General features: G+C 41.5%; 1 long non-coding RNA gene across 1 annotated transcript; it reads right to left on the bottom strand.

The window, feature by feature from the left end:
- Nucleotides 1-37,119: 37,119 nt before the first annotated feature.
- Nucleotides 37,120-48,755, bottom strand: LOC126194880 (uncharacterized). The gene is made up of 2 exons (XR_007538519.1): nt 48,713-48,755; nt 37,120-37,462 (listed from the first exon to the last, which is right to left on the bottom strand). It is a non-coding gene; the product is annotated as an uncharacterized LOC126194880 (long non-coding RNA).
- Between the last annotated feature and the right edge of the window lie 23,334 nt (nt 48,756-72,089).

The following is a 72,089-nucleotide window of genomic DNA, read 5'->3' as shown; positions in this document are numbered from 1 at the left end:
CACAGTGAGTAAACAATAATGTTACTGAGTATGTCCCCACACGTAACAATGGTGTATGTTACTGCGGTGCTGCTCTACTCAGTCCTGATGAAAGAAAAATTACAACTGAGGTTAGTGTTTAAGAATTGTGTAAAATTTCTGTGTCATGTTTTTGCTGATCTCCTATGAGATAAATACTTACTAGGTGTTTTTTCTCAGCCAGCTCACATAACAGATTCTAGAATGTCTGTAAGACCTTCTTCTAATTTATTATTGGATGTCTGTTAAGTGTGGGAATTATAATTGTGCTGTTTGGCATGGGACTTCACAAGCACAACCCTCCAAGTCTTGTACAGTAAGCCAATACATATGTCTACAATTTTGTGTCATCTACTATTTTTCATGTATGTGACAACAGCTTCCTCCTGTATACTGCTTGTCCAATATTCAGTTACCAATATGTGCTCCCAACATTTAACATTTCCATTACCATACTTTCGTGCTGCTCAGGCAAAGTACACCGACAAAATCTCCAATTCCTTCTTTTGGAAAACTATAAGATTTATACCTTTATTTTTCATGCCTATGACACTTTCCCATCCTGTAACGTGCGCAGGTTTGAAAAATATGTGGAGTAATCCAATAAATTTCCGCAAAATGATGACGAGAAGGCTAAGAAAAGACGGTCAGGTGTACTATTAGGCCGTGGTACTGCGCGCTCTCGACGAATCCATCGCCTGTGATTCATAAATCCAGTCCATTGTCTTCCTGTGATGGTAAAGTCCAGTGCAGGCGTGCGTAATTTGTGTCGTTGAAATTGCAGGGAACCATCTCTAGCTGATGTGTGCTGTAAAGTGAATACCCTTTTTGTCTGACACACAATATTCGTGCGCACCTATTCACACTAAAACAAATCTGAGGTCAGTTTCCATTACTGCTGCAAGATTTATGTAGGCTTACAGGTGCTATTGCGCCAGTTTTCATCCCACTGCGTGGATCCCACCTCATTTGTAAATAAAACGCAATCTGTGAAAGGCATAGTCTTAGTACTCCAATGGCAGAACTACATTCCCGCTTTGGCGGTGCTGTGGACTGGGAACTTGCTCACGGTATAAGCGGCATGGCCATCGTAAAACAGACCCGCAACAATATTGTTTTTATGTTTCGCAGCAACAATGTTTTCACACGCTTCTTTCAGCAATATCTACAACCTTCCTGGTCAATCGGTCCTCCATATGCGGAGATGAAACAGTTCAAAGATCACTATAGTCACCACTCATCAGGGTCTAGAATGATCCCATTCAAGCAAACTCAAAATTCTTGTTTTGTTATAAAATCATAACAAATATCCTTCTGTGTTTATGGACCGTTTTCTGTTTGTCTTTCAGCTCGTAAAGCACTATACTGTACATTTATCAGGTCAACATTTGAAAAATTTGAAACAGAAGATGTCACTTTTATACTCAAGGGCATATTTTGCACTTGGTTAGTACTAACTGTGAGCATGATTCTAAATGTATCTAAAATTCATTTGGCGACCTTGAATGTGAATTTTACGGTGCATTCTTGAGAGTCTTCAATCTGAGCTTCATTTTCATTGTTGATTTATATGCTAGTCGTTAATACCAGCTGTTTGTCACAATAGAGAAGATGTGTTTCTTGCAAGGAAGATTTTTTATAATGAGTTATGAAGACCTGAACGAGGCAGAAATTCTTGCTGAACTTTTGGTGGACGACAAACTATCAGAGTTCAGTGATTTCGTGCCGGATCACAATGAAGTTTAAGAGGATCAAAATAAGAAGAAATGGAGAACAATGAAGAAACAAGTCAGAATGGTAACGCTTCACAAAATATGTTACATGTTCTGGTAGTGTGTATCCTTGTGTGTGTTTTGGTAGATATTTTTTGTTATAGTAGTTTTAGTGTCTAGTTATATTCTTTAATGATTTTAAATTACTTTATGCGCTAGTGTGAAGTTGCGTTGCTGAAGCAGAATGGGTGAAGTAGCGGGATCTTCAAAAGATACAACTATATCACATTATAAACGTGTGCTGCAAAGTATATGGGGATATCCATTTGGAGGACTTAGTTTTGAGGTGACAAGTGATATGATGAAACTGTGAAGGCCTACAATGAATTATCCACATTTAAATGCAATAACTAAAATGCCTGTGTGTTTTGTTTTGTTCCGACGTGTTAGGGACAAAAAACGGCTTGACTGAGATGAACAGTCACAACGAATTCAGGAAATGGCAGGAAATTTCCAAGGACCTTATTACACGTGTATGGACACTAAATTTGGCAATACAATGATATATTTTCATTTGAACTTCAGAACCATAACAAACGAGCGAAGAAAAATATACACATTGTGAACTGTTTTACTGATGTCAGATGTTTCCTAGCTGCACAAGTAATTCTTTTGAGAGGACACGATGAAACAGACGACAGTGATAATTGTGGAAATTATATTAAATTGCGACATTTAATGGCACAAAAAGACGAATGTTAGTCAAATCACTTGCAAAATTGAACTGTTTCTCAAGGACACAGGGAGTGACCTCATAGTTTCCTTTTCTGAAGTCTCTTGTGCAGTAATTTCGTAATAACTAAAAGAAACGCCATTTATTGTGGTTGTTATGGATGAAATGGCAGCTGTATCAACCTAGCCGCTCCTTTCAACTGTTTTGAAATATGTATCACACACTATTGAAGTGTGTGAAAGACTTCTGGGGTTTGTTGATGTCAGTGATAACGGAAGCGCTGCTAATTTAGGGGAATGTCGGTTTGGCGGGGTGGCAAGTGAATTTCATTGTGGTAGAAAATTTGTAGCCGAAATGGCTATGCTTTCATTGTTGGGAAACAAAACTGGGTTCACAAACGTTCGCGAGGTAAATACCCCTCTCCGTACACTGTTATGTTCATAAACTGTATTTAGTACTGAAACAGTCTGTTGTGAAGGAATAGCAATTCTATGTCACGCTGCTTAGAATCTCTATGTCGTATTAATCATTAATTACGAAGAGTCGATGATTTTTCCGTTCTTTCTTGCACAGAATTCTTTTAAATATAGTGCTGTTACGCGTGTCAGATATTGTGTTCTTTATTTTTCTTCAGTGAATAAATCAGTTCAACTTAAATGTTTGTTTCTTGCAACCACGCTCTGAAAACAGTTTCCTCAACAGGACACCCAGAGACGGAAAGTAAATGGTTGGAAGTTTAGTTTAAAACGTAACTATTGTAAAAGCAATTTTATATTTCTGGTTCGTTGGTTTGGAAAAACAAATTTCCGAAAGAATATGAAAGCAAATAGGGTGTTCCACTTTTTGATGACAGCAATTTTAGAAGCTGGAAATTTAGAATGCAAGGTATATTAGACGAATTAGATTTCCTGTATCTCACTGCAGAAGAATAAACAAAAAAGTGAGGTTTGGTAGTAAGTGACATCGAAAAGGAATTAGCTGAGAAAGGCTAACAACTCAAAACATATCACGAAGCTTGGTAATAAGCGTCGTTCAAGAATAATAGAACGGATTGCAAAGAGCCATTGCGAATACATGAAAAACAACTGTAACGGTGCGTTTCAAACGTGGAAAAACTCGTGTGAGGCATTTGAAAGAAGAAATATCGCTAACCAACTACTTTTTCGTAAACAGTTACCGCAACTGAAGTTCTGTCCAAAAAATTGCATTGGCTCAGCAATTCTTAGAATTTGACAAGTTGATCAGTGATCTTCGTCGACTACTACAACAGCTGAAGAAACTGATGCCGTGTCTTTTGCTGGGAATGACACAAAGATATAATAACATTGTAATTGCAATCGAGACACTAGCCACAAAAATCTGAAGTTAAGCTTCGTGAAAATAAACATGCAAATAATAAGAAAAACTGCAGTGGATTGAGGCCAGAATATAGTATTTAATACGCACAAGAATAGTTTGTCATGGAAGAAGTCAACGGAAAAACAAATTCGCGAATGTCGACGGAAGTGACAAGCACAACTCAGACAGGCAAAAACAATTTAATCTTAACTTTTATAACTGCGGTGAATTGAAACTCAAAAGAAATGACTGTAATGAGGAAACAAACTCAAAAAAGGCTCTGCAAAGTCAGTAAGTTGTGACTCTCAAGAAATTTCTGTGAGTTCGGATACATATTGCTTTTGTACTGCTGTTTTTATTTAATCAGTTTCGTAGTATCTGGATTGTGGTGCATGTGAACATTCTGTCAATGATTTGAAAGACGTTGAAGGACCTTTAGTGATAAACGTTGCATAACCTGGATTTGTTCTGAAGGCGGTGCAGCTCGGTGAAATGAATGCTGTCAGCTATATAAATGGACAGATAGTTCCAGTTTCAATTAAAAATAGTTTGTTTCTGGACTGGCTCACAACTTGCTGTCAGTACACAGGCTGTAGACAAATGGTTTCAAAGACACGTTTGAGAACGGAAGAGCAGCTATTCATATAGGGAAGATTGTTGTTACCATGAAAAACGAAGCGAATATGTTTGCTCTGAAATTCACTAGAGTTCTCTGCAAGGCTTTTCTTGTGGGAACACTGCAAATCTGGCATCACAGAATTATGACGATCTAAAATACGCGGAAAGAACAAGCATTGACTTGAAGATACCAGAACCGTGCACCATATCCATGAAAGGGAAGCATACAACACTACTACACAGTCAGAGGAAGACCAGAGAAAAATGTCCACTGGAACTAATACACAGTGATGTCATGAGTCCTATTACTCCTACGTTTTAGGATGGGACAAGGTACATTATTCCATCTATAGATCACTATACTCCTTTTACAGCTGTACATGTGATGTAAAATAAGTCCAGAATAGTGAATTACGTCAAACAGTACGAAGCAATGGAAACTGTTCATTGCCATTGGAGGATTAGTATCCGCTGTATTAATCAAGGATAATAATAGTCACATTGGATAAAAAGTTTCTTTACGGAGTAGAGACTCCAATATGAATTAACGATGAGTTACATGCCACAACAAAGTGATGCTAGTGAACGTATAATTGCTGATAGATGGAAAGTTCGACTCCAGAAATGCTTCATGACTGGATACAGTGTTAATGGCATCGGCTATGTTGTCCAAAAGGGAGGCGAATCCATCTTGTAAGAGGCTTCAAGTTCAATGAAAATCATTTATATTTTGTTAATAAAAATAGTTTTCGTTGTAAAGAATACACAAACGATGAAACAATCATCGATGAAGAAAACTTCTATGACAGCGGAAATGACAGCATATCAAGTGAATTTGAAGCTGACGATGGTAGATCTCCTGAAATTCGCAGAAGAGCCAGAGAAAGGAAGCGGCTGGGGTGGATGGAGGACTATGCTGCATTAGCATTAAATGCAGAAATGTACATAAAGGATATTCCCGAGACCTGCAGTGACATTTACAGCAGAGCAGATAACGAAGATTGGTTTCACGCTCTAGGAGAAGAGATGCAAGTAATTAACGAAAACAAGACCGGGACAGTTTGTGAGTTACATGAAAACATGAAGGCTACTGACACTAAGTGAGTCTCTAAACTGAAACGTGATGATATAGGTGACATTAGAAGTTATGAGGCTAAACTAGTTGTTCAAAGTTGTTCTCAAAGGAAACGGTTTGAGTATAATGAGACGTAGTCTCCAGTATCAAAGCTGACAATTCTGTGAACATTACTTGTTGTTATAAATCAAGAAAAGTTGACTACACAACATATGAATATAAAAAGTACCTTTCATCATGGAAGTTTGCATGATGAAATTTATGTAAAGGTACTAACAGACTATAACGTAGACTGAGGCACTGTAGGCAAGCTAAACAAAGCAATTTATCTTTAAATGCAGGCAGAATTTAATGTTTCGCAAGTTTTTTTAAAGTGTGAGACTTCGGTGTCTATATACTTACAGGAGCTTAAACGCTATGGTTTATATTCTATTATATATATCTGACATTTTCATTCTAAGTAATGATAAGATGAAAATTGCAGAATTCAAACCAGATTCAATAACTAAATTTAAAATATAATATTTGGGTGATTTTAAACTGTTTTTGGGAATTAAGCCAGATAAGAGGGAGAATGGAATAATTTTGAGCAACAATACTTACTTGAAAAGGCTTCATATGAATGAATGCAAGAAATTCAACGTATCGATGGAATTGAATTACGGAGAAGTAGCAGATGATAGGAGATTGATGTAATAGTGACATGCGGAGAAGTAATAGGATATTTGCTGCATGAAACTCAAACAACACGATCTAATTTAATTTATGCTGTAAATTACTTCAACCGTTATCAAAGTGATCGAAAGGAATCACATTGGAATCATTTAAAAAGAATACTGTTTTTCATAAAAGGCACAGTAGATTGTGAGACGTGCTACGAAACTAAGTGGCAGCTTGTGCTAGTGCTGACTGGGCCAATAGTTCACCTAGGAAATCAGCATCGGGTTATGCAATCAAACTTTGGTAAAACAATAAGTTTGGGAACTAATAAACAGAGTACTTTACCTTTGTGTTATACAGAAGCAGAATCTGTATCACTGGCAACAACTGTTGTAGAATATTTGTGGTTTGGGAAGCTATTCCAACTCCTAAAATTTTTGAAAAATGAAAAACTTGTAATTTATAAATACAATCAGGCTTGTATTGCCTCTCTTTGTAAATTAGAGTATAAAAGACTAAAACACGTATTTGTTAAGTTCGAGATTGTTAAAAACTTATGTTTGACAAAGAAAACAGACATCAAGTATACTGCTAAAAAATGTTGTTTCATTTTTACAAAATCTTTGGACGAAGAAAATTTGTAAAATTGTCACAAGGACTGCGAATAAGTACGTTGTAATATAGTGTTGTATAGAATTGAGGCTGAGTGATGGAACAGCAATATGTGTCACGTTTCTTATGGTCTCTCTGATATATTAACTTATGGTAATGAAGAGTCACTGATTTTTTACTTCTTTCTTTTACAGAGTGCTTGTAAATATATTGTTGTTATACGTGTCCCATATCAGTCAATAAATCAGTTCAACTTAAATGTTTTTGCCTGCAGCCACGCTCCGCAAACAGTTTTCGCAATACGTTGAACACATAGAGCAGTGCTAAATAATTTTTACAGACAATTTCGGGTTTTGCCTTTAATTTTCCAAATCGTCTAAAAGGTCCAACACTTTGGATGAACTAATGAAACGACGCTTTCCTTCAGTATCCAACAACATATTGTTACAATGATCAGCGTCAACATTAAGATCACCGAGATACTATCGATATAAGCGAGTCCAGATAATAGTAGCATCTCCTCGAGAGAAATGATTGCTATTCAGACACACACATCGTGCATGTAGTATCACTGGGCTGCTGTCCGTGTGTATAATGGGTCAGATTGTGATGGCTCAGAGGTTCTGCACGAGCATTTCGGAAACTGCACGAGATGTCGGATGTTCGAGGAGTGTTGTTGTGAGTGCCTTCAACACGTGACGAAACCAAGGTCAAACCACGTCCAGACTTCTTGGAGTTTGGCGGTTACTTCTCATTACAGTCCTGTTGCTCATGGTCTAGTTGCTAATCTCGCTTCCTCAGGATCAAGAGGACCCGGGTTCGTTTCCCTGCCAGGTCGGGGAGTTTCTCCCCTGCAGACTGGGGTCTGGGTGCTTGTCTTGTCCGCATTGTTTCGTCATTATTCGTGAAAGTGGAGAGACTATATTGTGTGATGACTGGGAATTTGCACAGGCACTGATAACCACGCAGATGATTGCCCCATAAATCAAATACTATCATCACCACCATCATTACATATGTCGGACGTCTTAGGCTGGGCAGACTAGTAAAACAGGACAAGTGTCGAACTCTGAGAGAGCTATCATCAGACTTTAATGCTGGGCAGAGAGTACACTTGTGTCTGAACACACAGTGCACCGATACGCCCTACAGTAGGTCTCCATAGACGACGACCCATGCATGTGTCGATGTTAAAAACACGACATCGGCAACTACGACTGAAATGAGCAACTGACCATTGGCACTGGACGTTGGCGTAGTGGCAGAGCTTTACATGTTCTGATGAATTCTAGTACTTTCCTCATCATCCGATGGGAGGGCGCGAATACGTCGTCTTCCAAAGAAACAGCACCTTGACATCTGTAATGCGGAAAAACTTGTGGCGGTGGTGAAAATTAACGTGGGTATTCATGAGCCCAGTGGAGATCGTGCCAGGCAGTATGACTGCCTATGTATTGCACACTGGTTGCAGACCACGTAATCTTCATGACGATCATGTTTCCCAATGGTAATGGCATTTTCAACAAGATAAGGCGCAATGTCACAAGGCCAGGAAAGTGATGGAGTGGTTCAGGGAACACAGTGGTGACTTCCAGTTGATGTGCTGGTACCCCAACTCGCCAGATCTGAGCCCTTTCAAACACATGTGGGATGTGATTGAACGTGGCGTCTGAGCTCCTCGCCCCTCTTCCCCGGAATTTTTCGGAATGTGGTTCCAAATACCTCCAGCGGCCTACCAAGGCCCCACTACTTTCATGTGAGGACGCGTCGCAGCTGTTATCCGTGCCAAAGGCGGACATACAAGCTATTAGGTAGGTGGTCATAATGTTCTAATCAACGTACGTAACAGCTGATTACTCGAGCTACTGGCGTACTGTGAGACTCCTAAACCTCTTCAATTCAGTGAAAGATGATCCTAATTCGTGGGACGTCGAAACATGAGTCTGTGCAAAGGCTTTTACCTGACATTTAAACTGTTTAGTTTCACTGTCTTCCTTAAGGTTTTTCGGTATATACTTCCCATGTCAGCATCTCTTTTAAAAAATACTGCAAACTAAATTATTCGATCTCGACTGTTGTTTTTATGAATGTTGGCCAGTTCAAGGCTGATTTACGGGAACTTTGCGGTTAATTTGAAGTAGTATGGTCTAAAAACGAGCTAGAAGAAAGCGATACAGAGCCTGCAAGAAAGAAACAGAAGGATGGTTGGGGTGGTGTGACTGGCAGAGAAACATAACATATCATGCTTTGTTTCGTGATTGTTGATACTGCCTCGTGGTGCCATTTAACTGACAACTACTGACAACTATGCTGACTTGAATAATTTGAAATTCCTTTCACTTATATGTGCATTGGATATACTACTCATTATTCATAACTTCCTCAGGCTACATTTAATTCTTTGAAGGTGTGCCATGGTGGACATATTGATGTCCCTCGACTAAGGACGAAACGATGTGTAGTATATTCTTCAGACGAATTCCGGAACCAGCCAGCATTTAGAAAAATCAATACCTCACCTCCTGTAATATCAGTGAAGTATTACCTGAAGCATAACAACCAGTAACATTATAGCCATTGTGATAAACCTTTTGCATTCCTTTTATGTTTTCCTCTTCTTTAAAGGCAAAGGGAAAAGATGATAGGGTAGCCCAGCGTAGAGTCTATGCCTACCGTCATGTACTTTTGATTTTCATTTGTTAAAAAACAGAGGAGTTTTTCTTGTACCAGTAGCAGGAAGGAAGGATTCGCGCTCAGCTAGTGAACGGGGAGAAGCACGCCATTTTTAAGCGAGTAATTGTAGACCGCTATTTTGGGGTCGCTATGTATAAGTGGAGAGTATATATTTCATATGTGCATCGTTTAGAAAAATACAGTACTGTTTTATTAACAGAAAGGTCGTGTGAGTTGTTATTTCAAATATTACGATAATTACAAGAACTGAAGCCCAATTGTGTACTTTGGATAATGACAAAGATCCTATAAGCTCAATGGGAACACGGTCAAGACTTCGAAGGTGAACACGGTGACCAAACGTAGCATTATAAAGAAGGGAAAGCACAATTTACTGCGGAGAAATAAACTACTTTCCCCTGCATATAATATGAACTAATACGAACTTATTTCCAGGCATAGCTCAGCTTATTGTGCTTGTCCTTCATGTCGAAAAATTAATCTCATTAATTCAATACATTTTATAAAAGCCACGCATTTTATCATTTTGTTTTCATTTATTCCGTTATTTTATTATATTATACCATTCCTGAAATTAGCGATTCGGCACACACATCATTTTCAACGCTGAAGAGAAGTTACTCCTGAGGCTAAAAGAATATCTATATTAAGTAATTGAATTTGTATGGGATTAAAAGGTTGAATCAAAACTTACCTTCGCAACACACAATCGAATACAAGACTTTCTCACCTTGCTTTGTTTCCCACTGAAAATCAATTGCTCAAGTCAGTGAAACAACTAATACGATTCCGTAATTGAAGACTTCGATAAGGATCGCAGAATGGACCTCAAATATCAAAAATTGTGGTACTCACATTTTTATTTATATCATCCTCATTCACAATAATAGAGGTTTTCAGAGTATCCAGTATCGTCATTGGCTCAATTGTTACAAGGTGAGACCTTGTGCTTTAGTGGACGGCATATGCATTATTCATTGTAATAATAAAGCGAGATGTTACGCAATAACGGATAATCGTAAATAATAACACAAAAATAATGAGTGCAAATAATAATAGTAATTAGGACAGCAGTACTTACAACGGTACACAGTAAGATATTAGTAATAAGAATTACAACAATAATAATATTTATTCAGTATTTTAAACATAGCTGCGCTACAGCAACGGTTCCACGTGATAAGATTAAAAGCAGCCGACCAGTTGCAAAGGATAAAGTACTCTTTACCTAGGTTTCGATAGATTTAAATCTATCTTCTTCAGAAGACGGCCTGAGGACAATGAACATCGTAATTTATATTAAAGGTATGAAACATGAGTCAAGAATAAAGTTTAACATATATTAGGAGAATCTTGTATTACAAGATGTGAGAAGGATTCCTGGTACTTACAGTATTACATTAACATGGAGTGATATGTCCTTGTCGTTTTTACAAACATTTGCATAACTCCATTAGTCAAATAAAATATAGCCCTGAGAACAGGGTTTGTCAGACAAATAAAAATAAGAACATGGAAGTTGGAGAGCGCATAGGCGACTGAGTAAAATCGGCCAGCGTAGTGGCACTGCGGCCAGGGCAGGTGGCGCTCAGGTCCCGAACTATGTGCCGATTGGCGTACTGAAGTAACATGTGAAATATCAATATTAAATGCGTCCTTAGATAGAATGACAATAAATAAATGGAAAGCATTTATCACTCCCGTTATGACATTGTGGGAGCTATAGGAACAATAACGTAGATACATACATCAAAAAGGCAGGTGGCGCTTACGCCGTGAGTAACATGCAGTGGCATATACAGCCAGAATATAAAAGTTATATTACCATAATAGTGAAGCACATAGAACGTATATAAGTCAAAACTTAAAGAAAAATCAATAATGGCTCTTAAGACATAATTACGAAATCTGGTCCACAATCCAGTTAATACACATTTTAGAAAAAGAGAAAATTACATGAGGGCCGATGTGGTGGCAGCCATACATCGTGAGAAAAACACATTATATAACAGGTAGTGAGCTGCAAGATTTGAAAGTGCATTATAGCTTCCTGAGGAAATAGACTACTGAGGTTACTCGCATTAATGTTATATATTAAACAGTACGGGTTTAAAGCCTTCGAAAATTGTCTACAGGCAAGGTTCAACTGATCATTCAGTATATTGCCGTCTTTGAGCTCTAGATGTTTAAAAATAAATAACTCTTCCCACAGATCTAGTCTCCGTCCTTTGAGTTGTCTGTGTAGGATAACCGTGTCTTCTAACTGTTTAGGCGTATGGCCGGCTATCAAGAGGTGTTCAGCAAAAGTAGTGTTGTGAATATTCGTTCCTTTTTTACCTGATAGATGTTCTTTATATCGTGTTTTCACAGCTCTGCCTGTTTGACCAATATAATATGAGGGGCAGTTATTACAGGTTAGTTTGTAAATACCTGAATTAGAAAACCAATCGCTGGCAATCTCTACTGACTGTATCAGATTTCTTTTTAAACTGTTATCTGTAGAGAAGGAGACGTTACAGTTATATTTTTTATTTAGAAGACGTTTAATCCTATACGATATGTTACCCAAGAAAGGGATGGAAATAAATTTTTTAGTTTCTGTGGTATCTGTGGGGAGGTTATTTCTCAAAGTCGAACAATTTTGGGAAATTTTCTTATTGAGCAGGTAATCGATCATATTCTGGTTGTACCCATTACTAACCGCAATCGCTTTGATGACATTCAATTCCTTTTTTTGATCCGCAGGTGATAAAGGAGTCGTTACCATTCGGTGAATGGCGGAATGAAAAAATGCCAGTTTATGAGCTTTTGGATGAGTTGAGTCAGCAGGAATGACATTATCTGAATATGTTTCCTTGCGGAAGATATTGAAATGGAAGGTATTATCTTGTATAGAAATTGTTAAATCGAGAAAATTAAGTTCACGTTTATCATTTTGAAGTTCTTTTGTGAAGGAAATTTTTTCATGTAAACCGTTGAAAGTATTAAAGAGATGCTCTAACTCATGATCAGTACCATCAAAAGCAATGAAAATGTCGTCAACATAACGTGCATAATAGCGGATTTTGTGGCGTAATTCTGAACTTGAATTAAAGAACGTTGTTTCCAGGGCGTTGATGAAAACCTCTGCTAGAATACCGGCGAGGGGGCTACCCATTGCTAGACCATCTGGCTGTACATACATTTTCCCGTTAAATGTGAAATAATTGTATTTTAAAACGATCTTAAGCAAACCAATGAGTTCCGCAATCTGAGTTTCACTTAATTTTTTATGCTTAAGAAGATTCTCTTTTACAAGGTCTATGGTTTCATCAACCGGGACATTTGTGTAAAGGCTGACGATGTCAAAGGACACCAGTCTAGTATCAGGTGTACAACTTACAGATTGAATATTGTTAATTAATTCCTTACTGTTTTTTACAGAAAAGTTATTTTCAAATGTGAAAGCATCTTTAATTTTAAAATGGAGGCGCCTAGCAAGTGTTTAAACTGCATAAACAAAATCACCCGATCCGCCCTGTAGTGAATGGTATAGGCAGTCCACATCACATAGACTCTATGTGATCGCCGTAAGCTTAGTGACAACAGTGCATCCCAATTTAAGTTATACAATATAGCACTGAAGATGGTCACTCAGTGAAAGAAAATCGATTTTGCAATAGTAAAAAATATACGACCAATGCTGTCTCTTTTTTCAAGAAATGGATTTTACTCCCTGCAGAAGAAGACCAAAGAAGGGTTGGAGAACTTATATCCACTTGCTGCAGATTGACATATTGAGTGATAAGCGACAGAAGGCATAAAACAGAATCCAGCAGACGGGTAGCCGCGTAACAGTGCGCGCTTCTCTACGCCTGATTGCGTAAAGTAAGTAATTTTTGTAGTAATAGATTGATATTCATTGTGGAAAATCACCTGTATGCAGTTATATAACGTAAATGCACATGGCTCTAGGAGCAAATTTAAAAATTAACTGTCGTTGCGACACATCTGGCACGTAGAAAAACAAAAAATAGCCAATGGTGCAACTAAAAGCAAATGCGCCGTGAGTAAGAATGGAAAAGTGTTTTCGTTGTTAATCGAGTGGGAGATTAGGACTAGAAGGAAATAATAAAATGAGAGCTGCAGAAACTCCTTAGGTGGTGGTACAAGATATAATAATTTAAGATCTGGAGGGCATAGATTCCCAAATCACAGAAGACGTGCTATCAAAGAAGGCAGAAGAATTTTATAATATTCATTTGTAACTTTTAAAAGCATTGGGGAAAATCATTACTAAACAAGTAATTAAGTTACTTTGTAGCATTTGCATCACTGGAAACATAACGTCAGGCTTCTGGAAGGATTTGATAAATACAGTCTCGATGACAGCAAGGGTCGATAAATTCCAATTGTGAGACAATAAGCTTGACAGCTCCTGCATTCAATTTACGGGCAAGTATAATAAAGAGACGGAAGGAAATGACAGTTGAGGAACAGATGTTGAGGTTGGGGATTAGTGATAATGTGAGAGAAAGATATTGGCATAGGTGGAGCAGTAGTCGCAGGTTGCAGACCACATCGAGTCAGAAGACTAAAAATGTGTAGATGTGGCTGAGAGAGACGAAGAGATACAGAGGGAGGGGGAGAGAGACAAGGAGAGAGAGAGAGACAGACAGAGACAGAGAGAGGGAGGGAGGGAGAGAGAGAAGGGGGGGAGGGAGAGGGAAGGAGGGAGAGCGAGAATGTGGGGCAACAAAGTTAGAGAGAAAGGGGAAGAGCAACTGTCAGTTCACGTCAGCCACTGAATTGTTGCACATCACATAACGGGCTGTGTCTGGGTAATTCGGTGAGTAAGATTAGTATCCGGAGCTTGAGCTGCCAGCCAGCACGTAGTTTCAATCTGCCCAAACCTTTCAAAAGAGCACGTACTCTTCCGCAGAGAGATACATCAATCCTGAGAAAAGTTCTCTGTCTGCCACTATTGATATATTCTCCAAAATTGTCGAATCGTCCTTCCGGTGGCAATCAATTCTCGGTCAACCAAACGATGACAATTGTCAGCCTTTACCAATGGCGCAGCCAAATTCATGCAACACGCAGCTGGGAGCAATGTTCTGAACATGTCTGCCCACATAAATTGTTGGAGGCACCTTATGAGGTTATGCTGCACTTTGTGATCAGACGTATCTGGACACCTATTAGTGGGTATTAATATGGAGTGTGCCCACCATTGACATTTAAGAGTGCATGGAGGAATGGGAGCTCATTCTTCCTCGTGAGTCGAAACCAGAGAAGGTAGCAATGTTGTGCCCAGTTGTCTGGGGCCAAGTGGATTTTCCATGTCAAAACTAACACCTTGAAATTATGTCAGGACTCTGGGCATTTTATTGCCCACAAACAACTGATCACAGAGGCTGTTTTATAACAGTGTACAATCATAATGATAAAATCGTCGTCTGTAACCTGTACACAGTACCCAGTGCTGTAAAACGTATTCACAGCCTTCCAGTTTTGGCTTCGTTTCTAAAGACGGAACCACTTCATAATCACGGAAAACATCTTCCTACTGGAACACCACCTGCATCATACTTCACTGTTGGGTCTACACGTGATTTCAAGTAACAGTCTTTAGCCATTTGCCGAACCCTTCCATTGCTCTGTTACCGAGCATAACGTGACTCATCAAAACACTCGTTTCCAGCCACCTACTGGAGTAGCTCTTTACGGCACGCCTACTGTCGCTTAGCTTAGACTACACAAATGTGTCGGTCGCAAGAAGCTGCTCGACCAGAATACCCGATAATTTCTTAATGCCGTACGCACAGTCATTGTGCTAGCTGGACAGACTACAGTACTGTGGTACTCACGAAAGATTCCTTCCACCCGTTGCATGCGTTTCTTTATACTGTAGTTACCCTCGAAAATGCTAAGTGGTCCCCGCCCATCAGTACGTGAGGTCTGTATGGTCGTGGTTTAGTTGTAGTTACCACTTCGCACATCTGCTTCACAGTTACATCACCAAATGTCGACTTGTGTAGATGAAGAAGGAATGAAACAGCCCTCATGGGTTTGTTATCTAGACAATATCTGATGACTAGCCGATGTTCAAAATCGCTTAGATCTCCTGACTGCCCCATTCTACTGCTACTGGTTTCCTGATGACAGTACAATACTTCCCGCCTCTTTTTTTTATCGGGTTGGCTAGGCCTCACCTCACGTATAGTGGTCAATTCTGCGATATACGGGGTATTACAAAAAAGTACGGCCGAACTTTCAGGAAACATTCCTCACACACAAATAAAGAAAATATGTTATGTGGACATGTGTCCGGAAACGCTTAATTTCCATGTTAGAGCTCATTTTAGTTTCGTCAGTATATACTGTACAACGTGATTAAATTGTAAATTGTCACAATCAACTTGTGTGGCCTGACGAAAATGCGCACGCAGTTGTGCAATCACGTCATCAATACAGATTTTCTGTGAACGTTTGGGCAGGCATTGTTGGTGATTTCTTGATTGGGACCCATGTTCTTCCACCTACGCTCAATGGAGCACGTTATCATGATTTCATACGGGACACTCTACCTGTGCTGCTAGAACATGTGCCTTTACAAGTACGACACAACATGTGGTTCATGCACGATGGAGCTCCTGCGCATTTCAGTCGAAGTGTTCGTACGCTTCTCAACAACAGATTCGGTGACCGATGGATTGGTAGAGGCGTACCAATTCCATGGCCTCCACGCTCTCCTACCTCAACCCTCTTGACTTTCATTTATGGGGGCATTTGAAAGCTCTTGTCTACGCAATCCCGGCACCAAATGTAGACTGTTCGTGCTCGTATTATGGACGGCTGTGATACAATACGCCATTCTCCAGGGCTGCATCAGCGCATCAGGGATTCCATGAGACGCAGGGTGGATGCATGTATCCTCGTTAACGGAGGACATTTTGAACATTTCCTGCATTCCATGATTAATTTGATTTGAACAGAAGTAATAAAATGAGCTCTAAAATGGAAAGTAAGCGTTTCCGGGCACATGTCCACATAACATATTTTCTTTCTTTGTGTGTGAGGAATGTTTCCTGAAAGTTTGGCCGTACCTTTTTGTAACACCCTGTATAGGGGTCTCCAGATACATTTTATCAGGTAGTGTGTACATAACGCAATGTATGCCAAGCAGTTTTGTATCGCTACAGTTTAGCTCATACATTTTCCAATGTTTTTTTTTTTTTTCATTTGATTTCGAATATCTGTCTTTGGAATGTTTGAAGCTAGGAATGGAGCATCGTCCAAGGATCGTAGCGCCACATAGATACCACAGGCATTTGAGATATCTCGCTGCAACTCGTAATAGCGTGTGGGAGAGTCTAAAAGCCACACCCTCTCTCTCAGCAGAGCAATGCCCTCCCACGGAGTTGAGTATCGAGCTGAACATGGAAAACTTGTGCCCCAGTTCGTGACCTCGGCTGAAGTAGTCCACATCACTGTGTAGGACTGAAGAACTACCTAAGTCTCAACTGTAAATATACTTTTGTAAATGTATACTTCTACATCCACATCTACATGTACATGGATACTCTGAAAATCACATTTCAGTGCATGGCAGAGGGTTCATCAAACCACCTTCACGATTCTGTGTTATTCTTATATAGCGCGTAGGAAGAACACCTGTATCCTTCCTTACGAACTCTGGTTTCCCTTACTTTATCATGGTGATCATTTCTCCCTGTCAGGTGGGCTTCAACAAAATATTTTCGCATTTGGTGGAGAAAGTTAGTGATTCGTTTTTCATCAGAAGATCCCACTAAACGAAAAACGCCTTTTTTTAATGATGTCCACCCCAAATCCTGTATCATTTTAGTGACACTCTCTCCCCTATTTCGCAATAACAAAACGCTCTGGCTTCTTTGAAAATTTCTATGTACTCTGTGAGTCCTATTTGGTAAGGATCCCACACCGCACAGCAGTATTCTGAAGGACGCCTGACAAACTTAGTGCAGGCAGTCTCCTTAGTACATCTGTTACATTTTCTAAATGTCCTACCAATAAAACGCAATCTGTGATTAGCATTACCAATAACATTTTCTATGTATTCCTTCCAATTTAGGTTGTTCGTAATAGTAATTCCTAGGTATTTATTTGAATTTACGACCTTTACATTTGCCTGATGCAACGTGTAAGCGAAGTTTAACGGATTCCTTTTAGGACTGATGTGGATGACCTCACACTTCTCGTTATTTATTGTCAATTGACAGTTTTCGCACCATACAGATAACTTTTCTAAATTGTTTTGCAATTTGTTTTGATCCGGTGATGACTCTACTAGTCGATAAATGACAGCGTCATCTGCGAACAACCGAAGACGGCTGCTCAGATAGCCTCCCAAATCGTTTATACAGATAAGGAACAGAAAAGAGCCTGTAACACTACCTTGGGGAACGCTAGAAATCATTTCTGTTTTACTCGATGACTTCCCGTCAATTACTACGATCTGTGATTTCTCTGACAGGAAATCACGAATCCAGTCACATAACTGAGACGATATTCCATAAGCACGCTGTTTCACTATAAGCCGCTTGTGCGGTACAGTGTCAGAAGCCTTCCGTAAATCCAGAAATACGAACTCAATTTGAAATTCCTTGTCAAAGCACTCAACACTTCGTGCGAGTAAAGAGCTAGTTGCGTTTCACAAGAACGATGTTTCCTAAATCAGTGTTGACTGTGTGTCAATAGACCATTTTATTCGATGTGATTCATAATGTTCAAACACAATATATGTTCCAAAGTCCTGCTGAGTATCGACGTTAATGATATGAGCCTGTAGTTTTGTGGGTTACTCCTACAACCCTTCTCAATATTGGTGTGACCTGTGCAACTTTCCAGTCTTTGGGTGCGGATCTTTCGTCGAATGCTGGGTGTTGTGTGATGTTTTTTGTTGTGTCGATTCCCTAAGGTCTCGACACAATGAGTGGCTAGGTGCACGCGAAACTAACGCAGACGGGCGTCAATTCTGAAACAGGAGACTGGATGAAAACTATAAAGAAAAGAAGAGAGATTTTAATATACTTAACTTTAATGTAGTCTTGTTCTTGTTGAAATACATCTCTTGCATAGTAGTAAGCAATTAGCAATGATACACATGGCGCCTTGCTAGGTAGTAGCGATGGACTAGCTGAAGGCTATTTAATCTGTCTCTCGGCAAATGAGAGGAATACTTGGTAGGTCTAGTCGCAAGCTATGTCGTCCGTACAACTGGGGCGAGGTCAAGTCCGTGTCTTGTGACCTGCCCTGTGGTGGCGCTACGTTTGCGAATACACAGTGGCGACACGCGGGTCCGACATGTACTACAGGACCGCGGCCGATTTAAGTTACCACCTAGCAAGTGTGGTGTCTAGCGGTGACACCACATTTTTAGTTTAGTTAGGTTTAAGTTCTAGGGAACTGATGACCATATATGTTAAGTCACATAGTGCTCAGAGCCTTTCGTCGAACGAACGGTTGTATATGATTGATAAGTATGGAGCTAATGCATCAGAATACTCCGAAAAGAACGTAATTGGTATACAGTCTGGACCAGAAGACTTGCTTTTATTAAGTGATTTAAGTTGCTTCACTACTCCAAGGCTATTTACCTCTACGTTACTCATGTTGGCAGCTGTTCTTCATTCGAATCATGGAATATTTATTTCGTCTTCTTTTGTGAAGGCATTTCGGAAGGCTGTGTTTAGTAGCTCTGCTTTGGCAGCACTGTCTTGGATAGTATCTCCATTGCTATCACACAGAAAAGGCATAGAAGATGTCTTATCGCTAGCATAATTTCTTTGAATTTTATGCAAGGTTTCGAGCTCCTGTAAAAGATCGCCAACATTTTGCGTCTGTTTAAATTTGGCATGGGTTTTTCGTTGTTTCTACTACAGTATTCTGGCCCGTTTTGTGTATCAAGGAGGATCATCTCCGTCATTTGTTAATTTATTTGGTAAAAATCTCTCATCTGTATCTGATGCTATTTCTTTGATATTTGGAAGGAGTGGAAATTGTCTCTCAGGGGGGTGTCAAGTGAATTTTCATCTGCTCTTTTGGTTCAAATGGCTCTGAGCACTACGGGACTTAACATCTATGGTCATCAGTCCCCTAGAACTTAGAACTACTTAAAACCTAACTAACCTAAGGACATCACACAACACCCAGTCATCACGAGGCAAAGAAAATTCCTGACCCCGCCGGGAATCGAACCCGGGAACCCGGGCGTGGGAAGCGAGATCGCTACCGCACGACCACGAGCTGCGGACTGCTCTTTTGAATAGGTATATTTTTCCTTTATTTTTGGTGGATTTGGGGGCTACAATGTTCAATCTCGCTATGACAACGCTGTGTTCACTATGCCTGTATCCGTTCTGATGCTCGTTATTAACCCAAGATTATTTGTTGTTAAGAGATCAAGTGTGTTTTCACAACCGTTTACTATTCGCGTGGGCTCATGAACTAACTGCTCGAAATTATTTCCGGAGAATGCGTTTAACGGAATTTCGGATGTAGTTTTATGCCTACCTCCGGAATTAAAAATGTATTTTTGCCAACATATCGAGGGCAAATTGAAGTCATCACCTAGTATAATTGTATGAGTCGAGTATGTATTTGAAATCAAATTCATGTTTTCTTTGAACCTTTTAGCAATTGTATCATCTGACTGGGAGGTCGGTAAGAGTATCGAATTATTATTTTATTCCGGTTGCCATACTAACTCACAGAAACTGTCTACTTCAATATTGTGACAAGACAAACTACTTCTAACGGCAACAAAGACGCTACCGCCCACTCTGTTTAGCCTATCTTTTCAAAACCGTTAGGTTCTTCGCAAACATTTCGGCTGAACCTATCTCCGGCTTTAGGGAGCTTTCAGTGCCTGTAACGATATCAGCTTCAGTGCTTGCTATTAGCGCTTGGAGCTCTGGCAGTTTCCCAACATAGTTACGATAATTTACAATTGCCTTACCGATGGTTCCACAATCTACGTTCTTCCTGTGTTCGACCCGCACCCTTTGTGACTGAAGCACTTTTTGTGTTTTACCGAGACCCTCTAACCTAAAAGCCGCCCAGTCCATAACACAACCTCTGCTACCCGTGCAGCCGCCTCCTGAGTGATAAATTACAGCATAAAATCATGTTTTAATAGTCAGTGACAGTTGTGAAGTATCAAGCTATTCTATATCGATGAATTGTATCAACCTAAGTAAATCTTTGTATCATTCATGTAATGAAGTGAACTAATATGTCTTATACTGTAGTTCAGATAAGCCATCTTATTGTGTATTCAAGGAACCCTACTGTTATGGGCGGACGACTGTAGTTTTGCTGTTCAAAACGAAGAAGATATTTAGAATAATTGCACCAACTTGTATGGCTGCAACGAGAGTCTTGTGGTTATAAATTTTTTGTATTGGACAGACGATACTGATTCATGAAGGTAACAAAAAATATAATAAAATGGCCTGATTATTCTCTATTCTGAGAGAAAATTCAGCTAGAAATTTGTGTTTAGATAAATTTATTGGGCTAGAGCTCAGTTGCGGCTATACACTTCAAGGACTGTCATTACATGGCTACGACTGATGGTTCGATAAGTATTGACCGTAGTTGATTATCTGCGTAATTAGTTAGGGCAACAATCGGAGCGTAATTGAATACGACGTGTTGATACTCATTTAGTAAACTATAATTTATCATATAGTTTGACTGCACCTGTTTCCAGCACGCTATGTAGTTTCCAGAATGCATATCTGAAGGTCGCTTCGCTTTTGCAGAGTACAGAGCTGTTCTTCCTCAGCTGTATATGGCATGTTTATTCTGAGAATAGATGCTGTTGAACAAAGACTGCCGTATGTGCGGCTGATCCCGGCGGAGGTTCGAGTCCTCCCTCGGGCATGGGTGTGTGTGTTTGTCCTTAGGATAATTTAGGTTAAGTAGTGTGTAAGCTTATGGACTGATGACCTGAGCAGTTAAGTCCCATAAGATTTCACACACATGTGAACAAAGACTTCCGTAACGTCCCACAGTGCTGCTCATCGAGTTACGTGACGAATGCAGGCTGAGGAAAGTGCATTGTCTTGAGGAGTCGACAGCGGTGAGCTAGCAATGGAACAAGCGTGTTTCCTGGCCCTAGCAACATCATCTTGGGGCGGTTGACGTCTCTCTCGATCTATACCGAGTAAGCAACTACCACGCAACTGATGACTGGGCCAGGCTTTGGGTCTGCACGTGTAAGTGTGTGCGTGTGTGTGTGTGTGTGTGTGTGTGTACTGCGTACGAGCGATTTCCGGTCCTGGCAGTGTTTTCAGCCTGTCGCATATGAATTACTGCTTTGGTTGTAAGTAGCTGATACTTACGTTATTCGCTGCCATAATTGATTAGGACCTTTTAATATATTTTGCTTTGTGGTGTTCTTTCACCATTCTTTCTGGCAGCACTGTGTTGCTAATATCAAAATTTGACACACGTTACTCAGACACATCGATTTCATTATAGTTTTCATGAAGACATTTTTAAATTGTCTGCGTTTCAAAATTCTTAGACTGCTGTTTGGGATACTAGTTTTGTAACTTAAGTCATTTGATCGTTCTACAAATGCGTGTCGTCACAATTCAACCCACTTCCTCTGCCAGTCCTAATTAGGTGGCCTGTTAAATAATGGTAAATGTTTTTGGAAACCTTACACTCCTGTCATGGTATGCTCTAAGCTCTATCTGTACTCATCTTTCCATTCAAGGCAATATGGCTTATACCACCTGAATAACTCGTCGGAAGTACACTCTGAGTACTTTCAAGTAGCAGCTGAAGCCGTGATAATTAACCTCACCCGCCATGTAATCGGAAGGTCAGAAGGGCGGTTTTGTATTCCGCCTGGATAGAAGCGCGTGGGTCAGCTCATGTGACCTGTTTCTGTAATATAGGCCGAGAGTGAAGGGAGCTAGTAGGAGCAGGAGAGGTAAAGCACTATGGTACTGCATGTAACTAACACTTTTTTACTAGAGTCAAAATACACAAGTAAATAACAAATGCTTACATAACTTTGGCTAGGATGAGCACTAAGTGTGAAGCCGTAGTCCATGCCGGATCAAAGTCTCAATAGCAAGCTGGCCTACTCGGTAGTCTAAGCGATGTTGCCCGGCCGTCTGCTCTTTATGAAATGGGCAGAAATCAAGACGGTACTTGCTGAGCTCCACAGCGTCGGCCAGAGGGCGCTGTGCTCTGAGTGATTAGTCTTCTCTCGTAGTGTCAACTTACGAGAGCGAGCACCTATGTTGTGGGGAGGTAACTATCGACGCCACAGGCGGAAAACAGGAAAATAACTATAAGCTGTTTCCGTAGCGGGTCCTCTTTTACGAGGGGCCTTCAAAAACTACTGCAACGCATTTTTTTCACCAATGTCGGTTGAAAAATTTGGAATTCGTTGTTGGGCATCGTGGAATATCTGCGCTGCAGCCCCTATAGTTTCACGTGGTTCCCATAGGTAGCGGCACCTTACGTACCCTTCTAAATGCCGTCTGTAAAGGAGGTGAGTTCCAAGCAGAGAGGTGTCACTGAGTTTCTTTTTGCAGTAAACCAGAGAATCGCACAGATATTCTAGCCACTTACAGAATGTCCACAGAGATCTGGCAGTGAACAAAAGCAGGGTGAGTCGTTGAGCGGCGCGCCTGTCCACCGCAACAAGGTCTCGTAAACCAGTCCCATCCCCTGCGTGCCAGCTTTCGAGTTGATCGACGGATCACAACTCCTCGTTGCTAAACTTGACGTCTTTTTTGATTATCCTGACACACAGGTTCACCAGCTGAGACACTCAAAGGTGTATGACCGCTGGGTTCGGCACCGCCTAACAGAATACCATGTAAATGTGAATTGCACGTATCGACTGAAATTCTGTTTCACAACTGATGCCCCCTATCTTCCTGTTAAGTATACACATTTGAGTTCAACAGCGTAATTAATTGTTTGAACAAATGTAAGATGATAATTCAACAGTTTTATTCTAATTTAATTTTTAATCTTTACACCATTTATTATATATGTCTGTAACATCACAATATGTGAATGTTAGACATATTGCTATCCTTGTTAAGATCGCACTGACTACCATGATAGATTTTACACCTGTCTATTGCTCATAACACGACTGGGAACTATATACCCACACATTGAGTATGCAAAATGTTTTAATATGAAGTTTATTTGTATATGGTAAGACTTCTCCAAAAACGTTTCAGCTTTATTGTAGATTGCCTGTAACCATTTCTTCACTAATGCTATAATGTACATAGTATTTGTCATTTAGTCTTTGAAAGTGAGGTATAATTGTAAAACGTAAGGCAGTTCCAAACAATAAACAATGTGGCTAAGACAGTTTAAACTTCTGACTGTAATATTGCATTAAATCGCTAATATAAAAAAGGAATTCAAGAGAAAAGTTATTATATTTATTCTATCAATCATTACGTCTTCCTCTATTAAACCTAATAGAAACACCTCATTGTTAACTCAGTTTTTATATAGCTAAAATTTGTATCCTGAGAGGGATGTAAATTAAAGTAGTTAACTATCACTGTAACGCGGAAACGCTCTAACAAACATGTAAACAAGATCGTGTGTATGTTAAGGATTGGTGGGGTCTTGGTGCTCGTTTTCTATTTGAGCTACGAAGATGGGATGGAAAGGTTATGGTTTAGCCCGTACCATTGGACGTTTGTATAGTGATCTGTCTTACTGTAGCTGTGTTACAGTACATTAAGCAAAGTTTGAACGAGAACTAGAACTAGCGCTCTCTCAAATTGTTTGACTCTGTTAATTACTGTTCTAAAAGATTTTAATTGAACTGAAATTAATGGTCAGTTAAAGGCACCATTTTTATGTACAGCGTTCGGATTTTGAGTACAAAAACATGCAAGAAACACGTTTCCTCGAAGGTTTATGAAGCGTAGCACTTTTGTGTTTCAAACTTGTACGAATCGGTTCAAACTTTGCGCGAAGATACATGAATTGATGAAGTGGAAACGAATTATTTTATACAATAATCTTTATCCGCTGTCGATATACGATGGTTTAAAGTAGGGCAAAAAATAGCATGTAATATTCGATCTTACGCGAATTGGGTGGGCGTAAACTGTTTAAAGTGAATCATATCAACAAAAAAAGGCATTCTAAAGATAAAAATGAAAGTCGCTTTCAGGAATATTTCTTCATTTGGATTTTACGTGGGAAAAACACGTTTTCTTAATTTTATTTACGGGCGCCATTCTGTGTTTCAAACTTGTCCAAATCGATCTCAATTTTGTGAGAGTATAGACAAAGATACATGTTATTAATGGTCGTCATGTTGTTTTGTGAAAGCTTTATCCGTTGCCACAATATAAGCAATATTGACTGAAGGCAATAAGAAACTTACCTGATCAGTCGTTGGCAGAGTCTACCAAAATCTACATCGGTTGGCAAGCTATGATGGTCTAACGCCAAAATTATGGTAGAATGTCTACCACAGTACAAGAAAATGCGATTATGTCTTCGAGATAGTTAGGAATGTAAGGAGACTAGCTCTTCGGCTTATTGACATCTACAAAGACATTTAAATCAAAACATCTTGACATACTCGCGCTATTTTACTTCTTAGTATTGGTACACTTATTATGTTATGGAACGCATGGTGTCAAGAAGAGTAATATTACTCATCATGTAACGTATATCATAACACACATCATCACGTCATTTTTACTATGGCTAGTGAATCTTCCGGTTTTTGGTCACAGGTTCAGGAACTTCAGTATACAAATTGCAAGATGCAAGTGTGCTAACACCTTGCAACTAAGCTTACTAAGCTGGGGATGTAGGGTTAAGTCGTAAAAGAGCACGACTATATCAAGATATTTTAATTTAAATATCTTTGAAACTGCACTAAAAGTCGAAAAGCTAGTTCCCTTCTTTTACAAGCGTAACTCTGCCCGCCACATAGACGCATTTTTGTGCTATAATACAAGCATTTTTCATTCTGGTATTTGCAGGGTGAAGAGTATTTAAACCGACAAACTCTGGGATGTTGTAGGGGACATCAAAACAAATATTTTTCCCTAATGTCATTTTTTCCTATGAGGATTATTTAAACCGGTAGAGGCCGTATTACGCTTTTCAGTTGTTAGAGGGCGTACTACGCTCTTCAGTTGTAGGCAACTGCTGTCCGCCAGTGTAGCAGTGCATTGTCTCTGTTTACTAATGGAGCGACACACCTGGAGTGAGTACACTCATATGGTTGGTGCGTACTACGTAGCGCACCACAACGGATGAGCTGCACAGCGCGTTTATCAACAACAATATCCTAATCGCCGTATCCCGCATCATACTACACTTGCTGCTGTGTACCAACGTCTGCGTGAGACCGGGTCATTTTGCAGATTACCTGGACAGGGACGCCGTCGAACGGTAAGAACACTAAAATTTGAGGAAGCTGTCTTGCAGCATGTGGAGCGGGATCGTTCAATCAGCACTCTTGCAATTGCACGTAACATGGGGACGAATCAGACGAATGTAAGAACAGTCGTTCGAGAGCAATTGTTACGTCCATTTCACATAAAGCGTGTCCACAACCTGGAACCAGTTGATTATCCACCCAGAGCACAGTTTTCGCAGTGGTACCTGGAACAGTGTGAAATGCATCCTACATTTCCATCCTCTGTGTTGTTTGCCGATGAAGCAACGTTCGGGCGTGATGGAGTCCTCAACATGCACAATTCGCATGTTTGGAGTGAGGATAGCCCACATGCCACAGTTACTAGCGCTCATCAAGTTCGGTTCTTCGTTAATGTGTGGGTCGGTGTTGCTGGGGACTGTCTAATTGGGCCGTATGTGCTACCTAGGCCATTAAATGGCAGGCACTATTACAACTTTCTCGCCAGAGCATTGCCAGAATTGCTGGAAGACGTCCCGCTCCCTACAAGACAACGCATGTGGTTCCAACATGACGGGGTGCCGGCACATTTCAGTCGTGCGTCGATTCCTGGACCGACGATTCCCAGAAACGTGGATTGGCAGAGGTGGTCCTGTACCATGGCCCGCTCGATCCCCAGACATGTCCCCTCTGGACTTTTTGTGTGGGGAGAGATGCACAACCTTGTTTACGCAACTCCTGTTGCATCAGAAGAGGATCTTGTTGCCTGGATAGTAGCAGCAGCAGCAGTAACAATTCACCGTACTCCTGGGATTTTCTCACTTGTCAGACAGAACATGATCCGACGGTGTAACGTTTGTTTACGTGTCAATGGAGGCATTTTTGAAAATCTACTGTAATTGAAATTGGGTTGTGTTAATGTGTTGTCTCTTGGTTATAAAAAGTGGAAAAGTGTTTTTTCGTTTAATTAACTTGCCGCCAAAGAAATCTTCCTCTACCGGTTTAAATACTCCTAATAGGGAAAAATGACATTGGGGAAAACTGTTTGTTTTGATGTCCCCTACAACCTCCCAGAGTTTGTCGGTTTAAATACTTCTCACCCTATATATATATATATATATATATATATATATATATATATATATATATATATATATATGTGTGTGTGTGTGTGTGTGTGTGTGTGCCTGAATATTGCCTGTAGCGAAACGTCTCACCTCAGTTCCCAAACATTTGGGAATCGGTCGCACACATCGATAAAATTACAAGCAGATAGAAATTTTTCCTGGGCGCTAGGAAGGGGGGGGGGGGGCTGGAGGTGGTGAGATGTGGCTACAGTAAGACCATGCTGTCAAGCTCTAACATTAACAATCAAATTCGATTATAAATAGGCCTATCTGATGTAGGTACGATATAAAGGCTAAAGAAGAAAATTTCATTAAAAATGATACATAAAGCATCATTAGCTGCTGATGTCTTAAGTAGTCATTTTTTCGATAAAACACTAAAACTCCGTCCGAACAGACATATGAGGCCCAACGGTTCTGATTGACTGCCGTGGCGTCCTCAGCATATGGGCGTCAGTGGATGCACATATGGTGTGGCATTTGGTCAGCACACCGCTTACGCGGCCGTTGTCAGTTTTCATCACCAGAATCTATTTCTCAGTCGAGTAGCTCCACTTTTGTCTCAGAAGGGCTGCGTGCACCTCGCTCGCCATCAGCGCTCGCAGATGGGATGGTCACCCATCCAACTGCTAGCCAAGCCCGACATTATTTTTCTTCGGTAATCTGGCGGCACATGTGTTACCGCTGCGGCAAGGCCTTTGGGATGTTTTAAATAAAGCAATAATTATTTCCGAGCTCCTCCTAAGCTACAGAATCTCTAGTATTTTCAAGTACACACTACGGCCGTTACCACGTCCGCCCGTATGCCACATTGACATTTTAGGCGGCAAGTTTCATTTATTATTTATTTATACTATCAACCTAACTATTACTTTCGACATACGAATATTAAGCCAACTGATGTTTTAATCAGAACAATGCAATCGGCCACAAGTATTTGCAAAAGTTGTGCTGGTGTTAATTTATGCACTTGCAGTAGTTACCAGAATTTTTCTCGACATTTGATAAGAAGGGAGTCAGATCAGGACAATGGTATCATTGGACAGAGCGTCTGTTCTTCAAAAACAAGTCTCTGAACACTTTGGGACTTAACATCTGAGGTCATCAGTGGCCTAGAACTTAGGACTACTTAAACCTAAGTAACCTAAGGACATCACACACATCCATGGCCGAGGCAGGATTCGAACCTACGACCGTAGCGGTAACGCGGTTCCAGACTGAAGCGCCTAGAGCCGCCAGGACACACCGTCCGGCACGTTTGTTCTTCCTCATACATTAGGTCTCAGTAGCAAACACAAAGTAAGTGGCACTAAATTGGTAACACCACTAAAGTCGTTGGCCTTAGAAAATATGTGGTCGATAAGCGACTGAAGCGTAAAATATTGGCGCTTTTTCAGGATAAAGAACGCCAGTACAACTGGAAAGATTAGGACTATCCGTCGTTTCCGCTTCCTATCAGTAATAGCATGCTTCTACTACGTGAACATTTTCTCGTAGGTTGGTTCATCAAGAGACACTAATTAAGTTAATGACAGTAGGTTCTGTTACAGTACTTGATGGGGCGATGGAATACCGCAGAAATTGCTTGGCTATGTAAAGGGAAACGACGTGTTTTTTTTCGGCGTAGCGTTCCATTAATGTTTCTCTATGCTAAACATTTTTCTTACATGGCTCGTTTTACTGTAATAGGCAGAAAAAAAGAGTTTTTACTCAACCCTTTAGTCGGAATTCGATATTGGACATACATTTATAGCCGAATCAGGTTACTTGACAACCCCGCTATTGTAGCGCAAATGACCTCGAAATTGCGAGTAACTGGTTATCGGCGCACGCGTCCGAATGCGGAAGACAAAGGGTAGTAGCCGCAAGGTGGAAAGGTCGCCTAGGAAGGAGCAGAGACCAAGCGGTAGTCGAGCTAAGCACGGCTTTCTGACGGCAGGGAAGACTCGGACAATTTGTCTCAAAACAGTCTTTGCAACAATGAAGTACAAAGCGAGAAACATCCCCTCAACTGTTGTAAGGAATGTGTCGGAACTCCCCATTACATAAAACAATAGATCCATCTTAACGCTATTCTTTGCATTGTGTAAGCACTCAGATATCGATAGTAACAATCTGAGGGTGAAATATGGAAGCGCGATTCTGAGCATTGTTCTGAGACGAGGTCTGTCTGTGAGAGTGGAAGTACTAGTGTCGGTCGAGAGCTCGGAGACAGAAGCGTGTCATGCTGCCCTCACGTCGTTGGTGGCAGATCTTACCACACTCAAGGCCTGATTTCATTTATATAGGCAGTAGACGTCTAGATGGTTTAACTGCACTTGAAGATGGAATACAAGGTAAAATTCGCAAGCATAGCGCAATGGCAATTACAGGGTTAGACTCGTAATCGTTAGTACGAGTTTGCAATAATCCCATGTTTTGCTTGTCAGTGAAAGAAGCCTCCTTATCCTCCAAATAATAATTATTCTCCACATCTAAATAATTTGCTGTGGTTTCTAAATGTTAATGCCATTATGAAATTGAAATAATTTGTTAATCTGGCACTCAGCCATTATTGACACATATGTCATTTGTAATTGTAATTATTAATACTTGTTCATGATGATACTGAAGTTTCAAATAGACTTAATTGAGGAAATGCCTTTCCAAAAGTTATTTAGTAGTTAACAGGACCCAAGCAAACTCCTTTTTATTACGTTCATTCTTAGTAAGAATAAGCTTTTGACGCTGCTGCTGTTGGCTGCTGTTCATTGCTGTAAACCACATGGAAAAAGGGAGTCATCTAAAGAGGTGAGTGCAAAACTTAGTGCCGAAACAGATACACTGACACACCACAACATGTCATGTACTCCAGGCCAGTAAATTCCGTTGCACAAGTCAGATTCCGTATCACCTGTAAATTCTTGTTCAAACACGCAGTCAGATAGCTTATCGAAATGTTAGTTTGAAGTTTTTCATGTAACGATCGGTTGACGGTTTCAGTGACAATGAAACTGACACTCATACAACACGCACACAATGTTGTGCAGGTTATATTCCGTTTACTGATAGCTCAGGTAGCTTATCGAGTCCAATTTCACAGACGAACATAGGCAATAGTGGCAGTATCTATATTACATATTTGTTGCATATAAGTTACTTTAGCCGCTGATGCTGCGAATTTGGTTGCATATACTTTACATCAGCAGCCCAAGAACGAAGAGAGACATAATCCCAAACGTGACCAGACAGAAGAACCAAGTGCTGAGTGATGTTCTTTTCCAATTGACCGTAGTGCAGCTATGACACGAGCAGAACATATTAAACGCGAGTACTGAATTACTGTCCGCGAGTGGCCCTATCTATGCCGGCCGCAAGTAACACTATTAACGCAGTGAAGCAGGTGGCGCACTTGCTTTGTGAATGCAGTATTGCGACCATACTATGCCCTCGGCCGTCTAGGGCCGTTTCCTCTGGTGAGCAGGCAGCTTCCATAAACCTGCATACGGATACCACCCTAACCCTCCCGAAACAGACGGAAACGCCCCAAAAGTTTCCAGGGGAGAGGGATCGAGGGCAGAAAGTGAAGAACTGGTCCCTTCGGATGCCAGCTACTGGAACACTTCGAAGACGATGACTGTATAAGGATGGCAGTACCCCTTGTCATGAAGCAGCGTATATGAGGCAATGGTTTGTTGACAATAATATTCTTGAAATGCTCTGGCCTGTCCGGAATTTCCACCTTTATGACTGAACTAGACCATCGACTTCAGACTCCAGTGTCCAACTTCACCACCTTCTCTGGCTTCAGCTCTTGAAGTATGGGCTGACACTCCTACATATACATTCAGACGCCTTATGGACAGTGTACTCAACAGAGCTGTAGCTACGTAAAGGTGAAGAGTGGTCGCACCCCATATTAAGGTCCGCTAACAGGTGTCCAGATGTTTTTTATCTAATAGCGTATTTTACTTACAGAGATGTAACTCGTCTCCCAACTTTTTGAAATACGAGGTGCATTCAAGTTCTAAGGCCTCCGATTTTTTTTCTCCGGACTGGAAACAGATAGAAACATGCGCACTGTTTTAAAATGAGGCCGCGTTCATTGTCAATACGTCCCAGAGATGGCAGCACCAGAATGGAATTTTACCACCAGCGGCGAGAATGAGAACTGTTTTAAATACTTAAAATGGCGACGTTTTCCTTACTTGAACAGCGTGCAATCATTCGTTTTCTGAATTTGCGTGGTGTGAAACCAATTGAAATTCATCGACAGTTGAAGGCGACATGTGGTGATGGAGTTATGGATGTGTCGAAAGTGCGTTCGTGGGTGCGACAGTTTAATGAAGGCAGAACATCGTGTGACAACAAACCGAAACAACCTCCGGCTTGCACAAGTCGGTCTGACGACATGATCGAGAAAGTGGAGAGAATTGTTTTGGGGGATCGCCGAATGACTGTTGAACAAATCGCCTGCAGAGTCGGCATTTCTGTGGGTTCTGTGCACACAACCCTGCATGACGACCTGAAAATGCGAAAAGTGTCATCCAGCTGGGTGCCACGAATGGTGACGGACGACCACACGGCTGCCCGTGTGGCATGTTGCCAAGCAATGTTGACGCACAACGACAGCATGAATGGGACTTTCTTTTCGTCGGTTGTGACAATGGATGAGACGTGGATGCCATTTTTCAATCCAGAAACAAAGCGCCAGTCAGCTCAATGGAAGGACACAGATTCACCACCACCAAAAAAATTTCGGGTAACCGCCAGTGCTGAAAAAATGATGGTGTTCATGTTCTGGGGCAGCGAGGGTGTAACCCTTACCCATTGCGTTCCAAAGGGCATTACGGTAACAGGTGCATCCTACGAAAATGTTTTGAAGAACAAATTCCTTCCTGCACTGCAACAAAAACGTCCGGGAAGGGCTGCGCGTGTGCTGTTTCACCAAGACAACACACCCGCACATCGAGCTAACGTTACGCAACAGTTTCTTCGTGATAACAACTTTGAAGTGATTCCTCATGCTCCCTACTCACCTGACCTGGCTCCTAGTGACTTTTGGCTGTTTCCAACAATGACAGACACTCTCCGTGGCCGCACATTCACCAGCCGTGCTGCTATTGCCTCAGCGATTTTCCAGTGGTCAAAACAGACTCCTAAAGAAGCCTTTGCCGCTGCCATGGAATCATGGCGTCAGCGTTGTGAAAAATGTGTACGTCAGCAGGGCGATTACGTCGAGAAGTAACGCCAGTTTCATCGATTTCGGGTGAGTAGTTAATTAGAAAAAAAATCGGAGGCCTTAGAACTTGAATGCACCTCGTTCAATAAGATGTAATTCTAAATGATAGTTTAGAATCTCCAGACTATAGGACATACAAGTACAAATACATCCATTCCTTACTTCGTTATCCACTGAAGTAAACCAAATTAAAAAATTGTTAGTAGAAACCTTTTCGAAATGGTTGTACTATCATTATAGGAAATATTTAGAATGTGAATAATCTTCCTGGTTCCGCACAGGTATCAACGTTCGACCAGCATGTGCTCTAAATACTGAAATGTTATATTATGCGACACTTATGTCCTGTAGACCATTCTATCCCTATACAAGTCTCTTAAGGCCTGATCAGTCTCGTCATGATCAGCCATCTCACATTTAGTGTAGAACGGAAACGTCTTCTAGAAAATTTGAAGGCATTACGTTTTTAAGTTACATGCATCTATATTCAAAAATGGTTCAAATGGCTCTAAGCACTATGGGACTTAAAATCTGAGGTCATCAGTCCCCTAGAACTTAGAACTACTTAAACCTAACGAACCGAGGCAGGATTCGAAACCGCGACCGTAGCGGTCGCGCGGTTCCGGACTCAAGCACCTAGAACCGCTCGGCCACTTCGGCCGGCGCATCTATATTCCTCCTGCGTATTTTCTGATGTCATCTACGCATCATTCCGTAGATATCATCGCGGTATATTGTTATCACTTGTAATCCTTCAATGAACGTCCTCAGTCCACCATCCATTTGCCTAATTACACACACTTCCATTTCATTCTCCCCCCGCTGCCATCTCGTTGATCCATCTGATTATATTCCTGTCGTTCCTCGTAACTCACAACATGTTACTTCAACTGCTTAGTGAGAATGTCGCAAGTTTGTATTATTTTCACGTTATAAGTCTACTTCTGAATGTCACAAATGCAATCTAGTGACACATGATTGTAAACTTACCTATTCAATCAGAAGTTTTCTTTCGAAAATTTGTGTACTTTGTGACAGACCATCCCAGCTTTACCGTTCTTATCATAATCTTCACTTTTCAGCATCATGGGTGTCGCCATTACCATCTTCGTGAGTCAGACTTTCATATATTCTTGTGCCCTCAAGGACCTGTTTTAGCATGTAGTCTATATTTCAAACTTGCGGTGCTGTTCGCTGCTGTGATATTCTTTTCACCTGGTCCTTTCCTTTAACTCTATATTCAGATATTACATCGTTTATTAGTCGATGATTTATAGCTTTTAACTCTTAAGTGCTTGTTTATTAACTTTATCTAATTTTGTACATTGTTTCTCTTAGAAATCGCATTTCACATCGTTGAATTTGATGTCTCCGTAGCTTGGTAAGTGTCCAAGTCTCACTGCCGTGGAGGAGTTCAGGAATTCTTATACTTTTACATGATTTAATTCAAGTTTCTTTTCTTGCTTTATTTCTTAATATTCTGCTCATGGTGGTGCCGGTGGCCAGCACATTTCCAATCTGCCGCTTGTTCTGGAGTCGGAGGAATGTGCGTTCCACGCCGTCTACCGGCAGCTGGTGATATGTGCAGGCCGCATATGGGAACGACACGCGCACGCGGGATGGGGGATGAATGAGTCTGCCGGCCATTGTGGCCGAGCGGTTCAATGCGCTTCGGTCTGGAACCGCGCGATCGCTAAGGTCGTAGGTTCGAATCCTGCCTCGGGCATGGGTGTATGTGATGTCCTTAGGTTAGATAGGTTTAAGTAGTTCTAAGTCTAGGGGACTGATGACCTCAGATGTTAAGTTCCATAGTGCTCAGAGCCATCTGAACCATCTGAGTGAGTCTGGTGGTGCTCTGCAGGTGTATTGTGGACTGGTGACAGGGGTTTTGCTGCACGTAATTATGTAACTTCGTTTTGAAGATGTGAAATGAATCGTAATGTGTCAGTAACCAATGTAGATAAGTGGCCAGTATGTAGAAATAGGAATCTTTTAGTTATGTAATTTTGACTGGATGATTTTTGTATTCTGAGCTAGAGCTAGACGTATTGTTTGACGGTGGTATCTGAAGGAATGAGGGCCATGTAGTACGTTCTGCAGCTGCAAATTTCAATGTACTTGAATTCTTTGCCGAATAACGGAAGTTGACTGCAGGCGTGAGGAGCTTTGTGTACCCATAGTGCCGGCAGAGGGATGAATTAGAGACTTCGTGTGCGCTGCAAACTATTATTCGGGTATTTTTGGTTTCCTTTCCGTAACATATCTTAAGCTACAGCAGTGATTTGTGCATAGTTGTTATTTCGCATAACATGTGGTGACTGGACAGTTATTATGCCTCCCACAATTTGCCGAATTTGACCATGTTGTTAGTTATAAGGGCAGTTGTGTTGTATTAATGGTGTGTGGGCGCAATGGTTATTTAACCAACTTTTTTTTTTCTTTAAGAAAAATCTCCCTGGGTTGGACTTGAGTAGAGGTGGTCTATATTGTATTTGTGAAGTATCGTGTCAAATGGAATTTGGCTGATAAGTTCGTAGTGGTTTAAATCTTAACGCATACGTGACACAGCTGATGCGCCTAACGACAGGTCGCCTCCTTTCAGATTTAATTGAAATAACACATGTATACAGAGTGTCCCACATCAAACCAGTACGCCTCACAAACCGGTTAATCATCTGTGCAGTGGCAACACTGTTCCGGAAGATGGGTACACTGCATTTTACGAGAAAAATTGAGTTCAGTTGCGCTTCAAGCTTCAGTATTTGTGAGAAACTCGTATTTTTCATGTGTTAAGGAAATGGAGCAAATTGCTTTAGAAAAGCGAACTGTTTTTGTGGACTGTTGCATAAAGATAGGCTCCTTCAAGGTTTGTGGTGAAATGTTTCAGCCGAAGTATCCAGGGAGGAAACTCCCACGACCAGCGTTATTTCGTTTCTGTACAAGAAATGGAAGGCTGTGCGTTCTGTTCAGAATGTGCAGAGGAATATGCGACCGACAGTGAGAAGACCAGAAACTATGGACAGAATTTGCTCAGACATTACGAGATGTACCCGCAAGTCGGTAAGGAAGTTGTCGCTGCAGGTTGTTGTATCCCTTACATCGTGTCATCGAGTACTAAAAGATATGAAAGCAGAAGCCTTTCGTGCGAGTATGGTGCAAGAGTTGAAATTTGAGTATCAGGAATAAAGAGTTCATTATTTTAAGTGGCTGTCAATTGCTAACAGTTTCTTGGACCCCTTGCTTCACTACATGTGTGATGGAGCCTGGTTTCATCTGCCACGTTATTTTAACTCCCAGTACTGCAGGTGCAGGTAGCAGGAGAAACCACATATTCTGCTTGAATAACCTCTCCACTCAGAGAAAATAGGTGTTTGGTGTGCATTGTCCGGCATGCATATTAGGCCCCTGATTTTTCAATGACACGTTAAACTGTGCCAGATATCTATAGATCTATGATTCTTGCTATGCACAATTAACATATGCAAAAAAGCTGTATGCAGTGTTCCAACAAGATGGAGCGCAGCTCACACATCCAAACAAGGTATGAACCACATCACGGTGTTCCCTAAAGACAGACTTGTCAGTAGAGGCGTCTGACCACCAACGTCCCCGGACTTAACATCGTCTGATTTTCATGTATTTGGCACCATACAATGCAAAATGTATGTTGACAATCCTCGCACAGTAGACAATCTTAAATGGAAGATTTAAAGAGAAATTAACATCGTGCCTACAGATTTACGACGTGTTGTTGGTAACGCCACCACACGAAGTCAGCGATGCCTTTATGCCCATGGCTATCGCTTCCAGAATCTCTTATAAACAGGTGAGTCCGTGTTTTTTTGAGCTTACAATTATATATTCTTATTAAGGTAGTTCATTGTTAATTGAATCTTTGGCGTGAGGGGTACCAGTTTTATTTGGGAACGATATATTACCACTGGAGGTGTTAATTGATTTGGGAGATTACCATCTAAATGTTAACCTACCTGGCCTTTGTTAGAAATGGGCTACTGATCGAAATAGAATAAGGAAATTGTATGCTATCGAGGGTCTAATCAATGCTTCAGGTTTATGTAGACGCAACAGTAGAGATGTCGGAGCGTGTCTGGAATTTTGGATATTATTTCATGCAAAGATTTTGAACTTTTAAGGATTTTAATAAATGAATTTTACATGAGTTTTACGGAATTGTGGATTACTGTGCTGAATATCAAAACTGTTACATGGTAACTGATGATTAAATGAACTTGCGTCTTGATACTTCCTGATTGGCAGTTAGTTTAGACTGTGCAGACGGTAAACCTTTTGGGTGTTGTTTAGTAGTTAAATAATTGCGTCGTGATGTTTTCAGGGTTAAATTAAATTAGACAAGATTGTTTAGGAATATAAATATGCAATGAGTGGTATATTAACTCTGCCACAATGCCATTTCTCCCATAAAAGATTTACAAGTCCCGTCACACACGCGCGCGCACGCACACACACACACACACACACACACACACACACACACACACACACACATTTCTGTGTTTTACAAATAATATTCTCAGCTGCAGGGAGATTCTCTCTATTGACGTAATATTAATAACAAAAAAATATTCACCAGGTACAGGCAGCCAGATTTCAAAGACCACGATCTGAGATTGTTAGCGACGAGTCACTTGGTAAAACTGAACCAAAAATTATCTCAAATTCTAATTACTGCCGTACAACAGAGATTTCTATCCGTTTCGAATGGATAGAAGTGTGAAATGAAGTTTAAGGATAAAAAAGGAGTGGAACAGTTCAATGGAGAATCTACTACTATCAGTGAAAGACGAAGCGTCGAGTCTCCATCTTGCGACTATTCCTAATTCCTCACAAATTATCCAAGCAAAACATAATATGACCAGAGTAAAAGCACATTTATGTCATTTATTAAGACGTTGATATTCAACATCAACATTATAAACATTTTAGAATATGAAATAACAGTAGTTGAATTGATTTCTCTGTCTTTACGTCGGACTCTTCTGCGAACGGCTGTGTGCCGATGACGTCGATATGGACTTCCCAGCGCGGCTTACGTGCAGAACGCCTCCTCCCAGGGTGTTCCCAAGTGTTCCTCCGAGACCGCCAACGGTGTCTCCCAGACCTACGTCCACCGCGGCCGATCTTCGCGTCGTGGTGCTCTGGGCGTCCGCTGGGCCAGCCATCACCAGTATGGCAGTCACAACCAGCGCTGCCATAACCAAACTCTGTAATAAAACAATTACCTGCGAATAACTTCTTTCAGCTACCTACTTGTACTTAACATGTTTTCTTATGCTGGAACCCCAATAACAGTTGCGACTGCTGTAAATTCGACGTATGTGATAACAGCTTACGTTAGCAGGTAGTACTGCAAGGGTTGAAATTCATTCTTTCAGCTCCGTCATGGAAGGTAGCCTTTGGGGAAATGGATCAACTCAAGCTATACGTTTATCTATTTAGACTGACAAAATTATAGTTTACAAACATATACTTCAAACCGATAAAAGATAATGTGAAGCAGGTGGAGCAAGGTGTCCCACCTAACACTGCCACCTCATATTTCTCAAATAACCCGAATTTGAGAAGTGCAATTGATCAGGAATTCACCTATGTCCGGGTCTCATACGAAGGCTAAGAATTCACAATCCCTGAAAGTGAACAAACGTCACGTTCAACACAAAGTTACGTTTATTCTTTTTTTTTTTAATGGCACATGTATTATTTCTATCAAAAGGAAAGCTAAAGGTACATCTACTGCTGGCAGACTTGCTTACATTATACCTTGCGGAACACTTGAAATAATGGAAACGATGCGGCAGTTACTGCCGTAATGGCGTGATGGCTTAATGTGCGTTGGCTGCATCATGCGAAGCCGGCCGAAGTGGCCGTGCGGTTAAAGGCGCTGCAGTCTGGAACCGCAGGACCGCTACGGTCGCAGGTTCGAATCCTGCCTCGGGCATGGATGTTTGTGATGTCCTTAGGTTAGTTAGGTTTAACTAGTTCTAAGTTCTAGGGGACTAATGACCTCAGCAGTTGAGTCCCATAGTGCTCAGAGCCATTTGAACCATTTTTTTGCATCATGCGAAAGTCTGCGGTGGGCAACCGTTTCTGTTATCATTATGGTAGAAACTGTGGCGCCGTTGCCATCCTTTAAAGTCTACGTATTTCAGAAGGTATGAAGTTTAGAACAGTGAAAACCAGTCTGCCGTCACTAATTTTACCTGTAGTTTTCATTTCTGTACAAAAAACCTACATGTTCCACTTAATTTTTTTTATATTCTGTTATACGTGCGTGTGCATGCACGATAAGTAACGGTGGTCTAGCGGTTCTAGGGGCTCAGTCCGGAACCGCGCGACTGCTACGGTCGCAGGTTCGAATCCTGCCTCGGGCATGGATGTGTGTGATGTCCTTAGGTTAGTTAGGTTTACGTAGTTGTACGTTGTAGGGGACTGATGACCACAGATGTTAAGTCCCATAGTGCTCAGAGCCATTTGACCCATTTGAACCACGATAAGTAAATATAAAAACTGAAGAACTGACAGTAGCTGAACGAAGTTGAGGCAGCCATTTGCCACCTTAGTTGGATTCCAGCCAGTTGACTGCTGCAAGTGTTGCGTCTGCAAAGTCTCTCCAGGTACGCATGAATTTTCTTTTTGCTTCGCTCCCGAGGGTTGGATGGTTGCGTATATTTTAAGTATCTTCTCACAGTCATGGAATGACATCCACTAATTTGTCTACTACTCTCTTACATTATAGCTTTATGGTGCGACTTGGCTATTCTTTACACAGATTTCTGTAGATTTTAGTTGGGGGAGTCGTAAATTTTTCAGTCTTACATAAGTTGGTAAATCTCTCGATTTTTTGAGTTTCGGCCACTCATTTGTCGTCGGAGATTTGGTGGTACAAAATTTGCAAGTACTGTCAGCCATGGTATTCGAGTCAATTTATGAGTTCCTGTCATGATCTACATTTCATCACTTAGATGGATATCGATATTGTTGACATGGATCCTCCTACTCCAAATAGGAGAACAATATTCGGCAACATGATTCAAACTTTCTTTTACTGTCGTTCGTAAGATGTTTGTTTTAGAGCCGCTTCTAGCACTAGTCAGTTTTTGTAATATATTTCTTGATTTTAGCATTCATCGTTGAAGCTGATGTCTTCAGTCAGAAAACAGGTTAAATGTAGTTCACCACGCTTATTATCCTGAGCAAGCCTCTTCAATCCGCATGCCAGTGTGCACTCGGTGTGCTTGCCGGGGGGTCTCGTCCGTAATGTGGAGGAGGCCCTTCCGGCAGCTATTGAACGCACTGGGTGTGACCGGCTGCAGATAGTAGCACATGTCGGAACGAATGACGCCTGCCGCTTGGGTTCTGAGGCCATCCTTGGTTCCTTCCGGCGGCTGGCTGATTTGGTGAAGACAACCAGCATCGCACGCGGAGTGCAAGCTGAGCTTAATATCTGCAGCATAGTGCCCAGAGTCGATCGCGGTCCTCTGGTTTGGAGCCGTGTGGAGGGTCTAAACCAGAAGCTCAGACGACTCTGCGACTATAATGGTTGCAAATTCATCGACCTCCGTTATTGGGTGGAGAACTGTAGGGCCCCCCTAGACAGGTCAGGCGTGCACTACACACCGGAAGCAGCTACTAGGGTAGCAGAGTACGTGTGGCGTGCACACGGGGGTTTTTTAGGTTAGAGGGACCCCCCCTTGGGCGAAACGATAAAATACCTGACGGCTTACCAGAGAGAACATTATCATCGTTGATAAAGAACGTCCGTCCTCAGAGACCAAAAACAGGAAAAGTTAACGTAATATTGGTAAACTGCAGGAGTATCCAGGGCAAGGTTCCTGAATTAGTATCTCTTATTGAAGGAAATAGTGCGCATATAGTATTAGGAACGGAAAGTTGGTTAAAACCGGAAGTGAACAGTAACGAAATCCTAGACACAGAATGGAATATATACCGCAAGGATAGGATAAACGCCAATGGTGGAGGAGTATTTATAGCAGTAAAGAATTCAATAATATCCAGTGAAGTTATTAGCGAATGCGAATGTGAAATAATCTGGGTTAAGTTAAGTATCAAAGGTGGGTCAGATATGATAGTCGGATGCTTCTATAGGCCACCTGCATCAGCAACCGTAGTAGTTGAGCGCCTCAGAGAGAACCTGCATAACGTCGTGAAGAAGTTTCGTGATCATACTATTGTAATAGGGGGAGACTTCAATCTACCAGGTATAGAATGGGATAGTCACACAATCAGAACTGGAGCCAGGGACAGAGACTGTTGTGACATTATCCTGACTGCCTTGTCCGAGAATTACTTCGAGCAGATAGTTAGAGAACCAACTCGTGAAGCTAACGTTTTAGACCTCATAGCAACAAATAGACCGGAACTTTTCGACTCCGTGAATGTAGAAGAGGGTATCAGTGATCATAAGTCAGTGGTTGCATCAATGACTACAAGTGTAATAAGAAATGCCAAGAAAGGAAGGAAAATCTATTTGCTTAACAAGAGTGATAGGGCACAAATCGCAGAATATCTGAGTGACCACCATCAAACGTTCATTTCTGAGGAAGAGGATGTGGAACAAAAATGGAAAAAATTCAGAAACATCGTCCAGTACGCCTTAGATAAGTTCGTACCGACTAAGGTCCAAAGCGAGGGGAAAGATCCACCGTGGTATAACAATCATGTACGAAAGGTACTACGGAAACAAAGAAAGCTTCATCATAGGTTTAAGAGTAGTCGAATCATAGCTGATAAGGAAAAGCTGAACGAAGCGAAAAAGAGCGTAAAGAGAGCAATGAGAGAAGCATTCAACGAATTCGAACATAAAACATTGGCAAACAATCTAAACAAGAACCCTAAAAAGTTTTGGTCATATGTAAAATCGGTAAGCGGATCTAAATCCCCTATTCAGTCACTCGTTGACCACGATGGCACCGAAACAGAGGACGACCGAAGAAAGGCAGAAATACTGAATTCAGTGTTCCGAAACTGTTTCACTGCGGAAAATCGTAACACGGTCCCTGACTTCAGCCGTCGCACGGACGCCAAAATGGAAAATATTGAAATAAACGATATCGGAATTGAAAAACAACTACTATCACTTAGTAGCGGAAAAGCATCCGGACCAGACGAGATACCCGTAAGATTCTACAGTGATTATGCTAAAGAACTTGCCCCCTTTCTATCAGCAATTTATCGTAGATCTCTGGAAGAACGTAAAGTACCTAGCGACTGGAAGAAAGCACAGGTCGTTCCCATTTTCAAGAAGGGTCATAAATCAGATGCGAATAATTATAGGCCTATTTCACTTACGTCAATCTGTTGTAGAATAATGGAACATGTTTTGTGTTCTCGTATTATGACGTTCTTAGATAATACAAATCTCCTTCATCATAACCAACATGGATTCCGCAAACAGAGATCATGTGAAACCCAGCTCGCCCTATTTGCCCAAGAAATTCACAGTGCCGTAGACACTGGCGAGCAGATTGATGCCGTATTCCTGGACTTCAGGAAGGCATTTGATACGGTTCCGCACTTACGTTTAGTGAAAAAAATACGTGCTTACGGAATATCGGACCAGGTTTGTGATTGGATTCAGGATTTCCTAGAAGAAAGAACACAACATGTCATTCTTAACGGTTCAAAATCTGCAGATGTAGAGGTAATTTCGGGAGTACCGCAAGGAAGCGTGATAGGACCTTTATTGTTTACAATATACATAAATGACTTAGTTGACAACATCGGTAGCTCCGTGAGGCTATTTGCAGATGACACGGTTGTCTACAAGAAAGTAGCAACATCAGAAGACTCGTACGTACTCCAGGAAGACCTGCAGAGGATTAATGAATGGTGCGACAGCTGGCAGCTTTCCCTAAACGTAGATAAATGTAATATAATGCGCATACATAGGGGCAGAAATCCATTCCAGTACGATTATGCCATAGGTGGTAAATCATTGGAAGTGGTAACGACCGTAAAATACTTAGGAGTTACTATCCGGAGCGATCTGAAGTGGAATGATCACATAAAACAAATAGTGGGAAAAGCAGGCGCCAGGTTGAGATTCATAGGAAGAATTCTAAGAAAATGTGACTCATCGACGAAAGAAGTAGCTTACAAAACGCTTGTTCGTCCGATTCTTGAGTATTGCTCATCAGTATGGGACCCTTACCAGGTTGGATTAATAGAAGAGATAGACATGATCCAGCGAAAAGCAGCGCGATTCGTCATGGGGACATTTAGTCAGCGCGAGAGCGTTACGGAGATGCTGAACAAGCTCCAGTGGCGGACACTTCAAGAAAGGCGTTACGCAATACGGAGAGGTTTATTATCGAAATTACGAGAGAGCACATTCCGGGAAGAGATGGGCAACATATTACTACCGCCCACATATATCTCGCGTAATGATCACAACGAAAAGATCCGAGAAATTAGAGCAAATACGGAGACTTACAAGCAGTCGTTCTTCCCACGCACAATTCGTGAATGGAACAGGGAAGGGGGGATCAGATAGTGGTACAATAAGTACCCTCCGCCACACACCGTAAGGTGGCTCGCGGAGTATAGATGTAGATGTAGATGTAGATAATCCTACATCCTACATCCATCAGAATCTGCGTGCTGTATTCATCTCTAGGCCTCCCTCCATAAATTTTACCCTCCACGCTGCCCTCCAGTACTAAATTAGTGATCCCTTTATGTCCCAGAATTTTTTCTAACAATAGATATCTTCTTTTAGTCAAGTCATGTCAGAAACTTATTTTCTCTCCAACCCTATATCTTACCTTCCCATTGGTTACATGATCTACCCATCTGATCTTCAGTATTCTTCTGTAGCGTCTCATTTCAGAAGCTTCAGTTCTCTTCTTGTCTGACCTGTTTATCGTCCATGTTTCACTTCCATAGAAGGCTACACTCCAGACAAGTATTTTCAGAAGAGAATTACTGACACATAAATCTGTAATCTATGTTCACAAAATTCTCTTCATCATAAATGGTTTTGTTCCCATTTTATATTCTCTCTACTTCGATCATCATCAGCTATTTTGCTGCCCCATTTCCTAATCCAGTTTTCTCAGCTTACTCTGACTAGTAGTAATCGGTAAAAATCAAATGATGCACATGCAATAGTAATACTAGTTGACATAGTAACTGCAGCTCATAATTCGCACTGACAGAGGTGCAGGCGTGACAAATACTTTGCTAAATTTTGAACAAGGAAGTATCTGGATTTGTTTCTTCATTGGAAAAAGACACGCACTTTGCAAATGCTAACTGATGCCATAGCAAACCTGGACGCCTCTAAGTAAAAAACTTGGTGCCTTGGTAACACTTGTGTGAACAACCGCAAGGTAGTTAAAAACAACAGATATAACAATATAGACATTTACTAGCTGAATAACTGTATATGTTAATGGTTAAATTATATCCTCTAGGTAAGTAACTAATAATTAACTAAAATTACAGTAAGTCACTATCATACACTATGAACTAAATGAGATCAATCTCCATACAGCTGACTTTGTGTAGTTGAGTGTTTCAAGATATACAGCTATGACTTAGAGTAGTTGCTCCAGCGAGTGTCTGTCAAACGTTGAACTGATCACTGTTACCAACCTCCAGTTTACGTCCTCCATTTTCACACGTTGTAAAGTTCTGGTATGTATCATCGAGCTTCTGTACCCTTGATAACCAAGCTCGTTATCTGTGAGGTGCGTGATCTTAACAGCTTTCAATTCAATTTCACTTATACGACTTTGGAACTAATTTAGCAGATCAAGTAACGAGGGACGTACAGTTTAACGTCTAGAATAATGATGCTACTACTCATTTATACACACATCAAAAAAATGTTTTGCGTCACCCCGGTTCTCAGACCTCCTGAAGATACACGTTTACTGTGGATATTGTATCGCAGACACAGTCCCTTTGACCAGAGATGCCACTAAGCGCCCTCCCCCCCCCCCCCCCCCAAAGATAAAAACAACCATGCATGAGCAGCGCCTATTACACGCAGGGTGTCCGACAGCCGATTAGTTCCAGTCATTCCACCAGCAAGGAGGTACACGGCTCGTGTTATCTGTAGTTCAACCATGCCTAGAAGGACAATACAGCGGTTCGATCGCGACCGAATTGTTACTTTATGCCAGGGAGGGCTCTTAACAAAGGAAGTGTCCTGGTGTCTCGGAGTGAACCAAAGCGATGTTGTTGGGACACGGAGGAGATACAGAGAGGTAGGAACTGTCGATGACATGTCTTGTTGAGGCTGCCCGAGGGCTACTACTGCAGTGGATGACTGCTACCTAAGGATTATGGCTCGGATGAACCCTGACAGCAACACCACCATGTTGAATATTGCTTTTCGTGCAGCACAGGACGTCGTGTTACGACTCAGTCTGTCCGCCATAGGCTGCATGATGCACAACTTCACTCCTGACTTCCATGGCGAGGTCCATCTTCGCAACCACGACACCATGCAGCACAGTACAAATGGGCCCAACAACATTCCGTATGGACCGCTCAGGATTGCCATCACTTTCTCTTTACCCATAAGTGTCGCATATAAGAGTACCTTCAACCAGACAATCGTCGGAGAAGTGTTTGGAGGTAACCAGGTCAGGATAAACCCCTAAGACACACTGTCCAACGAGTGCAACAAGGTGGAAGCTCCCTGCAGTTTTGGGGTGGCATTATGGGGGGGGGGGCGACATATGTCGATGATGGTCATGGAAGGGTCAGTAACGGCTGTACGATACGTGAAAGCCATCCTCCGACCGATAGTGTAACCATATCGTCAGCATATTAGCGAGACATTCGTCTTCAGGGACGACAATTCGCGCACCATCACGAACATCTGGAGAATTACTTCCTTCAGGATGACAACATCGCTCGACTAGACTAGTCAGCATGGCCTCCTGACATGGACGCTATCGATCATGCCTGGGATAGATTGAAAAGGGCTGTTTATGGACGACGTGACCCACCAACCACTCAGAGATCTATGCCGAATCGCCTGTGAGGAGTGGGACAATCTGGACCAACAGTTCCTTTATGCACTTGTGGATAGTACGCCACGACGAGTACAGGCATGCATCAATGCAAGAAGACGTGCTACTGGGTATTAGACATACTGGTGTGTACAGCAATCTGGACCACCACTTCTGAAGGTCTCGCAGTATGGCGGTACAATGTGCAATGTGTGGTTTTCATGAGCAATAAAAAGGGAGGAAATGATGTATATGTTGCTCTCTATTCCAATTTTCTGTACTGGTTACGGAAGTTGTGGTGTCACCGCCAGACACCACACTTGCTAGGTGGTAGCCTTTAAATCGGCCGCGGTCCGTTAGTATACGTCGGACCCGCGTGTCGCCACTGTCAGTGATTGCAGACCGAGCGCCGCCACACGGCAGGTCTAGAGAGACTTCCTAGCACTCGCCCAAGTTGTACAGCCGACTTTGCTAGAGATGGTTCACTGACAAATTACGCTCTCATTTGTCGAGACGATAGTTAGCATAGCCTTCTGCTACGTCATTTGCTACGACCTAGCAAGGCGCCATTATCAATTGCTGTTTATATTGTGATGCATGTACAGTAAGACCGATGTTCACCAATTATGGATTAAAGTTTAGTATTCCAGCAGCTACGTACTTTTCTTGATAGTATAATTACTTTACCTGTTCCAGACCTCACGCCAGCCTGCGATGAGCTTAAACGCGTGCCTTTCGGCTTCCTCCAAACCCCGTGAAGTGGCACCTGCCAATTCACAACAGAAGTCACGGAACCGAGGTGACGCAAAACTTTTTATTGATGTGTGTATTTACGTAGGTTGTATAACGGAGCTAAGATAGCTGTAACGAATCCTACGTCCTTATGCCCAAGTCGATCGGTTAAGAACCATTGTTAGGTACATTAATATTGTGAGTGGAGTACACATTGCGTGCATGAATTTGGACCTCTCGAAAATGTGACTTCATTGGATTATAACTACGCTATCTGTTAAAATGTTGTAATTTATCTGGTAAAGAAAAAAATAAACTTGCCTAACTCTATACAAGAAACAATTAATCGCTTTTACCGTGACAGCGGATAGGGTTATAGTTCACATGCATATCATTTCCTGTGTCGATGTAAAAGTTAGCCGCGCGGGATTAGCCGAGCGGTCTGGGCGCTGCAGTCATGGACTGTGCGGCTGGGCCCGGCGGAGGTTCGAGTCCTCCCTCGGGCATGGGTGTGTGCGTTTGTCCTTAGGATAATTTAGGTTAAGTACTGTGTAAGATTAGGGACTGATGACCTTAGCAGTTAAGTCCTATAAGATTTCACACACATTTGAACATTTTTTTTTTTTTTTTTTTTTTTTTTTTTTTTTTTGTAAAAGTTAAATGTGCTTGTGTGAATATAGCGGGAGGTCACTCGTATTTCCCTACTGAATCCAATTATTTTGCTGTTGCTTTAGAATTTAATTCGTTCATCGATCGTCGACGTAGTTATCTGTAGTAGGCAGTGCAATTTCGATCAAACGAATAATCACTGCACTTTGTTCTGGAATTCCTCATGTGACGATGCAGTTTTGGACACTGAGTTAATTGTGAACAGACCGCTTTTATGTACATAGTTAAAATAGTGTATCGAAAAATATGGGTTCTAGTCCTCTAAAAATTGCTCAACCTTCCTGGACTTTGGTGCACTGGGCTAATAGAGTTAGCCTTGCAAAGGAGCTACAGTCTGCGTTCAAAGATAATGGATATTCTCCACATCAGATTACCACAGGTTCAAGGAAGAAGGAACGTGAACACCAACACGAACAAGAGGAGAGGCAGTGGTTCAAGTCAAGGGTATTCCTCCTGTACGTCGGCAATCTTTCGTCGAGATTAGGCGCAATCTAAAGGAAACGTTACGTCAAAAAGTAATCTTCCGCCCATGTGCAAAGACTTCTACCCTCCACGGCTTGGCAAAGGACGATCTGGTATTGTGAAGGGCTGGAATTTACAGAATACCTTGCCAGTGTGGCAAAGCCTACGTAGGTCAGACAACACTCATAATGTGATAAAGACGCCTTGAACACGATCGACACACTCTCCTTTGCAGACCAATGACTTAGCCATAGCTATGCATTGTATCTCCACAGACCATTTCGTGGATTACACTGTCACAAAAATGCACTCCGCTATTAAAAATCACAGGAAATACATTCAGCGCAACATCCTGTTAATCGTGATGACGCGTTCAACCGGATAAGGCGTGGAACCCAGTAATTTCTTTAATTTGTGCGGGAAGAAAACATTTCGTGACGAATGACACGTCTAGTGACATTTAATTTTATTAATTTGGCATTTGATGTTTATCTCCGCCAGTGCGCATTCCGACAGAGAGCGCGCTTGTAGTGTCACCATTACGCATGCGAGAGCGCACAGCAGATGCAACATTCTAAGAGGGCTATAAACTCGACTGAGGTCTCTCATGCAGCGATAGCCTTTGCGAGTGCGTCTCCGCGCCAATTTTTGGTATACAGTTAGCGATGAGAATTATCAAAAAAATGGTTCAAATGGCTCTGAGCACTATGGGACTCAACTGCTGTGGTTATCAGTCCCCTAGAACTTAGAACTACTTAAACCTAACTAACCTAAGGACATCACACACATCCATGCCCGAGGCAGGATTCGAACCTGCGACCGTAGCAGTCCCACGGTTCCGGACTGCGCGCCTAGAACCGCGAGACCACCGCGGCCGGCGGAATTATCAATCTCTAGTGCAAAACATGCAACCGAAATGTCTTTGAAGACAAGTCTTCCGAATTAGCAATCCTGTATCTGACGTTTCAGTCACATTAGAGCATACTCACTACTAACTGAGTCAAACTTAATACGACGGCGTTTAGGAAAAGTTAATATTGCGATCAACAAAAGTTGACTTAGTTATTAATGTGACATCTTTGGAATATTACTCTCTCATTATTTCAAAAATCTGCTGATAAGATATAGACAGAAAAAGAATGTGAGGTGCATGACTTTCAAACGAAACAAATTACAATAACAGAGAAAACGACAAACTCTCCAGCACACGGCCGCTCTAACAACGATATTTTAAAATAGGTACCGAGCGACGTGATACAGGGGTTAACACAGTGGTCCCGCATGCAGGAGGAAAACCAGATACATACAGATCTTCCGATTTAGGTTTCCTGCAGTGTCCCCAACTTGCTTGCGGGAAATGTTAGAATGGTTCCTCTGAAAGGCAACCACCGATTTCCTTCGCCGTCCGTATCCTTCCCGAGCTTGTGCTCTGTCTCTAATGACCTGACTTCGACGTTAAACCCTAACCTCCGCTACTTACGTTTTGTACAACAGAAGAAAGCTTTTTATGGAACCGTGAAATATTATATGCTTAAAACTTCCCAAAGACAAATGTTACATCAATAAATTCTAACTGACAATAGCATAGAAGTGAGATTCTCTTACCGTTGCATTCAACCTTTGACTAACCATTGCTTCGACTTCTGTTGCACTGTGTACGCTGCTGCGAAGTGGAGGTATATATACAGTGGATTATCTCCTTGCGTGTCGGGAAGTCACCACTAGAGTCGTCGTCGCAGCGGGTGGGAACGTTGATAGTGATTCCAGAGGGAAGGTCATTCTTCGCTAAGCTTTGCTAATTACATCCGCTAACCGTCAACAAATATGACTTTGTCAGATATCACTGGACGGCTCATATTTCCTGCGCAACTCTTTTGAATATCTGAAAGAGCTCTGTAAATTAAGTAATCGTAATATGGAAGTAGACCTGTGCATTGTTTCCATGCAGGTGAATTATTTTTGAGAGAAATTGAAGCATAGCATGTAGGTATATCAGGTTTCACAGTGACAGATTTTTCGATACTTTCGTAGTCAGTATGAAAGATAATGTTAATGATTCACACTAGACGAATAAGAGAGAACATTGAAAGATAGAACTCTTAGAAGCAATGACATTCTGATGCAAAATTTGATTAGAAAAGTCATTGGGTTTCAGCACTTCAAGCATTTATTTAAGATTGTCCAGCGGTCTTCTCGGGAATTGCTCAAAACATTATTTTTCTCCGTCGATCTTAGGCGAATCACATTATAAGAATTATGTATGCTGAGCAATTAAAATCCTGAAACAACGAGTTTAAAAACTGTTGAGATTCTTCTGGATTTCATAATCAGCACCTTGCTTTAGCCCCTACACTCTCCAGTTTTTAGACAACCCCTCGGTTACATATAAAATCTCCGGACCTATAAATTTCTTTGTTTGTACATACATTCAGTCTTACACCTTTTGATGCTTCATGTGACAGAAAAGAAAGAACATGAATCAGAACATTTGTTTCAGTGACACTGTATGAATCATCATAATATTTTCGAATGCTTCTGACATGTGTTGCAAGGTGTGTTTCTTTCCTCGCTTTTGATGCTATTTTACATGTAGGATTAGTTTAGCTCTAAGTGTACATTCCACAAACTCTTCATACACTTTTTCCTCTGTCTTTCATATTTCTTTCAAATGTGTTTGAATTCCTAAGGGACCAAATTGCTGAGGTCACGGGACCGTAGACTTACACACTACTTAAACTAACTTAACGCTAGGGGCAACACTCACATCCATGCCCGAGGGAGGATTCGAACCTCCGGCGGGAGGGGCCACGCGATTAGTGATATGGTGCCTCATACCTCTTTGAACAGCTCCGTAATAACATATGCATGCATCTAATCCAGTTCATTAATGAAACATTTTGAGCTAACAGTAATAAAACTACCCCATAATATAAACATACTAATTCCATCCAGAACGTAGGCATCTACATATTGACAATTTGTATTTATTCGCAATATTGCGGTGAATACACAAGACGCTAGTCAATATGACCATAATCTTTTCCATCCCCGTAGTACTGTGTAATTTCTGCCACCAAAATCGTCCACTATTTGAAGAAATCGCGCGCTAATTGAAAATATTAATAGTGTGGGTTGCATTTAATTATTATTCTTCATCAGTTCATTTTACGGCGTTGTCACTTAAGTATCTTGTTTTGAATATACCAGGGAGGATTACGTTTTGTCTTAATCCCTACATATATTTGGAGAACGTTGTAGTGAAATTCGGCTGAAGGATTCTAGCTATCTAGATAATGTGATGACGTCTGAAACTATTCCAGATAGGAGCCTGAAATTGATAAATTCTTAAGTGCTAAAAGATAACAGTGACAACTAGCCAATATTTGTGAACAACGTCTTTTCCTCTACGGTCATTATCAACGCGGCCACCTGCTGCGACCTCACCTGTTGCGATGACGTCATGAAACGTGAGGCGATAGGGTATGGTATATATATCCTATTTCTTAGCCATGTGTCCACTGTTACAGAAAATGGAACAATGGTTTGTGAAAAATGCGAGGCAGGTTAATATGATATCGCTTGTATATTTATACTTCAGTGGTTCCAAATTTCTCATAGCAATTCTTGTAGCTGAGAAATCCTTTAAACCGTAAAACAACTTACAAATTAGTAAGGTGCCTCATATTTTGCCAGCGGCCTTGCCGCAGTGATACCACCGGTTCCCGACAGATCACCGAAGCTACGCGCTGTCGGTCTGGGCTAACACTTGAATGGGTGACCATCCGGTCTGCCGAGCGTTGTTGGCAAGCGGGCTGCACTCAGCCCTTGTGAGGCAAACTAAGGAGCTACTTGATTGAGAAGTAGCGGCTCCGGTCTCGTAAAAGGACGTAGGGCCGGGAGAGCGGTGTGCTGACCACATGCCCCTCCATATACGCATCAAGTGACGCTTTTGAGCTGATGATGACACGGCGGCCGGTCGGTACCGTTGTGCCGTCATAACCTGTTCGGGCTGAGTTTAGTTTCTTTTACCTCATATTTTATAAGCTCTTTCTTAGAATGCAAGGACTAGACCAAACTACGGGGGGCACCTCTACTCCTAATTTATTGATATGGAAGTCAGTATATCTCTATCCACATCTTATATCTTCTCCGATTTTTGTGTGACCGTGTTTATAAATTACAGAGCGTGGAAAGCTTACCATTCCATAATGGTGGTAATATACACTGGCGGAAAAGAATCGCAACACCAAGAGGGCGTTCTGCGATATAAACAGACGTTGGTAAGCGCCTCTAGACATCTGATACATAATGTCTATTCAAACTTCGCGCGAGTCTCATAAGAGTGGCGCTAGTGCCGCCACTATATGAATGCAAATCAGATTTGCTGTAAATACTCGATCGTGATCTTATGATAGCCCTGAGATGCGGCGTGGTGAGATTGTGTTAGACAGGAATGCCTTTAAAATGACAAAGGCGACATTTTCAACACTTTACTGAGTTTGTACGAGATTGTGTTATAGGGCTACGAAAATATTGATGTTCCTTCTGCCATATTGCAGAAATATTTGGCAGGAATGTAGCCACTGTACATGATCGCTGATAGTTGTGGTCGCGAGAATATACTGTCGCAAGAAGACCGGGCTCCGTACGGCCACGTATCACTACCGAGAGGGAAGACCATCGTGTTCGGCATATGGCTCTGGCGCATCGTACTGCATCTGCAGCAGCAATTTGAGCAGTAGCTGGCGCCACAGTGATAAAAAGAACTGTTACAAATCGGTTACTTCACGGACTGCACAGAGCTAGACACCCCATGGAATGAATACCACTGATCCCAAATCATCGCCATTTGAAACTTGTGTGGTGTCAAGTGCAATCTCACTGGCGAGCAAAGTGGGAGTTTGTTGTGTTTCTTGATGAAAGCTGGTTCTGCCTCAGTGACAGTAATGGCCGTGTGTTCATTAGAAGAAGGCCTGAAACCTATCTGTCAGCGTGCTAGAGACACTAGAGTGACTAGACACTTCCAATTATGGTCTGGGTCGCGATTTCGTATGATAACAGGACCAATCTGGTGGTTCACTCTGTCACCCTAAGTGCAAATTTGTGTGTCTGGTTGTTCGGCATTGTGTTGTCATTCATCAACAGCACTCCAGAGTTTGTGTTCCATTAATATAACGCTCACCCACATACCGCTGTTGTAACCCAAGTGTGCTGTACTGAGTTGTCTTGGCCTGCTAGATCACCACGTCTGTATTCAAGGGAGCGCGTATTGGACATCATCGGACGTCAACTGTGGCGTCATTCACAATCAGCATTAACCGTCCCTCTATTGACCGCCCAAGTGAAACATGCATGGAAGTTCACCCCACAAACTGACATCTGACACCTGTACAACACAACGCATGCACGTTTTCGTACTTCATCTCTTCAGTCGAGTACATATAAGATATCATCAGATTACATCTCCGGCGACACCCACAGTCAGCATTAACCGTGCCTGTACTGATTTCCCAAGTGCAATAGGTTTGGAACTCAACCCCACAAACTGACATAGGACACTTGTATAACACAATGCATACACGTTTTCATGCTTGCATTCAACATTATTGGTGTTACATCGGTTGTTAATCTGTCAACATTTCATATTTACATCGGCTTATCTCACATTTACATTAACCTTTGATCTTGGAATTTTAATCACTTAAGTATGTTACTTACACAAATGTATTCCCAATATTTCATTACTCTACAGTAATTACTTTTTGAGTTGCGATTTTTTTTTGACAATGTATTTCAGGATCAAAGAATTACATGTCAAAAGATGACACAAACTCACCAGACACGATAATAGATATCCCATTAAACGATCACTGGTCTCTGAAATGTTGTAGATGGTGTATAACCGGTTGCTGGTGGTCAAGTGATCGTCCAACGCTGACGAAGCTCGTGTGGTGCGAACGAGCCAAATGATGTATGGAATCAGTGCTGTGAACTGGATGGGGTTGGAGATGTGACAGGCGGGAAGATATTCCCATGACCACGACGTGTATTACGTTGCACGATTTGTTAATGTAACAACACGTACTGTCCATAATGTCTACAAAATATGTTGTACCACATGCCACCCTGTAACGTCCTGGTCCTAAATAGATGTTAACCAGAATTGACTGGGTACGGATGTCACCACGTGTCAATCAGAATAGGCTCCAAATCCGTCAAAAAATTCTGCTATCAGCAGATGCGCGTCTACCACAACCTGAATCAGAGCGAACACTGTAAACTGAACTGCATGCAATGGACATTACTAGAGTCTTGTACCTAGCAAGAGGCCATTGCGCACAGCGCCACTCGAAGTGTGTGGCTGGCGAATGCATTTACCAGCAGCAATTCACGCGTCTAAGTTCGCATCTTCACAGCCTCTCATTACGATTACCTCTGCAGTAGTCTAAATTGATTGATATATTAACTCTCCGGGTGAACAGAATGATATTTACCTCTTCTCTGTTGAATAAAATGATGCACCGTCCAGAGCCGCGGTAAAGATAGCATTATAATACGATCATAAATTATGTAGCCACATTTTCCGAAATTTGCAGGCTGCAGTGTATCCAGGTATCATTTTCAGGATGAAGCGATTTAGAAACGAAAGAAACTGCTTCCCTTTCCAGAAGATATATTGCAAAAACTTTTAAACATATGTATACGGTTGTCTGATATAAACGCAATAATCCATCAAGAATCACTGACGGGAAGAGGCAGACAGTTTAAGACCAAAAAATTTGATATCGGCTAAAGGAAACATTAGTTCGGGCATGTTTACATTGCATCTTTTCCCGCACAATGTTTCGGTAGTTATTAAATGACATCTAACTTATCGCTAAGTCAAAATAAGATCTGTCACAAGCTGCATGTTTTCGGTGGGACAAAGAAATCGGGATATTGCATACAGCTGACTGGAGGCGTGTACCGTGCTCGCTTTTCCCCCGTTTTCAAATTATACAAGCCATTGAGAGGATCGGCGACGCAACAAAGTGTTTCACCTGCATTCTCTGGAGGGTATAATTGCGGCAGAATGTTGTTTTGTGACGGATGCAACTTACACCCATACAATTTGGTCCAGTATTAACACACTGAATCGAGATCGTATGACGACGGAACAAAGAGTACTTTCTATCGCAGCACGCCACCGTTCTCTTTACTGCTCAGGTATTGTAATGCTGTAAGACATTTCTCTTTTTCTGTAGTCTTAAAGATTCCTTTGTATTATTCTACTTGTACTCGTGTCGGAACTGGATGATACTATCCGTTCCTTTTACATATTTTAAGCTCGACAAACTGTTGAACATAGACGACCTCTCATAGATGTACTCACCGCTTACATGAAATGTATTTGCGGTTGTGGATATGAAAAACCATTACTGTATAAAGGAATGAAAAAGATGAAAATCTCTGCTGGACAGTGTCTCGAAACCGCATATCCTTTTTAGCGCGAGAGGTCCTGTTAATAGCTTTGGCTATCCGTGTACAACTCACGGCTAGACCAAAACTTCTGTATGTCGGCGCTCCTGCATCACAACCTGTAATCTCACAGATATTGTGATCCAGGCACGACGACATACTAAAGTTCGAGTCTGGCCGTGAGTCGTGCCTTTAGCGACTGCTTGTGTAACACGGGAAATCTGGGTTGAAGTTCCGGTCTGCCACAAATTTTCACTGTCGTCATTCTCTTATACAGCTCACGCTTGTTCCTATTCACGTCTGCGAACACATTTCATGTATTTCACCACAACTGTAGTCACCGCAGTGTATGATCCGAAGGAACATTGCATCTTCATTTGAAACTTCCGGGCTGAGAGGCCGTGGTCGATGTATAAAATTTCCACCTAACGTTTCGTCTCCATCTGCGGGAGTCATCTTCTGAGGTCGTCCGGCGACTCCGTTTTCAGATACTGCTAGGACTTGTGAATACCGGCGACTCAAAATGGTGTTTCACTTGCAGTCTCTGGAGTGTTTAGTTCAGGCAGGATTTGTTTTGTAACGGATGTAGTTAACTTCCATACAGTCTGCTCCAGTATTAACACACTGCATTGAGATCTCCTCAGAAGATGTATCCCGCAGATGGAGACGAAATGTTAGGTGGAAATTTTATACATCGACCACGGCCTCTCAGGCCGGAAGTTTCAACTGAAAACAACACCGGCCGTGAAAGCCTACATTGTATGATTGAACATTGCATCGTTCTTGCAAACAACAGAGGCATTGCAAGATTGTATTCATCCGCCTATATCAGGCAGAGAATTTCAATTACACTACTGGCCATTAAAATTGCTACACCGAGAAGAAATGCAAATGATAAACGGTTATTCATTGGACAAATATATTGTACTACAATTGACATGTGATTACATTTCCATGCAGTTTGGGTGCATAGATCCTGAGAAATCAGTACCCAGAACAACCACCTCTGGCCGTAATAACGGCCTTGATACACCTGGGCATTGAGTCAAACAGAGCTTGGATGGCGTGTACAGGTACAGCTGCCCATGCAGCTTCAACACGATGCCACAGTTCATGAAGAGTAGTGACTGGCGTATTGTGACGAGCTAGTTGCTCGGCCACCATTGACCAGACGTTTTCAATTGGTGAGAGATCTGGAGAATGTGCTGGCCGGGGAGCAGTCGAACATTTTCTGTATCCAGAGAGGCCCGTACAGGACCTGCAATATGCGGTCGTCCATTATCCTGCTGAAACGTAGGATTTCGCAGGGATCGAATGAAGGGTAGAGCCACGAGTCGCAACACATCTTAAATGTAGCGTCCACAGTTCAAAGTGCCACCAATGCGAACAAGAGGTGACCGAGACGTGTAACCAATGGCACCCCATACCATCACGCCGGTTGAAACGCCAGTATGGCGATAGCGAATACAGGCTTACAATGTGCGTTCACCGCGATGTCTCCAAACTCGGATGCGACCATCATGATGCTGTAAACAGAACCTGGATTCATCCGAAAAAATTACGTTTTGCCATTCGTGCACCTAAGTTCGTCGTTGAGTACCCCATCGCAAGCTTCAAAGGTAACCGCAGTCATTGTCTCCGAGCTGATAGTCCGTGCTGCTGCAAACATCGTCGAACTGTTCGTGCAGATGGTTGTTATCTTGCAAACGTACCCATCTGTTGACCAGGGATCGAGATGTGGCAGCACGATCCTTTAGAACCATGTGGATAAGATGCCTGTTATCTCGACTGCTAGTGATACGAGGCCGTTGGGATCCAGCACGGTGTTCCGTATTACACTCCTGAACCCACCGATTCCATATTCTGCTAACAGTCATTGGATCTCGACCAACGCGAGCAGAAATGTCGTGATGCGATAAACCGCGAACGCGATAGACTACAATCCGACCTTTATCAAGGTCGGAAACGTGATGGTACCCATTTCTCCTCCTTACACGAGGCATCATAGCAACGTTTCATCAGGCAACGCCGGTCAACTGCTGTTTGTGTATGAGAAATCGGTTGAATACTTTCCTCATGTCAGCATGTTGTAGGTGTCGCCAACCTTGTGTCAATGCTCTGAAAAGCTAATGATTTACATATCACAGCATGTTCTTCCTGTCCGTTAAATTTCGCGTCTGTAGCACGTCATCTTCGTGGTGTAGCATTTTTAATGGCCAGCAGTGTAAAATGCCATTCCTTGTGTGGAATTTACATAATATGAGTACGAGTACAGGTTGTGACCTAGGTCTGGTCGTGAGTCGTGCACGGATATCGAAAGCGGTTAAGGCGAATGTGTTTCATATTTTCCATAATGTCTGTTGTCCGAAGGAACATTGCATAGTGTTAGAAAACAATACAGGCTGTGCAATGTCTTCGTTACCACTTAATCCCACTCCTACCCTCCCCGTGAACCGAATGACCATTGGCACAGGATCCGGTCAAGTTTTTGAAATACACCACACTTTCATCTGAACACTGCACTTCTACTAAACCTGTATGGCACCACCTACACCCATACTTCGCAAATCGAGGTGAAAAGATGGCTGAGGGTATTGGCATCGTATGACTTGTGGGAGTTTCCTCTAGTTCAAATAGCAGTATGGAGCATGGGAAGAGTCACAGATTAAACACCTCTCTGGCCGCTGTAATCAGTGTATTATTGTCTTTGCGGATAATTGCCACCGAACAAAACTGTGAAGATTCGTGCTGCCCTTCTCTGTATACGTTCAGCTATGAGCCCTATCTGGTATGGGCTCTACAAGCCTGAACAATATTCTAATATTCCAACGTTCAAGTATCTCATTTTGATTCTGACTGAATTTTATCAGTATGCTAACAACGCACCGAATTCTGCCTTGTGTTTTACCTACAATTCGTTTAACGTGTGTGCTAATTGTTTCACTCCAGTATTTTTGTGAGATGAGTCGTTGCAAACGTAACTCGTTGTTATTGTAGTATGATATGGAACACCAACTGTTATCAATAACTTCTTTTATTTCAGATGACAGCGGTGTCAGTGCTGGTGCTGGTTGCTGTACTGGCGATGAGAGGCCCAGTGGAGGCGTAGGGCAACTCGACCACGACCACCAGTACGACCACGACCACGACCACGACACAGAGATCAGCTGCGATAGATATTGGCCTGGTAGTAACCCTTGGCGGTGTAGGAGATACACTTGGGGACACCCTGGTGGGGGGGGGGGGGGGAGGGGGCGGTCTCGTACACATCGGCCGTGGTGGTAGGGCTCAATCTACTACACCAGCCCACAGCCGTTGTAAGTGGGCTGCTTCTGTGTTGGAAGCGCTGTGTAGCGCCTTGCATAGCATCTATGACTGCGCTTCCTTCGTAAGAGACTCTGTGGCTGGTTGGACTCGTTGTTGGAAGTTAATCTCCAGTACTGTTGGGCAGTTGGAAGTTAGTCACGAGCAGGGATGGAAGTACTGTTGGGTAGTTGGGGGTGAACGGCTAGCAATGATGGATGTTACATGTGAGAAGTTAGCATTGATGGAGGGTAGAGGTCTGAAGTGTTAGCGTAGGCTAACGATCTGGAAGTATCCGACTTGGAGATTGATAATTATTCATGATTATATGTCTTTGTACAAGATGTTAATGACGATTTATATTCGTGTTTCAACTGGATGTCCCATTATGAAGGTAAAAATACATTATTTGGTTTGTAACAAAATCTTTCCTTTGCTAACCACATGCCTATTAGTAGTTAGTGGCTTTAGTAGTTAGAATCTTTTATTTAGCTGGCAGTACTGACACTCGCTGTATTGCAGTAGTTCGCGTAATGAAGATTTAAGTGAGGTAAGTGATTCATGAAATGTATAGGTTATTGTTAAGATTTCTTTTTAGTCAGGGCCATTCTTTTGAATTAACTATTTGAAGCCAGGTTGAAATTTTTTTGAGCAATCAGACTGCGTTGCACCAGAATATTGTGGGCCAGTGTTGACATTATAAGAAAAAGTAAAGAGAAAGTAGGCTCAGTACATTCAGTTTCACTCAGCTGTTTCAGAATCAAATAACGTAGAAGTTTCATCTTCTCACTCATTCAGCTATTTAAGTACAGACACACACATTTTAATAAAGAAGTTTCACCGTAACGAGAACACTCAGACGTAGACAGACATAAAATTTATGATTTCCTTTTTGTGCGCTTAACTGTAAATAAACCACAAAACGAACCATTAATTTCTGCTACTGTCTTCATTTTACCATTGAAGCGCAATCTGCGAACCGACTCTACGGCTTGGTTTACTCTCTGTAGGTAATTCTGAAAAAGAAAGAAAATACAGGACCAACATCATACGAAAAGCGTTCAGCTCTCAATTTAACCAAGCCACTTTAACTTTTCGATAATTTCCGGAATCAAGACTGCTATGTGAGTATAAAATGAATTGCAGAACTCAACTTCATGGTTTATTTATTGCAGTCCGGTGACCACAGTCTGTTGGACATACTCCTGAAGTACACTTGACTACATGAAAACTCACTCTGTAAAAGTTTATAGGAACCTGTAGGATTATAGTGTTACATTAAGTTATATGTCATTGCCCAGAATTACTTTATTAAACATAGCTTCAACTGAGGCACGGAGACCAAACTCCAGTTCTTCAAATCTTTGTTGTTTTTGTGGATTTTTGCACCCCCCCTCCCCCCACGCTATTCTTTCCTGTGTAAGTCTCCTCATCTCTTCGTAACTATTGCAGCCTACATCAGTTTGAACCTAGATGTAGTGGTCTTACCTTGGTCTCCAGCGTCTATCACACCTTGCTCCCCTACCTACCCTTTGTTACTGACTTTACGATATCTTGGCTGCTCACGATATCCCTTAAATTTATTTTCTTCACAGTTCCAGCACCTCTCCATTACTTATTCGATATACCTTACCCATTTCAAGAGAATCTGTTCTCTTAACTGTCTGTCGCCAAGTTCCGCTTCGTACAAGACTTCACTTTTGACGAACTCCTTCAGAATATACATTTTAATACCACGCACTTCAACGCTCGCTAATTAGTTGTCGAAGTACGTATACAAAACTAGCAAAAAGTAGAACTAATCTCCTTCCTTCGCTGACTATAACATTTCAAACGTTTTATTGTGCGTTCGAACTATGTTTCGAACTTTTTTGTATTACTGTATCTGTAAATTACAGAAGAATGCTGAAGATTAGATGGGTAGATCACATAACTAAAGAGGAAGTATTGAATAGGATTGGGGAGAAGAGAAGTTTGTGGCACAACTTGACCAGAAGAAGGGATCGATTGGTAGGACATGTTCTGAGGCATCAAGGGATCACCAATTTAGTATTGGAGGGCAGCGTGGAGGATAAAAATCGTAGAGGGAGACCAAGAGATAAATACACTAAGCAGATTCAGAAGGATGTAGGTTGCAGTAGGTACTGCATCAAACCAGTCTCAGGACTGAAGACCACAACAACAACTATCTGTAAATGAAGTATCACACCAGTATATAATCCTGCTTTGTAGCTCATTATGACACACTCATTAACCTGTAAAACGAATACGCACTGATGTATATGTCCGTCATAGTTTTATACACTTTTAGCACTAATACGTCTTCGAGGACAACAGAATTAGTGGCAGTCATGTATAACATCAACCTATTTGTATTAATCGTTTTAAAATTAATGTCAACGTTTTAGAATCATTTGACGAAAGTTCTAGTATGATTTAGTAAAAATGTGACATGAGTCACAGAAAACAAGAGAATGTCACACTTATATGGGAGACACCAAGTATATTTTCACGTGTGTGTATTAACATGAATGTATATGTTTTCAACTGGCACAAGTAATATTTGAGACGTCACAGCATGCGTTAGTGTGCTCCCGACCGTATTTTTCCTACTTCTCAGTAGTCATGCATATTCATAGCGTATGAATGAACGATGTGATCACATAGTGTTACAAAAGCAAGCAAAGTAGGTGCAGTTCCAGAAGTTGCCAGTTCAAAGTTAAACACGAGGAGCTGAATACACAACGAAAGACTACCTACTTTCAGCTAAATTCATTTAAGAATCAATTTCGACAGAAACATAAGATGTACCTCATCAACAAAACCTGAAATTTGTAGTGGTACGCATAAATTTGTTAATAAACTTACCGCTCATCATACCACTAGTATATGTAAAATTTAATACAGTTTCCTGTAATTTTATTGTAGCTTAATGTCACGAAATTTGTCCACTGTTATTGGCTACTATCGCGGCACATATTGAAAACTGGTCACTGAACTACGAAAGATATCTTGATGCACTCACAGGAATGAGTAACGTCATCCTCAACGGAAAGAAACGTAATTGAATCTCTCTCATATGGACCAAGACACACATAATTTTCTGGCTATGTTTTCCAATAACTAACTTATCATATAGTAATTAAGTCATTATCAATGGACCACAGGAAGAAAGAGTAGAAGGAACCTCATGCGATAGTCAGTAAACTAATATATGGTTAGTAAATCAGGAAAGTACGTTTAGGATGAAGTTACTTTTTACGATAAACTAAAAAGAAATCGATGGTATACAGGCTTGGATATGACGAGCGTAAGGAACGATTGATTTCCTTTACTTCACGTCTATTTTTACGATTTGTTTTTCATCAGACTACCGGTTTCGGCCTATAATGATCACATTCAGATCTGTTTTATAGAACCATGTATTAATACACTGGATCCATAGTGGCATATCATATAAAACAGCTCTGAAGGTGGCCATTATAGACCGAATCCGGTAGTCTGATGACAAAAAATTGAATTGTGACCATAGACGTGAAGTAAAGGAAATTTTTTCTGTATTCGGATCACTGTTAGTTTCTCGACCATGTCGCAGCATGTGTAAGGAACGATGTCTCCCACGTCCTTTTCAGTGGTACCATGTTGTCATTTCTCTTGATCTATTTATAGTAACCACGTAAAAACTAAATATGGATGATGAGACAGCTCTCTGACTCCTGTATTTCACCTTACAGAAAGTTCGGCGCCCTGACCAAAGTACATCTAGCTTTATTATTTATTGGTACACAGTCCTCTTTCAGTACGTCACGAGATCTGCAGCCTATCTGTCCGACGCTTCTGTGCCAATTTTACTGAGAAAAATCAGTTTGGTAAAGTAGACTAAAATCATATGGTGGGAGACCGCGAAGGTCAAGACAACCGCATAACGGGAAAGGCTTCCCCTATCCTTTGCGTCCGCAGACACCATTCCCTCGGGAGTATAAGAGTTATGTAGGTAGCTGTCACTTCTAAGTGTATGTGATTGTAGTCTGTGTGTAGTGTAGTGTAGTGCTTCTCTTGAACGACATTAATCGTCACGTTGTCGATCAAATAGGCGTTTGTTGTGTTCTTTGAGTACTTTTGTACGTGCATGAACTGAGTGTCCTTCCGGTTACAGCTCGTCTTTCACATGATTAAACGTTTACATATTTTATAAAGATTATGTGTGGCAATATGTTTTAATTATAATTTTGGCCAGCTTCACAATACATAATGTCAAACCAAATTTCGATATGCAGTGCTGATCGGTGAGTGTCCAAGTAATTCATTTCGTTGCCCCGATCATGTGGACCATGAGTATGACCCGACCGTCTAAACCAGAACATAAGTGGCATCGATGATGTCATGCCAAAGACCACTTACCTTCACAGCATGGGTATATTGTTGTTGTGGTCATCACTCCTGAGACTGGTTTGATGCAGCTCTCCATGCTACTCTATCCTGTGCAAGCTTCTTCATCTCCCAATTCAATATTTCTTCTGTTACCCAAGGATTTCTATTAGCCCTCGTCTTTTTATCTACTTGATCCTCTGCTGCCTTCACTACTTCATCCCTCAGAGCTACCCATTCTTCTTCTACTGTATTTCTTTCCCCCATTCCTGTCAATTGTTCCTTTATCCTCTCCCTGAAACTCTCTACAACCTCTGGTTCTTTCAGTTTATCCAGGTCCCATCTCCTTAAATTCCCACCTTTTTGCAGTTTCTTCAGTTTCAATCTGCAGTTCATAACCAATAGATTGTGGTCAGAATCCACATCTGCCCCTGGAAATGTCTTACAATTTAAAACCTGGTTCCTAAATCTCTGTCTTACCATTATATAATCTATCTGATACCTTTTAGTATCTCCAGGATTCTTCCAGGTATACAACCTTCTTTTATGACTCTTGAACCAAGTGTTAGCTATGATTAAGTTATGCTCTGTGCAAAATTCTACTGTAGTAGGCATAGGCTTTGTGTCTATCTTGGCCACAATAATGCGTTCACTATGCTGTGTGTAGTAGCTAACACGCACTCCTATTTTTTTATTCATTATTAAACCTACTCCTGCATTACCCCTATTTGATTTTGTATATATAACCCTGTAATCACCTGACCAAAAGTCTTGTTCCTCCTGCCACCGAACTTCACTAATTCCCACTATATCTAACTTTAACCTATCCATTTCCCTTTTTAAATTTTCTAACCTACCTGCCCGATTAAGGGATCTGACATTCCACGCTCCGATCCGTAGAATGCCAGTTTTCTTTCTCCTGATAACGACGTCCTATTAAGTAGTCCCCGCCCGGAGATCCGAATGGGGGACTATTTTACCTCCGGAATATTTTACCCAAGAGGACGCCATCATCATTTAATCATACAGTAAAGATGCATGTCTTCGGGAAAAATTACGGCTGTAGTTTCACCTTGCTTTCAGCCGTTCGTAGTACCAGCACAGCAAGGCCGTTTTGGTTAATGTTACAAGGCCAGATCAGTCAATCATCCAGACTGTTGCCCCTGCAAATACTGAAAAGGCTGCTGCCTCTCTTCGGGAACCACATGTTTGTCTGGCCTCTCAACAGATACCCCTCCGTTGTGGTTGCACCATCTGTATCGCTGAGGCACACAAGCCTCCCCACCAACGGCAAGGTCCATGGTTCATGGGTATATAACATAGTTAAAGACTTTACATAAGTTTTACACACTATTTGAAAACTATTAAGTCTGCCGGTGGAATGAGTTGAACAAACGTAAAGATTTCAGGGATTTAGCGGATGCTCTAATAAGATTCACACATAATATGTGCACAAAAAAATGGCTCTGAGCACTATGCGACTTAACTGCTGAGGTCATCAGTCGCCTAGAACTTAGAACTAATTAAACCTAACTAACCTAAGGACATCACACACATCCATGCCCGCGGCAGGATTCGAACCTGCGACCGTAGCGATCGCTCGGCTCCAGACTGTAGCGCCTAGAACCGCACGGCCACTAAGGCCGGTAATATGTGCACTAAACTGCATCCCAAGACTTTAGTATTCATGCGGAACAGGTAACACTGTTATAAAGACACACTGCAAATTAATACGAGTATATAGGCAGTGTCCCAAAAAGGTGAGCTAGAGATTGCTATAGAGGCATGATGCAATGAAGACAGTGTTATGAAGTTGCTAACAAGAACACTTAATGTAAGTCACCTAACTGCACGACAGAATATTGAAAAGCAGGTTGCTCTTTAGGAAGGATGTAAATTATTGTGAATACTGGATGCTGTACTGGCTAATTGTTAAGAAACAAATTGTTATAAAGAATGACTAGTTTAAAGGTAGCGCATATAGGGGTTAACGAGAAGTATTGCAAGTGTAAGAACGTAATGAATAGAAAAGATATAACTATTTGACACGTCGTAATGTGCTGATGTGGGGTCAGCACTTCATATGCAGTTCCTTTCTAAAACGATTTTAATTATCACATTAAATTCGCTGTTTCGATATGCGTTCATTGTGTTCTTTGGATAGTTCCGTATATGCCTGAACTGTGTGTCTTTCCGTGGACAGCACATCTTGTATATGTTTACGTACTTCAGAATGAAATATCATTTTCAGCTCAGCTTACGAAGAAAACATAACAATTCAAACATAAAAATGACATATGTACTAATAAGGTACTCCAAATAGTTATAATGTACTTCGTTAACAAGTAAGGTCCGAGAAATGAAAATAAATTCAGCCAAACAACAACACAGACTTAGAATTAGAAACTCGGCAGTTTAAGTTGCCATTTCAAATCATAACTCTGCGTACAGTTTCGCCCCACTCCAGTAGTTTTGTTTCGTCATAAACTGAATGCAGAATAAGAACGTATCAAGTAACAACTGCTCAATAATAATAAACACAATAAAGATTTAGTTACATCAAAGCAGGCAACGTACCAGTATTGAAAACACTATGAAACAAATGGAGACTGGTAAAGAGTTTACAAGTAAAATTTGGACGAGAACGCCCACATGGCTTCAACTAAAATAGCAGACAGTAAAATTAAATTTGGATTTATTCAGAGTACACAATAAATTACGGGAGTAATTCAAGTAATATTCATGAACTATCATTAATGTTAAAAACTGTTGGAGACGTGTAACTGTGAGATAAAGAATTTTACCAACGTGACTTAGTCCTACCGGTAACCTGTTTTTAATAGCACTGGGGTTAGCTGAAGCATTAACTCATATAGTACAAAGAACTTCATGGAAGAGCGGATAGTCCTAAATAGCAACTCTTACAGCTACTCATCAAAATGCTCACCAAAAAAGTGCTTCACACACTCATCAATCGCACTTTTCCCTTAATTTCGGTAGATACCAAATGGCAGACTACCTAGCAATATCATCTTCCAGGCCACGAAATCCGCTGGAGTGCTTCTCGGGCGTATAAGTTAGAAACAGTCATCCCCACTCATAATGTTAGAGTAATGGTTTGGCCACACGTAAATAGGTAATATCTTGCTGGAAATTACATATCCAAACAATTCACCGGTCAAGGATGTACGATGTGTCCCGGAAATGTTAAGACCAACATCGAGCTATTTTAGAGGCTTTCTTGAGGATAAAATCGCAAATAGGAACCAATTTTCGGAAGCGTCAACCAACTGTGCTGCAGAGCATCTAAGCACCAGACGCTGGGGCCTGCCAATAGGTCACCCCTTCGGCAGCAAACGTGCTGTTGGCCAGTGGGCGGAAGGTATTGCAATGTTGCTTGTCATTCAGTGGTCGCGACTAACTACCACGATTGGCAGTGGAGAAGATGTAGCTAGCTGCTGCGTAGAAAGGCCTTGTCTCCTATGAACGCGATGCTCTGTTGCCTTCGTGGATGACAGCTTTGGAGACGAATTTCCATCTGCAGTTTAGTTTTCTTCTGTGTACCGAAAAACATTTGAGATTTTAGAACGGTCCCGGAGATAAAGTCCTGAATCCAATCACAAATCTTGTTCGATACAGAGTAAGCAGAGACTTTCTTCACTGTACAATAATGTGGAACTGCGCTGCATGACTTCTGAAACTTAAGGGACACGGAAACAATCTGGTCGCCTTTATCTACGGCACTCAGAATTATATCGACGAACAGTGATCAGCAAGATGGACGTTTACAGAATCCGTTTTGGATTTTACAGAGGACATTGTCGCCCTCCAAAAGTGACGTAGTGCACGAGTGTGAAATACTTTCCATGATTCTACAAAAAAAGGCTCAGCGATACAGGCAGATAATTTTATGTATCAGTTGTACGACTCTTCTTGAAAACGGGAGTGATCTGTGCTTTCTTCCAATCACTTGGTATCCTTCGTTGTTCCAGTACTAGAATGTAAGTTTTTCCGTATAACCTCTGAAGAATCTCTCAGGTATTTCATCCAGTAGAGAGATTTCAGTTGATTTTTTGTTTCGGCGTCACTTAATTCGTCTGTTCCGAAACTTTTGGAAATTTTTGGTTAGTTTCTATGGGACCAAACTGCTGAGGTCATTGGTCCCTAGGCTTACGCACAACTTTATCTACACTACTGGCCATTAAAATTGCTACTCCACGAAGATGACGTGCTACAGACGTGAAATTTAACCGACAGGAAGAACATGCTGTGATATGTATATCATTAGCTTTTCAGAGCATTCACACAAGGTTGGCGCCGGTGGCGACACCTACAACGTGCTGACATGAGGAAAGTTTCCAACCGATTTCTACATCTACATCTACATCTATACTCCGCGAGCCACCTTACGGTGTGTGGCGGAGGGTACTTATTGTACCACTATCTGATCCCCCCTTCCCTGTTCCATTCACGAATTGTGCGTGGGAAGAACGACTGCTTGTAAGTCTCCGTATTTGCTCTAATTTCTCGGATCTTTTCGTTGTGATCATTACGCGAGATATATGTGGGCGGTAGTAATATGTTGCCCATCTCTTCCCGGAATGTGCTCTCTCGTAATTTCGATAATAAACCTCTCCGTATTGCGTAACGCCTTTCTTGAAGTGTCCGCCATTGGAGCTTGTTCAGCATCTCCGTAACGCTCTCGCGCTGACTAAATGTCCCCATGACGAATCGCGCTGCTTTTCGCTGGATCATGTCTATCTCTTCTATTAATCCAACCTGGTAAGGGTCCCATACTGATGAGCAATACTCAAGAATCGGACGGACAAGCGTTTTGTAAGCTACTTCTTTCGTCGATGAGTCACATTTTCTTAGAATTCTTCCTATGAATCTCAACCTGGCGCCTGCTTTTCCCACTATTTGTTTTATGTGATCATTCCACTTCAGATCGCTCCGGATAGTAACTCCTAAGTATTTTACGGTCGTTACCGCTTCCAATGATTTACCACCTATGGCATAATCGTACTGGAATGGATTTCTGCCCCTATGTATGCGCATTATATTACATTTATCTACGTTTAGGGAAAGCTGCCAGCTGTCGCACCATTCATTAATCCTCTGCAGGTCTTCCTGGAGTACGTACGAGTCTTCTGATGTTGCTACTTTCTTGTAGACAACCGTGTCATCTGCAAATAGCCTCACGGAGCTACCGATGTTGTCAACTAAGTCATTTATGTATATTGTAAACAATAAAGGTCCTATCACGCTTCCTTGCGGTACTCCCGAAATTACCTCTACATCTGCAGATTTTGAACCGTTAAGAATGACATGTTGTGTTCTTTCTTCTAGGAAATCCTGAATCCAATCACAAACCTGGTCCGATATTCCGTAAGCTCGTATTTTTTTCACTAAACGTAAGTGCGGAACCGTATCAAATGCCTTCCTGAAGTCCAGGAATACGGCATCAATCTGCTCGCCAGTGTCTACGGCACTGTGAATTTCTTGGACAAATAGGGCGAGCTGAGTTTGACATGATCTCTGTTTGCGGAATCCATGTTGGTTATGATGAAGGAGATTTGTATTATCTAAGAACGTCATAATACGAGAACATAAAACATGTTCCATTATTCTACAACAGATTGACGTAAGCGAAATAGGCCTATAATTATTCGCATCTGATTTATGACCCTTCTTGAAAATGGGAACGACCTGCGCTTTCTTCCAGTCGCTAGGTACTTTACGTTCTTCCAGAGATCTACGATAAATTGCTGATAGAAAGGGGGCAAGTTCTTTAGCATAATCACTGTAGAATCTTACGGGTATCTCGTCTGGTCCGGATGCTTTTCCGCTACTAAGTGATAGCAGTTGTTTTTCAATTCCGATATCGTTTATTTCAATATTTTCCATTTTGGCGTCCGTGCGACGGCTGAAGTCAGGGACCGTGTTACGATTTTCCGCAGTGAAACAGTTTCGGAACACTGAATTCAGTATTTCTGCCTTTCTTCGGTCGTCCTCTGTTTCGGTGCCATCGTGGTCAACGAGTGACTGAATAGGGGATTTAGATCCGCTTACCGATTTTACATATGACCAAAACTTTTTAGGGTTCTTGTTTAGATTGTTTGCCAATGTTTTATGTTCGAATTCGTTGAATGCTTCTCTCATTGCTCTCTTTACGCTCTTTTTCGCTTCGTTCAGCTTTTCCTTATCAGCTATGATTCGACTACTCTTAAACCTATGATGAAGCTTTCTTTGTTTCCGTAGTACCTTTCGTACATGATTGTTATACCACGGTGGATCTTTCCCCTCGCTTTGGACCTTAGTCGGTACGAACTTATCTAAGGCGTACTGGACGATTTCTGATACACAAACAGCAGTTGACCGGCGTTGCCTGGTAAAACGTCGTTGTGATGCCTCGTGTAAGGAGCAAAAATGCCTCCCATCACGTTTCCGACTTTGATAAAGGTCGGATTGTAACCTATCGCAAATGCGGTTTACCGTATCGCGACATTGCTGCTCGCGTTGGTCGAGATCCAATGACTGTTAGCAGAATATGGAATCGGTGGGCTCAGGAGTGTAATACGGAACGCCGTGCTGGATCCCAACGGCCTCGTATCACTAGCAGTAGAGATAACAGACATCTCATCCGCACGGCTGTATCTGATCCTGCAGCCACGTCTCGATCCCTGAATCAACAAATGGGGACGTTTGCAAGACAACAACCATCTGCACGAACAGTTCGACGAAGTTTGCAGCAGCATGGACTATCAGCTCGGAGACCATGGCTGCGGTTAGCCTTGACGCTGCATCACAGACAGGAGCGCCTGCGATGGTGTACTCAACGACGAACCTGGGTGTAGGAATGACAAATCGTCATTTTTTCGGATGAATCCAGGATCTGTTTACAGCATCATGATGGTCGCATCCGTGCTTGGCGACATCGCGGTGAACTCACATTGGAAGCGTGTATTCGTCATCGCCATACTGGCGTATCACCCGGCATGATGGTATGGGGTGCCACTGGTTACTCGTCTCGGTCACCTCTTGTTCGCACTGATGGCACTTTGAACAGTGGACGTTACATTTAAGATGTGTTACGACCCGTGGCTCTATCCTTCATTCGATTCCTGCGAAACCCTACATTTCAGAAGGATAATGCACGAGCGCATGTTGCATGTCCTTTACTGGCGTTTCTGGATACAGAAAATGTTCGACTGCTGCCCTGGCCAACACATTCTCCAGATCTCTCACCAACTGAAAACGTCTGGTCAATGGTGGCCGAGAAACTGGCTCGTCACAATACGCCAGTCACTATTCATGATGAACTGTGGTATTGTGTTGAAGCTGCAATTGCAGCTGTACCTGAACACGCCTTCCAAACTCTGTTTGATTCAATGCCCAGGCGTATCAAGGCCGTTATTACGGCCAGAGGTGGTTGTTCTGGGTACTGATTCCTCAGGATCTATGCACCCAAATTGTGTGAAAATGTATTCACATGTCAGTTCTCGTATAATATATTTATCCAATGAATTCCCGTTTATCATCTGCATTTCTTCTTGGGGTAGCAATTTTAACGGCCAGTGGTGTAACTTAAACTAAATTACGCTAAGCACAACACACACACCGATGCCCGAGGAGGACTCGAGCCTCCGACGGGAGAAGTGTTTCGACTTTCGTGCGACGATTAAAAGGAAGAACCGAAATGTGATCTTCCAAAGTGAGATTGAATTCTCAATTTTGACTTTATTTCTGACATCTTCGTCATTTCGAATAGCATTCTGGCTTTACGTAAAGCCATTAGTTCATACGAGCCTGAATTACATTACTAATCAAATTGTAATGTTAATTCGTTCAAAGCTTCTCGCAGTGCTATCATTATATTTATTTAGGCTTCGTTCATAGTTCCCTTGTAGCCAGACCATTAATCCTCCTAAATCTGTGATGAGATTCTTTTTGCTTTTCGCGGCAACAATGGTGAATGATTTCTGTCTTTCATACCTTTGCTCTACACATCTATGTCTAAGATATGTTGTACGATTCTTCAGAATTTCACAAATTTTTTAAACACACCTTTCTCACCATAGCGTTACAATGCGCCTGGCAAAAAAAGGTAAGCACAAAATAGGGTCGTTGGAAAGGAAACGAAACTACATGGTTTGTCATCGTTAACTGATGTTATTTTGTCTAAAACTGACATGGTGAAACCGTGACTGTGTACAATTAATGTATGTTAATTCTTACTAAGAAGAAGACAGGAACCAGCCACTATTAATACTGCTATTTATTAAGGTAAATAGCGCCGTAACCGGTTTCAATCTGGCAAGTTCATCATCAGACGTTTGTTCACATGATTTGCAAGATACACTTTACATACTCATCAGTTTTCGATTTTTTCTTCCACTGTGGCGAAATATTCTTGGTGTGTTGGTGCCCTACGGTAGAAAACAGTGGTAAAAGCGCCCTATGTGAAAATAACTAACCTCCAAACGATGATTTACAGAATAAATAAATATGTGAGGTTAAGTGGTTATGGTACAACTTAAGTACTGTAACCAATTAACCTATGATACAGGTAAGCCTTCCGGAAACCCATCGACCTCTCCTGACGGTGTTCTCCCAACGCAGAATTGGTCGTTATCTGTTCACACCTACCACGATACTGACTTTGTGGGTCTGGTGCTGCTTCATGTGCCCTTTACTCAGTATGACTGCCAATGGTGCATGCGTTCGCACATACAGTCCACGGACAAATAGATTTTAGTCCAAAAAATTGAAGTCGGAAAGAGAAGAAAAATTTATCTCTCAATGAGATTTTTAATACGGTATATTGGCAGATCATGAGGGAAATACTCGGATTAAATGTGACGTAAGATAACCATGCTACATTTTTCCTGTACCATTCAGCCCGTATATCGAAGAAGAAACGAAGCAAATAATTAACGCGTGGGATAAAAGCTCTCATTGCAATCAGTGATATGATTCGTTCTTGTATTGCTTTTCTTTCTTAAACTGAATAAAAATTACGGGAAATGTTGAATGGGACGAATAGTCTGCTGAGCGCAGATTATTGGCTGATACTAAACTAACGTTACGATATGATGAAAGTATTGCTAACCAACTGAAAAAAGGTTAACGACAAAAGGAACATTAAAACTGAGTACATATAGTAGCTGAAATGACTGGAAGGAATATAACGCATGATGGATGAAGAAAGGGGGACATAACAAGTAGATTACAATGGGGAAGAGAGCATTCCTCGCTAAAACAAGTCTACTATTTTCAAACATGGGTCTTAATTTGAAAAAGAAACCATATGAGGCTGTACGTCTGTACTATAACATAATGAGGAAATGAATCATAACAGTTCGGGAAAATTGGAAAGGAGAGAATCGAAGTGTTTTGTTCTGATGTTCGACAAGAATGCTGAAAATTAAGTGGGCTGTGCTATATAATTTCATTATCTTTAGTCGATAGCGATAACAACAAAACTAAAATTCAGTTTACAAAGGAAAATTTATTCAGCGGATGTAGAAGGAAGAAAGATCAAGTCTTACGCATACAGCTGTCACCAGGACGCATCAGCTGAATTAATGTTACTAAATTTACAGACTAAGTATTAAACTCTCCATAACTTCGGAAATATAAATTCGAATAATCGAAATCCAGTGTTGGAATAACCACAAATATTGGTTTGAGTTTAACTTAATTTATTTTTCTAAGACAGGTATGTGGAACCAATAGTGGCGACAGTAAGGTGACTACCACATTAATACATATACAAATAAATTTGATGTGCTACAGAAAAATTCTATTTTTCAATATTAATGTTAATTAAAATAGCCTTGGGCAGTTTATT

Source organism: Schistocerca nitens, chromosome 7 (assembly GCF_023898315.1).
Source record: "Schistocerca nitens isolate TAMUIC-IGC-003100 chromosome 7, iqSchNite1.1, whole genome shotgun sequence".
Lineage (NCBI taxonomy): Eukaryota > Metazoa > Arthropoda > Insecta > Orthoptera > Acrididae > Schistocerca > Schistocerca nitens.
Note: the sequence above shows the minus strand (reverse complement) of the source record. Positions and strands in the feature narration are given on the sequence as shown.